Genomic DNA, 72,089 nt, shown 5'->3' with positions numbered 1-72,089 from the left:
ATAAAAACAATATTCCAGCGAAAAAAAATCTAATATTAAAAAGCACATAAAACCCTATCATATTTTAAAAAGCAAACAACATATACATACCCAAACATAGATATATAAAAAAAGCCTGGGTGAAAGGTGTCTCAACTCCCCCATGCATGGCAGTATAGATGGGTCTTGAGTAATTTACTAAAGACAAGGAGTGTGGAGGCAGTTCTAATCTCCGGGGGAGTTGATTCCAGAGGGCCGGGGCTGCCACAGAGAAGGCTCTTCCCCTGGGGCCCGCCAAACAACATTGTTTGGTCGACGGGACCCGGAGAAGGCCAACTCTGTGGGACCTTATTGGTCGCTGGGATTCGTGCGGTAGCAGGTGGTTCCGGAGGTACTCTGGTCCAATACCATCTTTCCCCCTTTTTATTATATTTTTGGACTTACTGCATGATAGATTAGGTTGAATGTGTGTGACTGCATAGTTAGGGGTTTTATTATGTTATTAATGTCTTTTTAAATGGGTTTAATTTTTTATTATTAGATTTGTAATGTATTGTATTACTGCTATGCTGTGAGCTGCCCTGAGTCTTCGGAGAGGGGTGGCATACAAATCTAATAAACTATAACTATTCGTCAAGTGTTCCTCAAACTCCATATATCTCCCTGCTTCAAAAATTCTGGACTAGAACAAGAGAATTCTCATTATTTAAAAAAAATAACTCTCATAAAACATCAGGATGGGAAAGACGTAGGTGCCTTAATTGTCCTGTTCTTATGGGCCTGAAATATCTGAAAGAAGATATTGAAAATTATTAGGGGTTACTCAGTAGGAAATGAAAAAGTAGAGAAAAATCAATGTTTATTGTGAAATAAATAATTAAAAATCAGAGAAAGGAAATTGCTTTATAGATGAATATTGGGAAATGAAACCTAGTATAAATCATATAAAATACTAGATATGATGGAGAGGACAGGAAAGTATAAATGTCCAATCATATTTATAGGAATAACTAACAAAAATAGCTGATGCAAAACACTGGTTGCACTGAAGTGGTGACTAATGTGAGCATTCCTTCCAAATAATTAAAGACTTCTTAATTATTAAGAGCTATTCAGACAAAAGTTTGCAGGATTTCTATCACAGTTGAAGTTGTTTTATTTTTAAAGAAAGGATCTTTGTAGATGATTCCATAATATAATATGCATTCAGAGACTGGCAGCATACAAATCTAATAAATAATAATAATAATAATAATAATAATAATAATAATAATAATAATAATAATTATTATTATTATTATTATTATTATTATTATTATTATTATTATTATTATTTCATTTGACTGCTATAGAGACCTGTTCACATTTTTAACATTGTACACATTGGTGGGTTGGCATATCAGGTGACTGAAACTATAACATTTTCCCATTTCCAAAGTACAATAACAGAACAAGAATTGGAAGGCACCTTGGAGGTCTTCTAATCCAAGCAAGAAACGTTATACCATTTCAGACAAATCATTGTCTAATCTCTTCTTAAAAATTTCTAGCTTTGGAGCACCAGCTTCTGGAGGAAAGCCATTCCACTGATTAATTGTTCTAACTGTCAGGAAATATCTCCTTAGTTCTCTGTTTCCCCCAAAATAAGACCCTGTCTTAAATTTTGTTTGAACCTGAAATAAGCACTTGGCTTTATTGCCATGCACTCAATGGGCTTATTATCAGGGGATGTCTTATTTTGGGGAAAACAGAGTAGTTGCTTCTCTCCTTGATTAGTTTCCATCCATTGCTTCTTGTCCTGCCTTCAGGTGCTTTGGAGAATAAGTTGACTCCCTCTTCTGCAGCCACTTAGATATTGGAACACTACTATCAGGTCATCCCTACCCCGTTTTTTTCATTAAACTAGATGTACCCAATTCCTGTAAGCATTCTTCATATGTTTTAGCCTCCAGTCCCCTAATTATCTTTATTGCTCTTCTCTGCACTCTTTCTAGAGCAGTGATGGCGAACCTATGACACGCGTGTCAGCACTGACACGCGTAGCCATTTTCAGTGACACACGGCCGCCGGAGAAACTTTCGGAGAGTTACGTTTCATCCTCGGCTCCTACACGGCCAGGTGCAGTAGCCGAGGATAAAAAAATTGCTGTAGTGTAGACTGTAGACTAATGACTCTGTGCCAGAGGTCTGTAGGCCAGAACAGCAGAGCTCTGGCACAGAGTGTCTAGGCCTGGGACTTCCGCTAGGCCGAACTTCCGGCTGACGCAGCAGGGAGCAGCGGAATTCCGCGGGGGACACATATCCGAGGTCCTGTGATCACTGTCTGGAGGCCCTATGATCGCTGTCTGGAGGTCCTGTTGCTGGACTGCCACAGGTTCGCCATCACTGGAAGAATTCCCCCTCCCCCTCACTTATCTTAGTTCATGGCACCCCACACAAGTTAAATAACAACAAGACCAACAAAAGAAACCAACTGACAGATTAACAAAGAAGTCACTAAGCAGGTAAGTTAAATAATTATACATATTTGTTATTTAAACTATAAATATCACAAAATTGTGTTTTTTTTTCTCAAGGTGACACACCACCCGAGTTATGCTCGGTTTTTTGGTGAAGTTTGACACACCAAGCTCAAAAGGTTGCCCATCATTGTTCTAGAGTCTCAACATCCTTTTTGCATTGTGGCGACCAAAACTGAATACAGTATTCCAAGTGTGGCCTTAGCAAGGCATTATAAATGGTATTAACCACGATCTTGATTCTATTGATTAGTTAATGCAGCCTAGGAAGCCCTTAGTTACTCTAGTCCAGGAGCTTTTTCAGATAATTCTTTCTCACTGACCACAGAAGCAGAGTGAGAAAAAAGAATCAAATAAAATCACATTGTTTCATGGTTGTAATGAGCTGCTAATAACTCTAAGTCAGTGATGGCAAACCTTTTTTCCCGGGTGCCGAAAGAGGGTGTGCATGAATGCGCGAGTGCCCACACCCATAATTCAATGCCTGGGGAGGACAAAAACAGCTTCCCCCCCCCAGAGGCCCTCTGGAGACCAGAAACAACTTTTTCCCAATTTCTGGTGGGCCCAGTAGGCTCGTGTTTTGCCCTCTCCACGCTCCAAAGACTTCCCTGGAGCTGGGGGAGGGTAAAAACGCCCTCCTCCATGACAGAAATGTAGTGATAAATTACAGCCCGCGTGGACTATAATAAATCATTTCTGAGAGTCAGTGGATTTAAGAAAGAATCTGCTTCAAATGAAGTTTCTTTTATTACAAAAGTAAAAAAAATAAGGAATGCCTTAGGAGGCATAGGAAATACGTCTTACATCATGGCAGTTAAAGAAAGTGAAGATACAATATGGAGGATCTGGAGGGGATGGATATTGTTGTGTTCGTTTAAAAATATTCACAGAAAATCTGTGATTGGTTAAGACGCGTCTATTTAGAAAATAGCCGCGAAGGTTAAATAGTTGTCAGTTAAGAAAAGCCCGCCGTTTTAAGAGAGTATAAATAGGGCAACGGATTAGCCGTTGCCTTCATTCGGGAAACTGCTGTTCCAGTGCTTGTATTATGCCTCGTTATGAATAAACCAGTTCTGATTAAACTACTGGAGTCCTGACTTTTCAGTGGCGACGAGGAGGTCGAACTCCCGCGAACGCAGCCATGAACTCGGCCATGGCTCCACCACCGCCTGTATTCAACTCCGAGACGGAGGCTTGGACCTCTTACATGTCCAAATTCACATTTTTCCTGAAAGCGAGCAATCTACATGACGCCGATGATGACAGAAAGAAAGCTATATTCCTCGCTTATTGCGGCACAGAAGTCTACAGCCTAGCCTCTACGCTCGTTGACCCAGACACTCTGGAAACCATCGCATGGTCAGCTCTACAAGCAAAACTTGCCGCACATTACCAGCCGACAACTCCTGTCCGCGTATACCGCCACCAATTTGCACAAATGCGGCAAGCAGACGGAGAATCTACCAACGATTTTATTACTCGGCTACGCGCACTCCTTCCAAAATGCAAATACAAGGATCCGGAGGAACAGTTGATTGACCGCCTTATCTTCGGACTAACCAATATCACGCTACAGAAGAAATACTTAGTAGATGAGGATGCCTCCCTCCAAGACATTCTTAAGGCAGCAAAAGCCTCCGAGGTATCTGAAACATCTGTTGCCGAGATTAAACGCGCAACCTCAACCGTTCATCACATCCCCGATGAATCAACTTGGCACGCCTGCTCTCCCGATGAGAAACAATTGGAATCCACCACTCCGGATGACACCTGCCTCCAAATCCGAAGAGCTCCCGACCACGACGCCAAAGAGGCACCCCGTTCAGACAGATGCGCCGGCTGCAACGGAAATCATCCTCGTTTTCGCTGCCATTTCAAGGACGCCTATTGTCGCCGTTGCCAGCGCCGCGGTCACATCGCTGAAGTCTGCCGCGCCGCCAACCCAACTCCAGCAAATCCGCAAAACCAACGACCCTATTTTCCACCACGGAATCGACGACCGCCGTTTTCACGCAACGTTTCCCGCCCGGCTGACAACTCTCACTCTTCAAACCAACGAGGTAACTGCCCTTCTTCTGTAAACTGCAATTTCCCCACTGCGGAAAACAAGCTATTTGTTTCTCTTTTCCTCAACGGCCGTCCCTGCGAAATGGAATTGGACACTGGCTCTAGACTATTCCATAATGCCTTGGGGAAAACTTAAATTATATTTACCTCGTGTAAAAGAGACTGACTTAGAACCTTGGGAACCGGGTTTGAGTGATTTTCAGGGACATAAGATTCCAGTATTAGGATGTTTAAATGTGCCTATTGCTTTTAAAAAGTTTCAAGGGTTTTTACCTCTCATAGTGGTTGACGGTCCTAAACACACATTATTGGGACTTAGATGGTTGCAACCCCTAGGCATTGAAATTTCAGGGGTTAACAATGTATGTGACTCTTTTGACTCAAATGACTTACTGAAAGAATTTCCCGAAGTTTTTTCTAGCACTCTGGGTAAATATACAGGCAGCCCCATTTCATTTAATTTGGACCCAAACATTTCTCCCATCCGACTAAAGCCCCGCAGAATTCCCATCCCACTTTTGCCTAAAGTGGATGAACAATTGGACAAATTAATAGCTCAGGGCATCTTAATTCCCACTGATCATGCTAAATGGGAAACTCCTATCGTAACCCCCGTTAAACCGGATGGATCTATTAGAATTTGCGCAGATTATAAAGCCACAATAAATAAAGCCTTACAGCATAATGCCTACCCAATCCCAGTCGTGCAACAACTCTTGCACACATTAGGAAATGGGTCCATCTTCGTGAAGTTGGACCTAGCCCAGGCATATCAACAGCTCCCCGTTGATCAAAACACCTCTGAGGCCCAGACGATTGTAACGCACAGAGGTGCCTTTAAATGCACCCGGCTCCAGTTTGGAGTCTCTACCGCCCCTGGCATCTTTCAGGGTCTCATGGAACGAATTTTAAATAATATTCCAGGGGTCGTCCCATATTTCGACGACGTATTAATATCAGCCACATCTAAATCTGAATTATGGGATAGAATCAGGCGCGTTTTAACTAAATTTAAAGAAACAGGACTCCATTTAAAAGCAGACAAATGTTCCTGGGCCGTTCCCAAAGTAGAATTCTTGGGTTTTACAATAGATAAATTTGGAATTCACCCCACAAATGACAAAGTTGATGCTATTAGAAATGCTCCCACCCCCTCAAATAAGACAGATTTGCAAGCATTCCTAGGACTCCTTAACTTTTATTCCGTCTTTCTTAAACAGAAAGCGACGGTGGCAGAACCGCTACATAACCTCCTAAAGAAAGACTCTGCCTGGACGTGGGGACCAAAAGAACAAGCCGCTTTTACCGCAGTAAAAAATTTACTTTCCTCCAACAGTGTTTTAGTACAATATAATGTAGCTATGCCTTTATCCTTAACCTGCGACGCTTCACCGTTCGGCATAGGAGCTGTCCTCAGCCATAATTTTCCAGACGGCACAGAAGCCCCAATAGCCTATTACTCTAAAACTCTCTCTTCAGCTGAAAGAAATTATTCCCAACTCGACAAGGAGGCGCTAGCCCTTGTGGCTGGAGTTAAACAATTTCACTACTATCTCTGTGGCCGCTCCTTTACTTTAATTACCAACCATAAACCTCTTTTAGGCATTTTGGCGGGAAACAAACAAACTCCCGCCTTTCTCTCCCCTCGCATGACTCGATGGGCTATTTTCCTTGCCGCTTACAATTATACTTTAATCCACAGGGGGGGGGGAAGATATAGGGAATGCCGATGCATTAAGCAGGTGCCCCCAAACAGAATTGGTCAGTGATCCTGCCCCTGCCTCAAGCATTTTATTAATTGAAACTAGTAAACAAAATTTATTAACAGCGACAGAAATAGCCAATCAGACACAAATAGACCCAATTTTAAAATATATTAAACAATGGATATTAAAAGGATGGCCAAACGAACAGCAATCAAATCAATTTCAACCCTTTAAGAATAGACAGCTTGAATTAAATGTGTTAAAAGATTGTATATTATGGGGAGACAGGGTTGTTATTCCAAAATCCTTACAGAAACAAGCATTGCAGTTATTGCATATAGGTCACCCAGGAATAGTCAAAATGAAAACTATTGCCAGAAGTCATTTATGGTGGCCGGGGTTGGACAGGGACATAGAGTCATGGGTTGGTGGTTGTACACCCTGCCAGAGAACAAGACCCAACCCACCAAAAGCCACACCATCAGAGTGGCCAACACCAAGAGGGCCCTGGTCCAGAATACATATTGACTTTGCGGGACCAATCAGGGGCCAATCCTTTTTACTAGTTGTAGATGCATACTCCAAATGGCTGGAAATTGAACTCATGGCATCTACAACTACTAGCGCAACCATAAAGGCACTAAGGAAAATGTTTGCCACACATGGCATCCCGGACATTTTGGTCTCTGACAACGGGCCTCAGTTAACAGCCCGTCAAATGGAACTATTTCTTGCAGACCAGGGCATAAAACATGTGCTCACCCCACCTCATTTTCCCCAAGCGAATGGGCAAGCAGAACGAATGGTTAGAACCACAAAGGAAGCATTAAACAAAGCACCATTAGGAGATTGGCAACAACAAATCGATGAATTCCTAACCATCCAGCACATTACGCCATCAGCATCCACGAACAAAAGCCCGGCAGAACTTTTAATGGGCAGAAATCTCTGCTCTAAATTAGACAGAATTCACCCAAATTACCAAAATGACCAAAAAGAAGTTAAATTACAAAGCGAGAGACAGTTTAACATTGGGGATTTAATTTATGCTAAAGACTATGATTCAAATGATAAATGGAAAGAAGGAATGATATTAGAAAAAACCGGGTTAAAAACATATATCATAATATTAACAGATGGGCGCAGTTGGCATCGGCATGTCGATCAACTACGCAAAAGAATTAAAACTAACTCAGACATTTTGCCTACTGTAGAAAAACCAATAGAGGACTTACCAGAACCCCTTCGAGACTCCAGCGATGGCTGCCTGTTGCCCCTGGCGGCCGGCGAAGATCAAAATGCATCATCGCAACCAGGCCCGTCAGAGACTAGCCTTAGTGGAGCAACGGAGCCGGCCGTCCAGGCAAGCAGATCCCAGCAAAATGAACTGCGCAGGTCCCAGAGATCTGTAAAGCCGCCAATCCGCTTACAGGACTATGTGACGTGGATTAACACGTAATCATGGTCTCATCCAAAGAGGGAGGGGTGTTGTGTTCGTTTAAAAATATTCACAGAAAATCTGTGATTGGTTAAGACGCGTCTATTTAGAAAATAGCCGCGAAGGTTAAATAGTTGTCAGTTAAGAAAAGCCCGCCGTTTTAAGAGAGTATAAATAGGGCAACGGATTAGCCGTTGCCTTCATTCGGGAAACTGCTGTTCCAGTGCTTGTATTATGCCTCGTTATGAATAAACCAGTTCTGATTAAACTACCGGAGTCCTGACTTTTCAGATATGATGCATGAATCTACTACGGCTTGACTTCCTGGCTCCAATCCTTCCCCGCAGGGAAGCGGAACCAATTAAGATGTTCCGCCCCAGACGCCTGATGGACCCAGAGGGTTTCAGACGGCGCTTGGGGTTATTCCAGAGGCACTCGTCCACAGTTCGGCAGAGTCTCTTGCGGAGGCCTGGAACACGGCTGCTGCGGAGGCTCTCGACCGGATTGCGCCTTTGCGACCTCTCCGAGGCGTTAGACCCCGTAGAGCCCCATGGTTCAACGAGGAGCTCCGGGAGTTGAAACGCCAGAAGAGACGTCTAGAGAAGCGATGGAGGAAGAGTAGGTCTGAATCCGATCGAACACTTGTAAGAGCTTTTATTAAGACTTACAAAGTGGCGCTCAAGGCGGCAAGATGCGCGTACCATGCCGCCTTGATTGCATCAGCGGAATCCCGCCCGGCCGCTCTGTTTAGGGTGACCCGCTCCCTTCTCAACCAGGGGGGAGTTGGGGAGCCCTTGCAGAGTAGTGCCGAGGATTTTAACATGTTTTTCGCTGATAAAGTCGCTCGGATTCGGGCCGACCTCGACTCCAATTGTAAAACAGAGTCGACTGACAATGAGTCAGTCGAGGTGACTGGGGCACGTACTTGTCCACCTGTCTGGGAAGAGTTTGATCTGGTGACACCTGATGAAGTGGACAAGGCCATTGGAGCTGTGAGTTCCGCCACCTGTTTACTGGATCCGTGTCCCTCCTGGTTGGTTTCGGCCAGCAGGGAGGTGACACGGAGCTGGGCCCAGGAGATTACCAACGCTTCCTTGGGGAGGGGAGTTTTTCCATCACTCTATAAAGAAGCGCTTGTGCGCCCCCTCCTCAACAAGCCCTCCCTGGACCCAGCTGTGCTTAATAACTATCGTCCAGTCTCCAACCTTCCCTTTATGGGGAAGGTTGTTGAGAAGGTGGTGGCACTCCAGCTCCAACGGTCCTTGGAAGAAGCCGATTATCTAGGTCCCCAGCAGTCGGGTTTCAGGCCCGGTTACAGCACGGAAACCGCTTTGGTCGCGTTGATGGATGATCTCTGGCGGGCCCGGGACAGGGGTTTATCCTCTGTCCTGGTGCTCCTTGACCTCTCAGCGGCTTTCGATACCATCGACCATGGTATCCTTCTGCACCGGCTGGAGGGGCTGGGGGTGGGAGGCACTGTTCTTCAGTGGTTCTCCTCCTACCTCTCTGGCCGGTCGCAGTCGGTGTTAGTGGGGGGACAGAGGTCGACTCCTAGGTCTCTCCCTTGTGGGGTGCCTCAGGGGTCGGTCCTCTCCCCCCTGCTATTTAACATCTACATGAAACCGCTGGGCGAGATCATCCAAGGACATGGGGTGAGGTATCATCAATATGCGGATGATACCCAGCTTTACATCTCCACCCCATGCCCAGTCAATGAAGCGGTGGAAGTGATGTGCCGGTGCCTGGAGGCTGTTGGGGCCTGGATGGGTGTCAACAGACTCAAGCTCAACCTGGATAAGACGGAGTGGCTGTGGGTTTTGCCTCCCAAGGACAATTCCATCTGTCCGTCCATTACCCTGGGGGGGGAATTATTGACCCCCTCAGAGAGGGTCCGCAACTTGGGCGTCCTCCTCGATCCACAGCTCACATTAGAACAACACCTTTCAGCTGTGGCGAGGGGGGCGTTTGCCCAGGTTCGCCTGGTGCACCAGTTGCGGCCCTATCTGGACCGGGACTCATTGCTCACAGTCACTCATGCCCTCATCACCTCGAGGTTCGACTACTGTAATGCTCTCTACATGGGGCTACCTTTGAAAAGTGTTCGGAAACTTCAGATCGTGCAGAATGCAGCTGCGAGAGCAGTCATGGGCCTACCTAGGTATGCCCATGTTTCACCATCACTCCGCAGTCTGCATTGGCTGCCGATCAATTTCCGGTCACAATTCAAAGTGTTGGTTATGACCTTTAAAGCCCTTCATGGCATCGGACCAGAATATCTCCGAGACTGCCTCCTGCCGCACGAATCCCAGCGACCGATTAGGTCCCACAGAGTGGGCCTTCTCCGGGTCCCGTCAACTAAACAATGTCGGTTGGCGGGCCCCAGGGGAAGAGCCTTCTCTGTGGCGGCACCGGCCCTCTGGAACCAACTCCCCCCCGGAGATTAGAACTGCCCCTACTCTTCCTGCCTTCCGTAAACTCCTTAAAACCCACCTTTGCCGTCAGGCATGGGGGAACTGAACATCTCCCCCTGGGCACGTTTAATTTATGCATGGTATGTCTGTGTGTGTGTCTGTTAGCATATGGGGTTTTTAAATATTTAAATATTTTAAATTTATCTGATTGCTTATGATTTGTTTTTACATGTTGTGAGCCGCCCCGAGTCTTCGGAGAGGGGCGGCATACAAATCTAAGTAATAAATAATAAATAAATAAATGATGTGGCAGGATTTTACATCATAATAGGAGGAGCTAATAAAACACACACACTGTTAACTATTTTAATTACTGAATAACTCTGAAAGTCTCTGAATGTCTCTGGGGCTGTCAATACTCAGCGTGACACTCCATCCCCACGGAGGCTCTCTGGAAGCCAAAAACACCTTCCCAGAGTCTCAATGCAAACCAAAAATCAGCTGGCCGGCACACACATGCACGTTGGAGCTGAGCTAGGGCAACAGTTTGCGTGCCAGCAGATATGGCTCCTCGTGCCCTGTGGCACCCGTGCCATGGGTTCGCCATCACTGGTCTAAATGATAACCACAGAATCAAAACAGTATTTTTTTTGTCAAAATGTCCAAGAGATTTCCAGTATCGAGGTGCAAATTCTGTCCTTTTTGTACAATATCACAATACATGTGCGGAAGGAGTGAATGTGCCATAACAGTACAATGCCACTTTCATCATTTCTCCTTTCCTGATGCTTCTAGTTCTAAAAATCTTCTCTTTCTCTTCTCTGCACACAATTGATTCCCACAGCATGCTTCCGTAGGCCAGGGAAAGATCTGGTGCTTGCAATTTGCACAATGTGTGATTCGATTACTTCAGACTGTTTTTTGTGGGCTGATGAATTGAGCAAGCCTACTTCATTCATTTAATCTAATGTTTTGTATACATTCAGAAAAAGTGTTAATCTGATACCTTCAGAGTTATATGAATGCAGCTGCTATAATACTACAATCTTGTGGTGTGGCATGTGGATCTACTTAGAAACTAATATCACAGAATGGATTGATCCCATCATGAATCATTATCACAGTGACTTACTCAAAAAAATTGTTTAAACAAATCATGGCTAACCACAAACTGTAGATCAGCTGTTCAGTTCCAAGTGGCTTTATCTCAAGTAAGTATGTATTCAACTGCATGTATTGGTTACATTTCTAGGAGTATGATTATGTATTATTTATATTTATGCTCAAAAGGAAGCTCACCCTGAATTAAAGATGATGCCTCTCAAAAAGCAAGGGTGGCTGGAAACAGTAGGTGCATGCATGTGTCACTTTTATGCAAATATGAATGCAATAATAAGATATTATTATCGGGCCAGAATACCTAAGGGACCGCCTTCTGCCGCATTAATCCCAGAAACCGGTTAGGTCCCACAGAGTCAGCCTTCTCCAGGTCCCGTCAACTAGACAATGTTGGTTGGCTGGACCTAGGGGAACAGCCTTCTCTGTGAGGGCCCCGGCCCTCTGGAATCAGCTCCCCCTGGATATTCGTACTGCCCCCACCCTCCTTGCCTTCTGTAAGAGTCTTAAGACTCACTTATGCCGCCAGGCTTGGGGCTATTAGATTCTTGCCCCCTGGCCGATGAATGGACTGAGAGAAACAGATTGAATGGGAATGACTGGTTTTTTTTATGCTCTTTTAGTTTTATATTTTATATTTAATTAATTGGATGCGAAATGTTATGTATTGTTTTTTATTATATGTTGGGGAGGGGCGGCATAAACATCCAATGAATGAATGAATGAATATTAATAATGATAGTATCAGTAAAATCAAATGATTAAGTCTGGAGAGTTAAAAGGCATAACGAATAATCTAATGGATACAGCCAAAAGAGAGAGACCAATAATTTAAATACAAAGTAATTTAAAGTAATGTTCATGTCATATAAAAAGTAGTCTCCACTAGGATTCAGGCGGTCCTTCGAAAAAATTATTTATTATTTTTTCAATTTCAAGACTTTAAAGTTCTGTAAGGCCATGTAGCAATGTGAATTTGAAGAAGGCAACATGTGTGCCCAACATGCCCAATATAGAACCTCGGTGGCGCAGTGTTTAGAGTGAAGTACTGCAAGCTACTTTTCCTTGAACGCGCCCTTGCGCACCAGAGCTGCAGAGCTGCACACAATAAGGCACACTGTATAATTTAATTAAATAGAACCCAGAACTAAAAACTTGGTTATAAGGACAAAGATGTACAGTGGAACCCCGACATAAGAGCTGCTCTACTTAAGAGCAACTCGAGATAAGAGCTGGGAGGGGAGAGATATTTTTGTTCTACTTACAAGCCCAAATTCGAGATACAAGCGCCAAGGAGCTGTCTCCTGAAGCCAAACGCTAACTTCCGCGTTCGGCTTCAGGAGACAGCTGCGAAGCGGCGCGCGTGTTTTAAAAGGTTGCAGCCGGCCTGGGGGGCTCGGGGGGGGTGCTTGCAGCTTTATTTCTTGCTCTTTTTCTTTCTCTCTTTTACCTTCCCTTCCTCTATTTCTTCTTTTCTTTCTCCTTCCCACCTTCTTCCCTCCCTCCCTCCCTTCACTCATTCCTCTCTTACTCTCCCCTTTCATAAGTTTCCTTGCTTCCTTCCTCTGTTCCTGTCCCTTCCCCCTTTCTTTCTTTCTTTCTTTCTTTCTTTCTTTCTTTCTTGCTCTTTTTCTTTCTCTCTTTTACCTTCCCTTCCTCTATTTCTTCTTTTCTTTCTCCTTCCCACCTTCTTCCCTCCCTCCCTCCCTTCACTCATTCCTCTCTTACTCTCCCCTTTCATAAGTTTCCTTGCTTCCTTCCTCTGTTCCTGTCCCTTCCCTCTTTCCTTCCTTCCTTCCCACCCTCCGTCCATTCATTCACCCATTCCTCTCTTGATCGCTTAAAGCCGGTCCCTGGTGCAAAAAGGGTTGGGGACTTCTGTCCTACAGGATTGGGTGGCAGAGAAGTTGAACATATGTAAATTTAAAAGTTTAAGAAAGTTTACAAGTTAAGTGAAAGAAACTTCATTATTCATTTATATGTACATGTACATTTCTTCATTAAAAACATGTCTTTCTGCATAATTTAGACTAACTTTGTGAGTTTTTTGAGGGCTGGAACCAATTAAAATTATTTACATTAATTCCTATGGGGAAAAGTCGTTCGAGATAAGAGCTGCTCGACTTAAGAGCCCAGGTCCGGAACGAATTAAACTCGTATCTCGAGGTACCACTGTATTGAGAAATATCCAAAAATGTTCATACTCCTTCTCTATAGGTTGAAAATAATTTACAGATGATATACACCAACAAATAGGATAAGTAGATAAAGTAGAAGTAAGTAGAATAAATTAATATTCTACTATTCCTGCACGAATCCCAGCGACTGATAAGGTCCCACAGAGTTGGCCTTCTCTGGGTCCTGTCGACTAAACAATGTCGTCTGGCGGGCCCCAGGGGAAGAGCCTTCTCTGTGGCAGCCCCGGCCCTCTGGAATCAAATCCCCCCCGGAGATTAGAACTTCTCCCACCCTCCTTGTCTTCCGTAAACTACTCAAGACCCACCTATACCACCAGGCATGGGGGATTTCAGACATCTTTCCCCCAGGCTCCTTATAATTTATGTTTGGTATGTATGTGTTGTCTAGTTTTAATTATGACAGGGTTTTAGTTATTTTTAATATTAGATTTGTGCCATTATAATATTGTTTTTATCATTGTTGTGAGCCGCCCCGAGTCTTCGGATAGGGGCGGCATACAAATCTAATAAATTGAATTGAATTGAATTAAACGTATATATAACTATAGATATGAAATAAATGTCTTGATAACACTATACACATTGTCGTTTGTTAATATTTGTATTTGTTTGTCCTCATTGTGTATTTTTTTGTTTGTAGCTTTTTAAATGTAAAAACTTATTTTCTAAGTTTAAGTTTCTAAGATTATTTTCTTAGGGGGAAAAAAGAAGTACTGCACTCGGAAGTAGCTGGGGTGGGGGTTCAATTACTACTGGCCCACACATAATAAAAACAGATGGCCCCACAGATGCCAAAGATAGAATGGGGTAGACAAAATTGGACCCCTCGCAAAGTGTGACCTATGTAATTTCAAAGAGCTATGAGGATTGCTGCTGTGTAATTCTAGTCCCTAGGACATGAACTAAGTAGCAGTTGTAGTCTTAGCACATAAAATAATAAAACGGCATAAGCAACAGAAAATACATGTACAGCCAAAACCCCTTTTCAGCAGAAGCAGCCAAAATCTGTAATGCACCTAATGATGACTGAACTAGGAATAAGCAGCTAAGAAGTCAGCCCTTTTTCCCTGCTTAACCTTATCTTCTGCATAGCCTAATGGTAACACTGCGTAGCCTAATGGTAGCCTAATTAGTATTCTTTTAAATCTGCAAAACGGCAGTGGAGTGGAGTGCCCTGCAACTGGAAAGGGTAGTGGCGCCCCCGGCAGCCATCGTGGCTGGTAAGAGCTGAGCAGATCTCAATCCTTGGCCATCTTATCAACTATGTATTTAAGGAAGTCTCCAAGACGGGTATCAACAGCTAAAATTGTGTAGGGAGAATGGGAATTCCTTGGAAGAAGCCGATTATCTAGGCCCTCAACAGTCAGGATTAAGGCCTGGCTACAGCACAGAAACTGCTTTGGTCGCATTGATGGATGATCTCTGGCGGGCAAGGACAGGGGCTTGTCCTCTGTCCTGGTGCTTCTTGTCCTCTCAGCGGCTTTCGATACCATCAACCATGGTATCCTTCTGCACCGGCTGGAGGGGCTTGGAGTGGGAGGCACTGTTCTCCAGTGGTTCTCCTCCTATCTCTCCGGTCAGTCGCAGTCGGTGTTAGTGGGGGGTCAGAGGTTGACCTCTAGGTCTCTCCCTTGTGGGGTGCCTCAGGGGTCGGTCCTCTCCCCCCTGCTATTTAATATCTACATGAAACCGCTGGGTGAGATCATCCAAGGGCATGGGGTGAGGTATTATCAATATGCCGATGATACCCAGTTATACATCTCCACCCCATGTCCAGTCAGTGAAGCAATGGAAGTGATGTGCTGGTGCCTGGAGGCTGTTGGGGTCTGGATAATAATAATAATTTAATAATAATTTATTAGATTTGTATGCCGCCCCTCTCCGAAGACTCGGGGCGGCATACAAATCTGGATGGGTGTCAACAGGCTCAAACTCAACCTTGACAAGACGGAGTGGCTGTGGGTTTTGCCTCCCAAGGACAATTCCATCTTTCCATCCATCGCCCTGGGGGGGAATTATTGACCCCCTTGGAGAGGGTTCGCAACTTGGGCGTCCTCCTCAATCCACAGCTCACATTAGAGAACCATCTTTCAGCTGGGGTGAGGAGGGTGTTTGCCCAGGTTCACCGGGTGCACCAGTTGCAGCCCTATTTAGACCAGGAGTCATTGCTCACAGTCGCTCATGGCCTCATCACCTCGAGGTTTGACTACTGCAATGCTCTCTACATGGGGCTACCTTTGAAGAGCTCCGGGAGTTGAAACGCCAAAAGAGACGTCTAGAGAAGCGATGGAGGAAGAGTAGGTCTGAATCCGATCGAACACTTGTAAGAGCTTTTATTAAGACTTACAAAGTGGCGCTCAAGGCGGCAAGATGCGCGTACCATGCCGCCTTGATTGCATCAGTGGAATCCCGCCCGGCCGCTCTGTTTAGGGTGACCCGCTCCCTTCTTAACCAGGGGGGAGTTGGGGAGCCCTTGCAGAGTAGTGCCGAGGATTTTAACACGTTTTTCGCTGATAAAGTCGCTCAGATCCGGGCCGATCTCGACTCCAATTGTAAAACAGAGTCGACTGACAATGAGTCAGTCGAGGTGACTGGGGCACGTACTTGTCCACCTGTCTGGGAAGAGTTTGATCTGGTGACACCTGATGAAGTGGACAAGGCCATTGGAGCTGTGAGTTCTGCCACCTGTTTACTGGATCCGTGTCCCTCCTGGTTGGTTTCGGCCAGCAGGGAGGTGACACGGAGCTGGGCCCAGGAGATTACCAACGCTTCCTTGGGGAGGGGAGTTTTTCCATCACTCTATAAAGAAGTGCTCGTGCGCCCCCTCCTCAAGAAGCCATCCCTGGACCCAGCCGGGCTTAACAACTATCGTCCAGTCTCCAACCTTCCCTTTATGGGGAAGGTTGTCGAGAAGGTGGTGGCACTCCAGCTCCAGCGGTCCTTGGAAGAAGCCGATTATCCAGGTCCCCAGCAGTCGGGTTTCAGGCCTGGTTACAGCACGGAAACCGCTTTGGTCGCGTTGATGGATGATCTCTGGCGGGCCCGGGACAGGGGTTTATCCTCTGTCCTGGTGCTCCTTGACCTCTCAGCGGCTTTCGATACCATCGACCATGGTATCCTTCTGCACCGGCTGGAGGGGTTGGGGGTGGGAGGCACTGTCCTTCAGTGGTTCTCCTCCTACCTCTCTGGACAGTCGCAGTCGGTGTTAGTGGGGGGTCAGAGGTCGACTCCTAGGTTTCTCCCTTGTGGGGTGCCTCAGGGGTCGGTCCTCTCCCCCCTGCTATTCAACATCTACATGAAACCGTTGGGCGAGATCATCCAAGGACATGGGGTGAGGTATCATCAATATGCGGATGATACCCAGCTTTACATCTCCACTCCATGCCCAGTCAACGAAGTGGCGGAAGTGATGTGCCGGTGCCTGGAGGCTGTTGGGGCCTGGATGGGTGTCAACAGACTCAAGCTCAACCTGGATAAGACGGAGTGGCTGTGGGTTTTGCCTCCCAAGGACAATCCCATCTGTCCGTCCATCACCCTGGGGGGGAATTATTGACCCCCTCAGAGAGGGTCCGCAACTTGGGCGTCCTCCTCGGTCCACAGCTCACATTAGAAAAACATCTCTCAGCTGTGGCGAGGGGGGCGTTTGCCCAGGTTCACCTGGTGCACCAGTTGCGGCCCTATCTGGACCGGGACTCATTACTCACAGTCACTCATGCCCTCATCACCTCGAGGTTCGACTACTGTAATGCTCTCTACATGGGGCTACCTTTGAAAAGTGTTCGGAAACTTCAGATCGTGCAGAATGCAGCTGCGAGAGCAGTCATGGGCTTACCTAGGTATGCCCATGTTTCACCATCACTCCGCAGTCTGCATTGGCTGCCGATCAGTTTCCGGTCACAATTCAAAGTGTTGGTTATGACCTTTAAAGCCCTTCATGGCATTGGACCAGAATATCTCCGAGACCGCCTCCTGCCGCACGAATCCCAGCAACCGATTAGGTCCCACAGGGTGGGCCTTCTCCGGGTCCCGTCAACTAAACAATGTTGGTTGGCGGGCCCCAGGGGAAGAGCCTTCTCTGTTGCGGCACCGGCCCTCTGGAACCAACTCCCCCCAGAGATTAGAACTGCCCCTACTCTTCCTGCCTTCCGTAAACTCCTTAAAACCCACCTTTGCCGTCAGGCATGGGGGAACTGAAACATCTCCCCCTGGGCATGTTTAATTTATATATGGCATGCTTGTGTGTATGTCTGTTAGTATATGGGGTCTTTTTAAAATCTTTAAATATTTTAAATTTGTCAGATTATTTATGATTTGTTTCCACGTGTTGTGAGCCGCCCCGAGTCTTCGGAGAGGGGCGGCATACAAATCTAAGTAATAAATAAATAAATAAATAAATAAATAAGAGTGTTCGGAAACTTCAAATCGTGCAGAATGCGGCTGCATTCCCAGATATGCCCATGTTTTGTCATCACTCCGCAGCCTGCACTGGCTGCCAATCAGTTTCCAGTCACAATTCAAAGTGTTGGTTATGACCTATAAAGCCCTATATGGCATCGGACCAGAATACCTCCAGGACCGCCTGCTGCTGCATGAATCCCAGCAACCAATTAGGTCCCAGAGTTGGCCTTCTCCAGGTCCCGTGCGAAACAATGCCGTCTGGTGGGACCCAGGGGAAGAGCCTTCTCTGTGGTGGCCCCGGCCCTCTCGAATCAGCTCCCCCTGGAGATTAGGACTGCCCCCACCCTCCTTGCCTTTGGCAAACTTTTGAAAACTCATCTATGTCGCCAGGCATGGAGGAACTGATATATCCTTAGCTGCCTTTGACTTTATGGATGGTGTGTTTGGGTTGTATGACTGTTTTTAATAGAGGTTTTTTTAAAGACTGTTTTAACATTGGATTTGTATATGATGTTTTATTTGTTGTGAGCTGCTCAGAGTCCTTGGAGAGGGGCGGCATACAAATCTAATAAATTATTATTATTATTATTATTATTATTATTATTATTATTATTTAAAGTCTTTCAGGAGTGAGGTGTGAGAAAGGGGGGGAGTGAGAGTGGGAGAGAGGAGGTGAGATGAGGTGAGGTGGCATGAGAGAGAAGAGAAGAGAAGAGAAGAGAATTTTTGGTATGGGGATCTGATGTTGAATCTTTTATGGGCTGAAAAAGCTACAGGGATCCATATATCAATTTTTCTTTCCACAATACTGAATCTTACAAGCTTTAGGATAAGAACATATTTCTTCTAGGTTAGGCCTTATGTAAGAACACTATAAATTGCAAAGGAGAATATACAGTATTCTCAAAAAGAGTGGGCAGTGTCCAACTATAACACTCCTACATGCTTCCAATTCACTACAGTAATGTTACACAGAGGAACCACACAGTTGATTATTTCTGCAAATAGCTTGTACCTACACAGAAAGCAGAAATTGAGGTTTTCCGTATTTCACGTAAAGAAAAAAGAACGATCGGAAATACTTATTTCAGCAACATTGACAAGCCTACAACTAGTATATCATCTTCATTTCTCATCACCAAGATATTTAAATCATCTCTGGTTAAACCGTAATCTCTGTCCTGTCTTAATATTGAGTCATGCCATACTAGTTTATTCACTACAAATGGGTTTTCAATGGTTTTCTTTTAAATGTCTTGATCTGAGATTGTTTCTCTAAATACTATTGAGCTGTTTTGCTTAGGATTCCTCTTTCCTCAGAAGAATGCTTTCCAGAAAAAAATACATAGATAATGACGTCAATCCTTGGAGAGCTTTTTTAGAAAAATTCATTTAAAAACATCCTTTTCCTGGAGCAAAGTAACCCTGAAATCTGCACGCATCATTTGTTCCACATAACATATGCTTTTACATCTTGGCTTCCTTGTTGCTGATCCCATCTATTGCTAATTACCATAAACAAGAAATAACTTTTGCTTCATCTCACACTCGGAGCCAACTGGGATCTCCCCTCTCTTCTGAAAGCTCCCTCTCCCGTTGAGCTTCCTCCAAGAGAGCTATATCCAAGAAAACGAAAACATTTATTATTATGCTTGACTGCACCCCTGTATTCCAAATCCATCTCGACTGGTTACTAATATGATTTTAGGGCAAGAGTGTTATAACAGTGGGTGTGATATTAAACTGTTTGAGCTATGCTATCCTGCCCATAATATGTCAGTCCCTGAAGGCATGTCCCCTGTGTCATGTTGACCACACTGCAAAAATAACAGAGCCATAAATCAAGGACTGTGAGAATGAGGGCTCCCTGTGCCTCTGGCTTGCTTTTGTGCAAAGGGATACGTTAGTCTACATGTTGTGACTGGAAGCAGTGTTTTAAAACTGTTTTAAAATCTAATGTATTTTTAAATTGGCAGATGACTATTGTAACGGTCAATCTGCATAGAGGTTTGATAAGGACAGCTGGGTGGGTACTGTTATTGCTTCACCTTCTCTTGGGCCCTGCATCCTAACACAGTAAAACATATGCTTCATGTGGAATTTTAAAAATATCCATGTGACGAAAGCAAAACGTTATGCTAGCGAAAGTATCCCTGTTAACATGGCAATAGTTCTTTAGCCAGCAAATGGCTTTTCTGTATGGACTCCCATATTCAATGATCCCCAAAGGGCAAGGCCTCGGAGAAGCTGGGTTCAAGATCATTCTCAGCCACGGAAACTTCCGGGTGGCTTTGGGCCCAGTTGTTCTCTCTCAGCTTAACTGGTAGTGCAAGATTGTGATTATGAGGCGAAAATCAAAGATGATGTTGGAACCGCTGAAGAAAAGGCAAGCTGGAAATTTTAACTAATAAAAACCCCACTTCTCCCTAGAGGTTTGGTTTTTCACAAACTGTATTAAACAATTCTTTTTTAGAGAAAGATACTTCGGCTTCTTTCCTGCTTTTGACTTTGGGCTGAAGAGGGGAAAGTGTCTCCCATTGTTTCATAGTAGTATCTTCCCCTAACCCCCAACATTTTACATTTAGACTATCCACAGTTGACCGCTCCAGATTCCTAAGAGGTCAGTAAGGGGGGTGCACTAGTGTGCCTCCCGTCCCATCCTATTGTCTCTCCTATATCTCATATATCATATCTACTATTCCTCTATTCTATTCTTCTTATACTGCTCTCATAATATCCTTCTATTCTCTAATTGATATAGTCTATTCCTAAATTTTCACTTCTATTCTTTCTCTAATATATTTTACTCGAGTATAACCTCTATAACCTTAATTGTGTATTATTGTGCATTGGACAAAATAAATAAATAAATAAATAATAAAATAAATAAATCTCTGTTGGATAGCTCGCAAACCACAGGTAGCCCTCAAGTAACAAACAAAAATGAGCCCACACTTTATATTGCTAATTGTGCATAAGTGCACCAGAGTGCCTACTGTCCCCTGTCCTAATGTTTCTCTTTTACTAGTATCATGTATGTAAATATTCTTATATCAGTGTATGCTTTGCCCCCTTTTACGACTTGCCCAACATGTTTTAAATGAATCACTGTAGTTGTTAAATTAATGACACAGGTGTTGTGTGAATCTGGCTTCCCCACAGAGTTTGCATGTCAAAAGGTCGCCAAAGGTGATCACACAACCCAAGGACATTGCAACCGTCATAAATATGAACCAGTTGCCCAGCACCTAAATTTTGATCCTGTGACCACAAAGATCCTGCAGTCGTTGTAAAAAATGGCCACAAGTCACTTTTTCCATGCCCTTGTAACTTTGAACAGTCACTAAAGGAACTGTTGCAAGTCGAGGACTACCCGTATTGCCGATCCCTCGACCTTGCAAACTATTCAGCTGCCAGAGAAACTGCTTTTCTTTCCGCTCTTTTGATTTCTTGGCCAGACACAAATCCAGCCGAGGTTTCCTCGGTGGCTTTTCCGTCTCTTCTTCTGCGTCTTTGTCTCAGCTCGGTGGCCAAGAGACGCTCGTAATTAATTGCCTCCCGAGTGGCCTTTACGCGCGGGGAGGAACCGGAGACCCCCCACGGAGAGACGAGGCGCTTGGTCCGTCCTCCTCCCATTACCCCCGGGTTCCAGGGAGAAAGTCACCATCGGGCAACCTCCCTGATTTGGAAAGGAAGAAAAACTACGTGCGGGGCTCGCCGCGGCGTTTCTCCCTCGCTCCCTCCCTCTTTCTGGCGAGCAACAAAGCGACCATTTGTAGACGGTGCCTGGACGGGGTTGCGAGAGGGAGCTGCGTGGCCCTTCACTGAGAGCGGTTGCACCAGCCCTCAGTGCGGATCCCCCCGGCCGGGCTGGTTGGAGGCGATTCTGGAGACGCGCAAGACTGAGCGGCAGACGCCTTCGGCACCAAGAAAAGGGCGCTTGGGCTGCTGCGGCGAGAGGTCCGCTTCCAGTGCTGGATCCGGGAGGAGAGCGAAAGGACCGGGAGCCTCCCAGCCGAGGCGCACATGGCTCGGGCGGAGCGCGGTTCTGGCGGGGTGAGTTCGTCGCCGCTGCTGCCGCCCGACATGTGCGCGCTCCGCTGCGTCCGGAGTCCTTGGCCGGGGCGCACCGGCTGAAGGCGCCTGCCGTGCCATAGAGGTAAGTGGCATTCGCTGGGAAAGAGATGGGCGCCCGCGGAACTCAGCCCTAGGCAGACGCTCAGATGAAGTTCCTTCTCCAGAAATCGGCCCATCTTTAATTCCCTGGGGTCCAAGCGGTTTCACCTTCCACTAACCTGCAGGATTCTTCTTACTTAACGAAGAGTGCCCTGGAGCGTGTGCAGAGTGTTTGTCGCTAGTCATGAGGAGAGGCCCCTTATGTAATGGCAGGAGAGCAGAGAATTGGAACAGTGTTAAGCAGGAAAAGATGCATCCTGACTGAGTTGCAGTGCTTTACTTAATTTGATTTTATTTATTTATTTATTTTGCCAAGTACATATGGGTGATATACAAAGATATAATAATATTTATATGCATGATACTAATAAAAAGAAACATTAGCACAGGGGATGGAAGGCACACCTCTTAGGAATCAGGAGAGGTCAACAGTGGATAATCTAAGGATAAAGTTCTGAGGGTTAGGTGATGATACTACGGAGTCTGGTGGTGAGTTCCATGCATCAACTACTCGGTTACTAAAGTCGTATTTCCTGCAGTCGAGTTTAGAGGGGTTTACTTTAAGTTTGTATCTGTTGTGAGCTCCTGTATTGTTGTGGTTGAAGCTGGTCTTTGACAGGAAGGACATTGTAGCAGGTAATTTTATGGGCTATGCTTAGGTCGTGTTTAAAGTGACGTAGTTCTAAGCTTTCTAAATGTAGGATTGTAAGTCCAGTTGCATAGGGTATTCTGTTGCGAGTGGAGGAGAGGAATAAACTCCAGGATTTATTCTGAATAATAAAGAAGGTTAGAACATTATTCCAATTAGAATTCAAATTTTAAGAAGACAAAGTAAAGCACTCCAGGAAATAAGCAATTCCTATGTGTCCCTGTATGCATGCAGGGTGTTTTATTAATCCGAGTATTTCAAATCACATTGAGCAGTTTTTCCAGAATGGGCTGTTTTGTCTATGTTTGCGTTTGATTATAGAAAGTAAGTATTTTATATTCAAACGTATGACCTCCACAACACCTGCAGGTTGTTGCTGTGGCTGGCAGCAGTTTGGATGAGAGCTCCGGGAAACTTTTCCAGCGTAGCTGAGGAGGACGTGGGCAGGAAGTGTAGGCCTAGCTATCAAGTCAGGCATCACGGAGATGGAGACTGAGATAAATTGAACGTGGGGGTGAACTCGAGGCAGCACAGACCATCATGCCTATTCGTCAGAAGATTTATTGTGCAAAAGAAAAGACAGGCTGTCATGTTATAGATCCACAAACTGGCAAATGATGTTCTGGAATGCTTTGGCTCACCACTTCTGTAAACATAGCAGCCGGTCCTGCGTTTTAACTGGTCACGAAGAGACAGTAACTGATTGCCAAAACAGGATTCTAAAATATTTTTATTTGCACCACACTATTTTTCCTTGCAGTTAAATGGCCCATTTTTTTCTGTTCAAATGTGGGTTAGATACACATACAGTACATATGCAAATACAAATTCAGAGTTTAAAAGAACATGTTTCACATATTGTCCAAATTCTTAAGTTCTGGACCAGAATAAATGGATCCAGGTTCTATCTCCCTCAGCCACACTGCAGGAAGTGATTGTGGTGAATTTTTCAGTGTAATATAACCAGCAAGGCTGTTGTGAAAGATAAGCCATTTCTTGAGCTTTTAGGGAAAGGTAGGATATAAATATAAAATGACAGTTGCTAAGTTTCAGGCAGTCTTATTCAAATGTCACTGAAAGCATCTGTAGGACTCAATTTTCCACTGGGGTAGATTATTTGGGAAGAAGGCATTCTCCCGTCAATGACCCCTTCATGTCAAAATCAGAACTGATGCAGAGGAAATCTGATGCTAATTGGCTACGAGGCATAGCACATAAATGCCTTTTTTCAAGACAGAGTTTGGAGAAGCAATGCAACAAATGGGATTTTAATGTAGCCATAGAAGATAGAAGTTCAGGTCTTAACTCAACCATGACCTTCACTGTACAGTCTTCCCTTCTCTCGTGCTCTTCAGGAGGACAGGGAAATGCAGCTGTACAAATTACCCTCCAGAGAATTGATGGTCATGCTGCCTTAGAATCTTGGAAGTCAACGGGTGCCAAACTGAGCCCTGCAATTAAGACAAGTGAAGACACTCTGTTGAATCAGCTATTGTATTAATCTAAATGAAGAAGAGACAACATGGCTTTTGGCTGGAGCAAAGGGCTCAAGGACATCACCTTTTGTTGTTTCCAGGCTGTTTGCTTCCTCAATTTTTTTAGATCACTTTAAAGAGAGAGCCAGTTGGTGCAGTGGTTAAGGCATTGACTCAAAAACAGGAGGTTAGGAGATCATGAGTTCTAGTCCCATCTTAGATACAAAGCCAGATGGGTAATCTTGAACCAATCATAATTTCTTATCCCTAGGAAGGAAGCAGTGGCAAATCACTTCTAAACTTTTGCCCAAAAAATTACAGGAACTTGTCTAGGGTGTTTCCAGGAGGCAACACTGACTTGACACCCCATGTATATATATACATATATAAATACATAGATTTTAAAAAACTATAGGCCTTGACTTCTTCGTTGACTGGAAATGCTTGTCTCAATTACTCCCCTTCTGCGACTCCTACAAATAAGGGGTCCACTTAAGTTTTCAAGGCTAGTTTGCTTAATTTTACCTTCACATAAAGCCTTTACTATTTGGTCACCATTCAAGATTTTGCTCCAAAGATCTAAAAAAGTGTAAGCGCCTTATAGTTTTTTTTAAAAATTCATCAAGATTAGCAAGGCAAATTTCTGCATTTCATCATACTCTAATATTGTATGCCATAAAGTTATTTACTTCCTCCACTCCATTATTCTTACTTTTTACATAAATCTAATGAAGGACTGAAAGCAGTAAATAATGTACAGAACATTAATACTTAATGGATTTTAGAGGCTTTATGTCTATTTTTATGCTATTTTTAGTTTATTCATTTATTTAGCTATGTGGATGTAAATATTTTTGCTCTTTTCCCCCCCTCCCCCCTTTTTATACAAGCAACCAATCATGATAACATTCCGTTCTATTCCATTCGGTTGTCTGTCAAATAAATCCCAGAAACATTCTTTGAATAAAAAAACCCCAGTGAATTGCTGCAGCCCAGGATTATTTTTGGAAGTGCCCAAGGGGGAAACCCCAAAAGATAAACTGCTAAAACAGAATCCAAAGAAGCTAAAAGAAGTGGTAGGCAGCAATTTTACCACTTCATCTTCAGATGAAAAGGATTTTCAGTGACCAACAATAGGATTACCATTGTAACCATTTTGTGAGAGTGCCCGCAGTTGACTCTCAAAATCCATGTGAACTTTTATTTGTATTTGTTTATTTTGTCCAATACACAATACATATAGAAGAGAATAGACATGAGGTAATACTGTATATATAAAGAAAAATATAAAATAGAGGAGAAGATATATGAAAGGAAGAAAATATATATGACATATGAGATAAAGGAAAGACAATTGGACAAAGGATAAAAGGCACACTGGTGCACTTATGTACACCCCTTACTGACCTCTTAGGAACTTGGAGAGTTTAATTGTGGATAGTCTAAGGGAGAAATGTTGGGGGTTAGGGGTTGACACTATTGAGTCTGGTAATGAGTTCCATGCTTCGACAACTCGATTGTTAAAGTTATATTTTTTTACAATCAAGTTTGTAGCAGTTAATATTAAGTTTGAATCTGTTGCGTGCTCTTATGTTGTTGCGGTTGAAGCTGATGTAGTCATTGATAGGTAGGACGTTGCAGCATATGATCTTGTGGGCAATACTTAAATCGTGTTTTAGGCATCGTAGTTCTAAGCTTTCTAGACCCAGGATTGTTAGTCTATTTTCGTAGGGTATTCTGTTTCGAGTGAAGGAGTGAAGAGCTTTTCTGGTGAAATATTTTTGGACGTTTTCAAGGGTGTTGATGTCCGAGATGTGGTATGGGTTCCAGACAGATGAGCTGTATTCTAGGATGGGTGTGGCAAAAGTTTTGTAGGCTCCTGTGAGTAGTGTGAGATTGCCGGAGCAGAAGCTAAGTAGGATCAGGTTAACAACTCTAGAAGCCTTTTGGCGATATTGTTGCAGTGGGCTTTAGCACTTAGGTCATTTGATATTAGTATTCCAAGGTCTTTTATTGAGTGTGGGTTGTCTGTGAGAATTTGTTTATTCAGTTTATATATGAGGTTAGGATTCTTTTTGACGATGTGGAGGGTAGAGCATTTGTTGGTTGATATTTGAAGTTGCCAGGTGTTAAACCAATCTGAGACTAAGTCGAGGTCTTTTTGGAGAGTAAATGTGTTGTCCGTGGTGATCTTCCCTTGACCTAGATCAATCTTTGCCAGTTTGGTTCTTTCTGGATCTGTGAGGTTGCACAATCCCTACCCCACAGCCATTCCGCAAAGATGTAGCTGGCATGATGGAATTTGCCATTAAAAAAAGGGAAGCTCAGGGCTAGAGAAAACCAACCTCATGCATTCTATCCTCATGTGGGTGCTCTTCTACATCCGCCCACACTATTTTTTCTAAACAGTCTATGTAGAAGACAGTCTTTTTATACAGAGACCACTCCAGAGAAAAATGCATAAACAGACTTCGTGTAGATTCAGGTATGAGCTCCTGTGCTTAAACAGAAGCTGGAGAACATCTTGTACAGTTTGACTTCTTAGAAGAATGAAGGTTGCTATGATAATGGTGGAAGAGCATCTATGGAGATTATGAGGTACCGTCTAGAGAATATTAATACCATGTAGATGTCAGAATGGTGAGAAGTGTTGCAAGCGGAGAGTCAGTTTATGTGTGCAGCTGAGAGGGAAGACATTGAATGGGTGGTAAGTGCTTTTTATTCTATAGTATAGATTAAATCTATAGATTCTATACCTTTTACACAAGTAGTTTATCTGAGCTGTGAACATGAAGATGGTGAAAGATGGTAGCAAAGGGAAGTGTTTGGGGTTTTTGTGTGTATCCTTATTCTCATCTATTTCTTCATTTATCTTATTGCAATTTATTTGTTTGATTGTTAGAGTTGTTTGGAATAAGACATCATACAAGCTTCATCAATTGTGGTGGTGATGATGATGATGATGACACGGCCCAGATGTGCTATGCATAACTTTTTCTAACTTAGTTGCCTTATTTTCTATTCTAAATCAGAAACTAAAATACATCCTATTCACATTCTGTTTTTCAGTCATGGTGCAAAAGAAACTGAAGGAGATCCAAATCCTTCCAATCCCAAACATTTTTATCAAGTGATGGATTCTGTGGTTCCTTGTTTGAAAATCCTAAATGACTTGTTGGCGATTGTTTCAATGCTTTGTAGCTGAGTTGTAGCCACATTAGCCTTTAAGGCTACTTATTTGCAATAGACTGGTATATTCAATACAATGTAAATTTTTTGTGGGCAACAATTTATTTTATTGGATGTGAAGATTATTACCCCAGAAGAGAAGCATCTCCATCTATTCTTTTTAAAAAATATATTAATTGGATTTCTATGCCGCCCCTCTCCAAGGACTCACTATTTATGGTGATGGAGAAAAGTCCAAGCTTTTTAAACCTCTGGTGTAGTTGTCTTTGTTGCAGAAAATCTCTGGATGGTGTCTGATTGCAGCCTAATCTGTCCTTGAGAATGAAATCGAAATGCAAGGAAGAAATTTTCCATCTGTTTTGTCTTCCTGTTCTTCCTTAACCAGATGTAAAAAGAGAGATAGCCCTTGGATCACTCATACTCTACTATCACCATTTTGTAGCTGTCCAAGCCTCTCTTGAAAATAGTGCAACACTCAGTATGCAGTACAAAGCTTGCTGTGACCTTGATACAGGGGTGGGCTAATGCCTGGATGGGGGGGGGATGCAGAGCACCCCAGAACACCTAATTTGCACTGAAAGATGTTGAAAACAATTCAGGGCATCCTGCATAAGCTACACTCACCATATGGTAGTAAAATGTTTGGTAGCCCTTCACTACCTTGATATCATAGTGACAAAATAGACCAGTGATGGCAAACCTTTTTTTCCTTGAGTGCCAAAAGAGTGTGGGCATGGGTGCCAAAACAGCGTGGGCACACACACACTCAGGAAATGCCTGAGTGCCCACATCTATAATTCAATGGCTAAGGAGGGCGAAAACAGTTTCCTCCACCCCCAGAGGCCCTCTGGAAGCAGAAAATGGCCTGTTTCCCAACTTCTGGCTTCTCGTGTTTCGCCCTCCCCAGGCTCAAAGGCTTCCTTGGAGGGTAAAAATGTCCTCTCCCATCCTCCCAGAGGCTCCCTAGAAACCAAAAATGCCCTTCAGAACCTCTGTGAGAGCCAAAAATCAGCTGGCCAACACAGACATGCACATTGGAGCTGAGCAAGGGCAACAGCTCGCATGCCAGCAGATATGGCTCTGCGTGTCACTTGTGGCACCCTTGCCATAGGTTCAGCATCACTGGAATAGACAGACAGAATAACCAAGTTGGAAGAGACCTTGTAGGTCATCAAGTCCAAACCCACCCACCTCGCCCACCACCCAAGCAGAAGACCGCACATCATTTCTGACAGATGGCAGTCCTCTTCTTCAATGCTTCCAGTGATGAAGCTCCAATAACTTCTGAAGTCAAGCTGTTCTATTGGTTGATTGTTCTCACTGCCAGAAAATTTCTCCTTATTTCTAGGTTGAATCGCTCCTTGATCAGTTTCCATCCATCATTCCTTGTCTGGCCTTCAGGTGCTTTGGAAAATAGGTTGTCCCTCTCCTCTTTGTGGCAGCTCCTCAAATATTGGGACACTGCTATCCTGTCTCCCTTGGTTCTTCTCTTTACTGAACTAGTCATGCCCATTTCCCGAAACCATTTTTCATATGTTTTAGCCTCCAGCTCCATGGAAGGTAAGGCAGACAAGTGGCTGTCTGAGAATTTTCTTCATCTAAGATCAGCTGTTTATCCCACTTTGCATAACTTTATACTCCATCCTGCAAAGCAGCTAATTCTCATATCGGAATTACTCTTCTGCCTAAATCTACTTATAGAGTTATTTGTAACTTCTAGATCAGTGGTGGCAAACCTTTTTTGGTTTGTGTACCTAAAACAGGGGAGCGCAGGGGGTCGCACCCATAACTTTATGCTCCCCATAGAAACAGAAACATGGTCCATCTAGTCTGCCCTTATACTATTTCCTGTATTTTATCTTACAATGGATATATGTTTATCCCAGGCATGTTTAAATTGAGTTACTGTGGATTTACCAACCACGTCTGCTGGAAGTTTGTTCCAAGGATCTACTACTCTTTCAGTAAAATAATATTTTCTCACGTTGCTTCTGATCTTTCCCCCAACTAACTTCAGATTTTGTCCCCTTGTTCTTGTGTTCACTTTCCTATTAAAAACACTTCCCTCCTGAACCTTATTTAACCCTTTGACATATTTAAATGTTTCGATCATGTCCCCCCTTTTCCTTCTGTCCTCCAGACTATACAGATTGAGTCCATTAAGTCTTTCCTGATACGTTTATTCTTGTAGCCCATCTTTGGACCCGTTCAATTTTGTCCATATCTTTTTGTAGGTGAGGTCTCCAGAACTGAACACAGTATTCCAAATGTGGTCTCACCAGCGCTCTATATAAGGGGATCACAATCTCCCTCTTCCTGCTTGTTATACCTCTAGCTATGCAGCCAAGCATCCTACTTGCTTTTCCTACTGCCCGACCACACTGTTCACCCATTTTGCGACTGTCAGAAATCACTACCCCTAAATCCTTCTCTTCTGAAGTTTTTGCTGACACAGAACTGCCAATGCAATACTCAGATTGAGGATTCCTTTTCCCCAAGTGCATTATGCGCATGCATGTGTGACACTCCCCCTGCACATGATAACCCGCCCATTTTTCACTCTCCACAGGCTTCAGAGTGTTTCTAGGAGCCTGGCAAGGGGCGAAAACAGCCTTTCCTACCAACCTGGAGGCCCTCCGGAGGCAGAAAATGGCTTATTTGCCAACTTCCATTTGAATCGAAAGTTCTGGGTTGGTTTTTTTGCTCTCCCCAGGCTTCAGAGCCTTTTTAGGAGCTGCGAAGGGCAAAAATGGCCTCACCCCCTGGAGGCCCTCTGGAGGCCAAAAATGACCTGTTTCAAGTTGGGAAATGGACCATTTCTGGCCTGCGAAGCACCTCCAGAGGACCTCCAGGGGGATGGGGAAGGCCATTTTCACCCTCCCCAGGTTCTTAAAAAAAGACTCTGGAGCTTGGGGAGCGCAAAAAATGGGCCTTCCCCATCCCCTCCGGAGGCTGAAAACAGACTGTTCTTTCTTGTTTGACTTCAATAGTTCACTGTAATGTATTCTATGTGGAACTGTTCTTGAAGACTGTTCTGAGGCCTCAGTTTACCCAAAATGCGGCTATCAGTGCTTTGAGCAGAACCACTTGGTTAAATCAAATTATTGTGATTGGTAACCAGAGTCAGGGATGTAATTCCAGGCTCAATTTATAGAGTTGGATTTGACCTTTAAAAATCTAAGCAGCCTGTGGATGAGAATTTCAATCATCTCCCATACTGTGTGTGAGCCTTTTGAAAACTTTTCTGGATGAAAAACGTTTCTTTGTCCTCCCCGGTTGTTAAAAGTACAACAAATAAAGGGACACAAAAGACATTTTCAAAAGTCAGATATAGGTCTAGGAAATGGAAAACCTCTATCAATGCCAACACCCCCTCACAGAATTTTTAGCTAGCTGCTTAGAGACGTCACTAAGATCTGTCTCATCATTCAACGTTAGCATGCCATTGCTTTATTTTGCTTTCACTTCATTTAAAAATATTCTCTCCTATTAAGGTACTAATCTGGAATGCGGTGTAAAAAATGGTAAGCAAATTGATAACTTATGCTCTGTGCTGTCTTTCTTTCTCGTTGGTCATTTGTACTTTGAAACAAAATGTGTAAAAACAATCAACTTTTGGAGTTGTTGAAATATTTTATTTTTTTTATCTACATGCATAGTATACATTTATATATATATCAGTGAATCAGAAAAATAATTATTATTATTGGGCTGCAGGTGTCTTTTCCTATCCTTTATTCTGCCTCTATTTTTTTTTCCAGAAGAAAGAAAGAAAAGCCTTTCCATTAAATAAATATTTTCCTGAAGTTTTTTCCAAACTTTATTATTTATTTATTTATTTTATTTATTTATTTTATTTATTCATTTGTCCAATACACAAATACATAGGAAGAAAAATAGACATGTAGTAATATATATAAGGGTAAAGTGAACTTAGAGGAGAGGATATATGAAAGAAAGAAAATATACATGATAAGTGAGAGAAAGGAAAGAGAATTGGACAGGGGACGAAAGGCACACCAGTGCACTTATGTACGCCCCTTATTTTACTTTATTTATTTTACTTATTTTACTTTATTTTGTCAAACAAGTACTGTATAGGATTGTAGTTTGAATAAGCATAACATAAGTAGTAAATAATGATGATGATAAATAATAATGCAATAATAGTAGATGCTTAGAACAAACTTCCATGGTTGGTAAATCCACAGTTACTGAATTTAAACATGCCTGGGATATATCCATCCTAAGATAAAATACAGGAAATAGTATAAGGGCAAACTAGATGGACCATGCCATCAATCTTCTATGTTTCTATGATAAAAGAAGACAATAGGACAGTAGGACAGGGATGGTAGGTAGAAAGGTGCACTTAGGCACGCAACTTGAAGCATCTCTTTCAATTGGCCTTTATTTCCAAACTCAAAACTTACAGGACAGGTAGATCTCAACGTACGAGTGGTCATTTAGTGATTATTCAAAATTACAACATACCACATATCCCCAAAGCTACTTATGTTCCAGTATCACCCCTCCCTCACAGTCATTTGGCCGCATTTTAGGTGCTTGGCATCTGGTCACATTTTTAACAGTCATGTGGTTGTGATTTATGATGGTTTTGCCAGAAAGTTGTCTTTATTTCTGGTATTTGGCAAAAGCCAGCCCATTGGAAGCAATGGACTTGCTTAACAACCGTAACATTCACTTAATGACCATTGTCATTACTGTGTTCACTTAACGACCACTGCCACAAAAGTTGTAAAATTAAGTTGGTCATGTGATGACCCACTTAATGACAAAGACTTGTGACTGTAATTGCTAGGCTCACATACACACACAAAAAACATTCGTAGTAAATGAAATGGAAATAAATTCATTTAGGCCAATTTTCCAAATGAAACATAGAAGTCTGACGGCAGAAAAAGACCTCATGGTCCATCTAGTCTGCCCTTATACTATTTTTTGAATTTTATCTTAGGATGGATCTATGTTTATCCCAGGCATGTTTAAATACAGTTATTGTGAATTTATCAACCACGTCTGCTGGAAGTTTGTTCCAAGGATCTACTACTCTTTCAGTAAAATAATATTTTCTCATGTTGCTTTTGATCTTTTCCCCAACTAACTTCAGATTGTGCCCCCTTGTTCTTGTGTTCACTTTCCTATTAAAAACACTTCCCTCCTGAACCTTATTTAACCCTTTGACATATTTAAATGTTTCGATCATGTCCCCTCTTTCCCTTCTGTCCTCCAGTCTATACAGATTGAGTTCATTAAGTCTGTCCTGATATGTTTTATGCTTAAGACCTTCCACCATTCTTGTAGCCCGTCTTTGGACCCGTTCAATTCTGTCATTATCTTTTTGTAGGTGAGGTCTCCAGAACTGAACACAGTATTCCAAATGTGGTCTTACTATATAGCAGGATCACAATCTCCCTCTTCCTGCTTGTTATACCTCTAGCTATGCAGCCAAGCATCCTTCTTGCTTTTCCTACTGCCCAACCACACTGTTCACTCACTGTTCTACATTTACTTGTTATTTGAAGTATGGCGAAGTGTAAGTTTCAGCAAATAGTTAGGATCCAGTCAGTTCCACCCATTTTACACTTTAGGAGAACTTTACAAAATTAGATACCCAATAATAAGAGTTGTGGAAGCCAGAATGAAAAGAGAATTCAAAACTGGATTTTCCTCTACAAGTTTGCAGAGTGATACGTTCCCTGTCTTTGGCCCAAGGATGTTTTTCTGTGAAATGATAAGATGGTTCCGTGAGCAAATATAATCACATGCCATTTTCATTCCATCTTTTCTCAGCCGTCATCATCTTTTTCCTTTCCACATCTGAAACAACTCAGCCAATTCAGGCCCTGGAGATCTGGCTTTTGTTGAAACTTGGACTGCAGAGATTCTGCATTGATGGACGGCAATGTACCAGTACAAATACTTTTTGATCCTGAAAAAGTAAACAGAAACGGTCATTTTTAACAATTACAGCTCACATAACTAACTTAATGTGCTGGAATGCCAGGGATAGGGGAAGTAAAAATACATGATTTTGGATTTAGCCGATGCGTGTTAGTCCTGTAGACAAATTGTAGCACTTACAAACTTGACATTACAATTGTTCTCTCCAAGTGGCTGGATTAATGTCTGCTTAAATAAGAATCACTTTTGCATATAATGCAGTTGAATTGTTCTCCTCTTGCGGAAATATCAGTTTTAAAAAACAACTATTTTTAAGTCTTTGGAACTGAATCTCATTTAATGGTATCTTTTTTCCCCCATTGCATATATTTCAGGTTTATTTTTTCTTCTTTCATGTTAATACCACAACCATGGTGACTCTTGTAAAGCAACGGGAAAAATCAATAACAAATATAATGATCTTTCAGAAAAATTGCTGCAATAACTTTTCTTAGTGTGTGTTCTGGAAGGAAGAGACAGGCATTAATAAAGGTTTAATGACAAATCCCACATGCACTAGGTCTGAATGTTCTGTTAATTTCTAATTTCAAAATATTACTAAAATGTAGAGATCCTTGATTTCTAAGATAAAAACTTGGGGACTCACTCTACTGTCCACAATACTGCAGTTTATTTTGCAAATGGTCAATACCTGAAAAATGCAATATGGGTTAGAGTTAGGACTGGACCCAGGGAATTGATTTCAAAAATGAAGGTATAAATAAATAATAAAATACAGGAAATAGTATAAGGGCAGACTAGATGGACCATGAGATCTTTTTCTGCCATCAATCTTCTATGTTTCTAAGGTACAGTGATCGCTCGTTTTTCGCAGGGGATGCGTTCCAAGACCATGAATTTCCGTGAAATAGAGGAAAGATATTTTTTAATGTATTTAACGAGTATTTGGATTTTTAAAACCCACCCTTTGCATTAAACAGCCATTCTATAATGTTTCTCAGCTGGAACTACATGTGATATCCTACTAGTTTCTTTAATAGAGTACATAGTACTGTAGAAGAATTTTATGAATTTTTAATGGATTTAAGCCCCCTTTGAAAACCTGTGAAATAGCGAATCCGCAAGAGATGAACCGTGAAGTAGTGATGGATTACTGTATACATAATTTACACATTTTAGTTGCTTTCTTACATATATGTATTTAATTGTAACAAACAGCAATACTGAATTATATAAATTTGGAATTTTTATTATTCCATCCTGATTTCTGTAATAAAAGAAGGAAAAAGGCTGGTAAACTTTAAATATATATATGTTCCTAAGTCTAAAAAAATTATGAAAAGATCAGTTTTATCCCCATTGAGAATTTTGAAAACTATCTAGATGTGGCTCCCAGAGGAAATCTCAATGGCATTTTCCCCCTCAAAAGGCAACTGACCCTTTTTCCTGAGGAAGACGAACTAAATGTTTCACTTCTCATCCAAGAAGCTTCATCAATCATCACCAGATGAAGGGGTTGGTGATAGAAGGAGAAGTATTGACAGTTGAGACTGATGGTGGGGAGAGGGAAGGATTGTATTTCTTTGCAGTAATCTGTTTGTTAGCACTCTCTCTGAGAGCTCTTGAGGCCACTTGAGGGTTTATCTTTGCCCTCTGGGTTGCCTAAATCAGAGTGCAACTGGTTGTGAAATCTTCTTGGAACTACTGCAAGGGCTGCGCTGCAGACTGAAGATAGGTGGTGTCTTATCCCTCCCCCACTGTTGAGAGAAGGATGCTCATAATTGCCTCTGCGCCCTTCTTTCAATCCAATGACCCACTCTCCAGAGGAAGGAATTGACCAAAGGCAGCATCACTTCAACACTTCTAGGAGATCTCAAGTCTTCTCCCTGTCTGGAGAGGAATAACCAAAAAGCCCATTCCCTGCCCATCATCTCATAGCAATCATCAATTCTGATGACTGCTGATAGAATGAAGAGGTGATTGACTGCTGTGGAATGAAGAACAGAATTGGATCGACACATTTCACAACGGGTAAGTTTCCTTCAATGCTTAGAGAGGGAATGTTTTAACAAGTTTAAGTTCTTTTTTTTTAAAGTTTGTAATAGATAGCAAAAGAGTGACGCTTGTTGATGTTTCGAAGAATCTTGCAAAAAAGGACCAAAAAAATAAAAAATCAAGCCATGACCTTATTTGAATGGATTATTAGACATAAGAGAAAGGAATATAAAGTTGATTTATCTGATTAAGGTTGAAATAGATAGGTTATTATTTCTGGCAACAGTTAATAAACTTTTGCTAATAGCGGAACTGAAATGACAACGCTTTATGGATTTGTTTACGGGTAAGAGATGGGATATGGGAAGAGCGATTGTTGTATTTCAAGAGGAAGTGATAAATTACTAATATTGTTTATATTTATGATGAAAGTGGGAAGTCATTTCTTTATATATATTTTCTTTACTATATTCCTAATTTGCTTTCTATTTCTTCTTTTCTCCTTTGCACATTCTGCTCTTTATTCTTCTGTCCTTCTCAGTCTAGTTTTTAATAGTAATGCTACATAATAATAAAATTATTATGTAGCAAGCTAGCAAGATACTTCCGTCAATAAAACATTTAGATCTAGATCTTGATTTGATTCACACATTGAACCAAGCATGATTTGTTTGGCTTTCATTTTATATGTTGCGTGAATTTCAAATAGTTATTTATAAAGCAGGGTAAATTTATATGATTGTGTATTGTATAAACTAGTCTACTGTGATTTATTTAATCCCTTTTTTACAAAAAACATGGTATAGGGTAATGTGAATGAAGATGAGTTTTTACCATTGGATTCAACTGAATTCTTGCTGGGTTTGGTATATCTGCTCTTATTATGCTTGCCTAGATTTAAAGCTTTAAACTTACAAATGGAAAAATCAATGACCTACTGAAGTTACTTAACTGTTTGCGAAGTAATCAAGGAAGATTACCTTCTTCAATAAGAATTCATCTGCAAAGGGCAACAGGATGCTGTTTTGTCTAGACTAAATTCAGAATAATTTTTAAACTCACAAAAGCAGTCAGTAAAGCCCAAATACATATAATCCCTTTTAGTGTTTTGGGGGTGTTGTCCTGTTACTTGAAGTGATATGCACTGATTTCAGTGAAAAAGTCTGTATTAAATTTTGGTAGGAAGATAATCTGAATCCTTATGTTTTCTTCTGAATGGATTCTCTCCAGTGTTTAATAATTAACATTTCATTTTATCTCGGTTGACACAATTCAGAGAGAATTAGAACAAGCCCATAGTATCTGTAGCTATGTTTCAAAAGCCCTGAACTGCATTATCCCACTGTATTTACATGTCTACAGATATACACAAAGATGTTCAGTGATAAGTGAGTATTGGGTATGTTTGTGAAACAAAATCAGGGTTGGTGAACAGTTGAATGGCTGTTCAAACATTTTCGTTCAAATTTGTCTGGACAAATTGTCTGAACAATAGTAATCTTGTTCAAAATGATACCAAGGTTCCAGCTCACATTGAGTCATATTCATTGAGTCATATTCAGTGATGGACTGCCAAAAAATTTACTGCCAAACTTTGGGTGTGGCTTATTTTGTAGGTGTGGCTTGATGGTCACGTGACCGGACAGGAGTGGCTTGTTGGCCATGCAACCTGGTGGGAGTGGCTTGACAATCGTGTGACCTGTGGTGGTTTAAAGGTCATATGACTGGATAGTAGTGGCTTACCAATCAAGATAAGTTTTCAAATAGGTGCTTGGACTCTTTTTCAGTCGATTAAGTCAGGTTATTTGAATAGCCACAAAAAGGACAAAAGATAGGCAACATTATTTGTTGAGGAGCACAGTAACATTTTAAGGTTTTGTACTGAACCCACAAGGTCAGTATGATCAAAGATTGGGCAAGTAGCTCAATTTTCTTTAATTGCTATAAAACTTCAGTTCTAGATAACGGTTAAAGTGATAAAAGTGTTTATGGGTAAAAACCTACTATTTAATTATTTCCTATTTTTAAAGTAATTAAGGATGATCCTAAGGTACTAGAGAAGGAAGGACAATTTAAAAAGCCTATTAAGTATTGAATAAATAGTTCATAAACTTACTGCATAGAAACATAGAAGATTGACGGCAGAAAAAGACCTCATGGTCCATCTAGTCTGCCCTTATAATATTTCCTGTATTTTATCATGGATATATGTTTATCCCAGTAATGTTTAAATTCAGTTACTGTGGATTTACCAACCACGGCTGCTGGAAGTTTGTTCCAAGGATCTACTACTCTTTCAGTAAAATAATATTTTCTCATGTTGCTTTTGATCTTTCCCCCAACTAACCTCAGATTGTGTCCCCTTGTTCTCCTGTTCACTTTCCTATTAAAAACACTTCCCTCCTGAACCTTATTTAACCCTTTGACATATTTAAATGTTTTGATCATGTCCCCCCTTTTCCTTCTGTCCTCCAGACTATACAGATAGAAACATAGAAACATAGAATTTCCCACGCACATTCCCAACCATGCTGACAATTTATCAGCAGCCCCATTAGCCTAATTGCCCCAGCCACAGGTGTTCTCCCTTATTTTCTATAATACTTGTGCAGTTGTTCCCTCCTTGTCATAAACCTGTGCCTGCAAACATCTATGAATGCCTCTTCTTCTGAGTCTAATGATGATGATGACACACTAATGGGGTAATTAGCTAATGGGCTGCCTGTGAATAATAATAATAATAATAATAATAATAATAATAACAATAACAATAACAATAACAATAACAATAACAATTAATAATAATTTATTAGATTTGTATGCCGTCCCTCTCCGAAGACTCGGGGAGCTTTTCCGGCTCAATGGAGTTTGTAAGGCAAACTCTCACTTATGCCTAGCTCCTCAGGGAAAACTCAGGTAATTACCTCCTCATCCGATCCTGCTTCACTCCCAGAATCTTCCCTTCCAGAATCTTCCCTTGACACAGAAACTCCACTGTCCGAAGCTGTTGGCAGTAAAACTGGTCTCTGATAATGTGAGGATTCTCCCAAACCAACCCCCACAGTCCTTGGAGCAGGAGCTGGCCCAGACCCAACCACAACACGTCGTTATGAAGTAGAATGGACAATCATTCTGTAGAATTTGAAACAAATAATTCTGGAACGTGCTGAAGATAAAATTGGGGGCATTTCTAACTTTAGAACTGGTGTTTTCCTTTAAATGGTTGGAACCCTAGTCATATATTTCAGTTTCTAATGTGTTTAGATTTTGCCTTTTTATTCTTTCATGGGATAAAATAAAAGAGCTATTTGTTTAGCAAAATATTGAGGAGTCCTGAGATATCCAAAGGACTGGCTTTTCCTTTATGAACCTGTCAGAAAATCAAGGTGTGGATCTGAGCTTTTTAGTCAACTGCAGATACCATACCTAAACAAGATAACCAACACAGGTAGTTTAGTTTAGAAGACTATGGGCAGCTACAGACATTTTTTTTTTTTTTTGCATATCTCTTTGTGTTTCCAGTTGGAAGAGAGAAAGCTTGCTAAAGCAAAGTTTCTGATTGAATATAATTTTTTCCCCACATTCAAGCAGATACATGTACCGTCCCTGTGTAGAATTTCCCACTCGATGAGGAGAAGTTGGAGATTATAGACAAATATGAATAAGATACATTGACTCTTAGGACAGTACGCATTTGAGCAAATACACATGCCAGGTTTCTGTAATTTTATTTTTAGACTTTTCCAGGCATTCTCATAATTATTATTTAGTTAAGATTGATTGATTTAAATGTTCAAGTTTTAAATTTTATTTAGGAACAGCTTTTATTGGTTCAGTTTGATTTTCATGCTAGCTATCCCAATAAACATATGCCTTTATTTGCAGCATTTATAAGCTTAGTATATTTTATTCTTTAATTCTATTCTCTGATTATTTGTTTATTTTTGTCTGCTTTGAAAATACAATACCCTTGAAAAATCAGGACAAAAAAACATCTATCTGGCACCTAATCATAAACTAGATTTTAAGTAAAATCATCTGAAAAATATAGTTTATTTTCTTATTCATCTCTCAGCTGACATAGTTAACATGGTTAACAAAGTTTAGCAAATCTGGGGATCATTATGTTAGATAAGGATGGTCTCTCTCTCTATTTTTTCTTATATTACCTGGATCTGATTAATCAGATTGCCTTTAAGATATTGCTCATAGGTGTCATTTGAAATGTGCAAGACAAGTAGATTCTAAACAATGTCGTTTGGCGGGTACCAGGGGAAGAGCCTTCTCTGTGGCAGCCCTGACCTTCTGGAACCAACTCCCCCCTTAGATTAGAACTGCCCCCACCCAACTTGACTTTCGTAAACTCCTTAAAACCCACCTCTGCCATCAGGCATGGGGGAATTGAGACATCTCCCCCGGGCCTATACAATTCATGTATGGTATGTTTGTGTGTATGTCTGCTTTAATAACAGGTTTTTTAAATGTTTTTAAATTATTAGATTTGTCTTGAATTGTTCTATTATTGTTTTGAGCCACCCCGAGTCTACGGAGAGGGGCGGCATACAGACAGATTCACAGAAGATATTTTCTACTACCTACAACTTGGCTGAGAATCATTGGAAAGGATAATTGAGTAGAGCAAATGGTGTGGTAATGCAAGTTTAGTTTTCTTTGAAGGTGAATCATCCTTGGCCTGTTGTAGATATTCTGCCACCTACTCTGCTGACAAAGTTGATATTTTAGGAACTTCTTATTTAGATAGCAAGCTAGAGTTTGTGGGATAAAAAAATACATTTTGATATGTTTGTTTTCATTATTTTCACAGAGCAGGGGTGTCAAACTTGCATTGTCACGGCAGCATCACATTATCAGCGTTTGGCACCTGAGTCACCTCCTGGCAAAAACAGATAGATATGTATAATTCTTCTCTAACAAACACTTTTTGATGTAATTCCATTGAGAAATCAGAGACATATATCTTATTCCCTGCGATTATAGACAGATCTCAACGTGAAAGAAGTTGCAGCAAGGTAGTGGAATTAAGAAACGGCTTCAGTTTTTCCACTCAAAATCACCCTCCCTTCTTTTTTTATGTAGGAAAAAAAAAACCCTGTTGGCAGTTCGATAAAAACACAAATTTCAAATGCCAGTTTTGCTCTGGATTTTTTTAAAAAAAATCTTTAATTGAAAACTTTATTTGGGTTCTTTCTAAACTATATGATCAAAGCACATGTACACTCCTAGCTGTAGAATTTAATACCTTTGTTTGTGATAAAAAAATCTTAGATTGTCTAAACAACAAGGAGATTCTCAGGCACAAAACTACCTTTAAATGTTTTGGATAATTTATTTATTTGTTTGTTTTTGCCAGTTAGTTTAAGCCAAGAATCTTCTCTTTTCTTTCTGTTTCAGTGTTGCCTGCAGGCCAAATTAGCCCCATCCCTACTGATCATGGTCAACAGGAGATTAAACTACTGGGATTCTGATTTTGAGGATGAGGTCATCAACATCAACGTTGGGGGCTTGAGAAGGAGACTCAGTTCGAGTGCCCTTTCCAAATTTCCTGACACTCGGCTTGGGCGCTTGCTTTCCTGTGACTCTGAAGAATCCATCTTACAGCTTTGTGATGATTATGATGTGAGCGCCAGGGAATTCTACTTTGATCGGAATCCTAGCTTCTTCCTATACCTGCTTCATTTTTACCAGACTGGCAAGCTGCATGTTATGGAGGAACTGTGTGTCTTCTCCTTTTGCCAAGAGATAGAATACTGGGGCATTAATGAATTCTTTCTGGATTCCTGCTGCAGCTATCGCTATCACGAAAGGAAGCTGGAGAGACATCACCACAACTGGGATGAGGAGAGTGAAGTTAGCAGTGTGGATACATCCCCAGATGAGATATTAGATTTCAACCATGACCTTCTTCGCTATAGTACGCTCCGCTGTGGCAATCTGCGCAAGCGCCTTTGGCTTACCATGGAAAATCCAGGATACTCCATCCCAAGCAAACTCTTCAGCTTTCTGTCTATCAGTGTTGTGCTGGTTTCCATAGCTACCATGTGTATTCACAGCATGCCAGAGTACCAGCAGTTTGACGAGGAGGGCAAGTTGAAGGATGACTCTGTGTTGCAAAACTTGGAGTATTTCTGCATCTCTTGGTTCACATTTGAAGTCACCGCCCGCTTGCTTTTGGCTCCAAACCTGAGAAAGTTTTTCAAGCATCCCCTCAATCTGATTGACATTATCTCAGTGTTGCCTTTCTATTTCACCCTCTGGGTAGATGTGGCCACGAAGACAGATTCAGAACTGGGAAATTTGGGAAAGGTGGTGCAAGTGTTTCGTCTTATGAGGATATTCCGAGTCCTGAAGCTGGCAAGGCATTCAACAGGCCTGAGATCTTTAGGAGCTACTTTGAAGGTGAATTAGCTTTAACTCGTTTATTTTTATTTCATATTTCTAGGGGTGGGAGTGGGGATCAAAAGAGTAGTAACTAGCACCTTTGTCTTTTTTCAATCTTACATTTGTATCTGATTTCAGCTTTTGAACTTTTTAAAGTTCAATTACAATGATGGACTGTTGGGTGATTACCTGATCTCCAATCCTACTCATTTTGTCCTATTTCATGAAATCTGCCATTGATTGATTGAGTGATTGATTGATTGATTGATTGATTGTTAGAGTTGAAAGGGACCATGAAGGCCATCGAGTTCAACCCCCTGCCCAAGCAGGAACCCTATAGTACACCAGTCAAGTGGCAGTTCAATCTTCTCTTTAAAATGTCCAGAGTGTTGGAGTTCACAACGTCCGCTGGTAGATTGTTCCATCGCTCTGACCGTCAGGAAGTTCCTCCTTATCTCCATGTTGAATCTCTCCTTGGTCAGCTTCCAGCCGTTGTTCCTCGTCCGGCCCTCTGGTGCCCTGAAGAATAAAGTGATCCCCTCCTCTCTGTGACATCCCCTCGTATACTATGTACCATCAAATCATGTTGACTCTCAGTGATCACATAGGTATTCTCCATGATCATCTGGCCCTCACCTGGTCCTTGAGGTCTTCCAATGCTGCAGCCATGGTCACTCTGAGTCCACCCTACTTGTTGCTGACCATCCTTTTTCTTTTCACTTTTCCCAGAATTAACTTGACTTTCCAAAGTGTAATAATTTGAGCCTGGCCTTCTGTACTTTCAGTGAGAACTCTGGGTTGATTTTTTTTTTGATGATACATTTGTTTGTTTTCTTAGCTGTCTGCAATATTCCTGGGAGCCTTTTCCAACACCAAAGTTCAAAACCATCAATACTTTCCTGCTTCTTCAAAATCCAATTCTTTCCCTTCCATAGAGTGCCAAGGGGAATATCATTGCCTGCCTTATTCTGATCTTTGTAAGCATAGACACATAAAAGCACCCAAGTATCTTTTTCAAGGCCTTCATAGTTGCTCTGCTATTCTGTAGTATATCTTCTGATGGCTGATCCCTTTACTGTTGATTGTTGATCTTAAAAGGTAGAAGTTGTCTTAACTCTTCTACCAGGTAATTTTCTTTATATATATTGCTAGCCATATTTTTTCACTTTGCTCTTCTGATTTTTATTGCTAAACTTTGTAGACCCTTTGGACTTTCAGTTTTTATAGTGCCGTCATTAGCACAGGACAAGTTATTAAAGTTACTCATCTTCTTTCAATCCATCTTCCCTTAATATATACCATATAGGTTGAATAAAATGGAGAACGTATTCAACTGTCTCTCTTCTTTGTCACATTGAAGCCAGTCTGTTTTGCTATGTGTTGTCTATATTGTGGCTTCCTGACTTCTGTGCAGGTTTCTCATGAGCACAATAAGATTTCCTGGAATTCCCATTTTTCTAAGCACATAGTGATCTCTCTCTAGTATTCTTTGGCTTTCTCAATTCTCAAGCATGAATCAGCAATAATGTCTCATTTTCCTTGGCTTTTTCTAAATCCAGCTCAATGCTCAGTTTCTCTTTTTCCATGCAGGGCTTTAATCTATGTTGGGTGATCCTGAGCATTATTTTGCTAGCACATGAAATTATAGGTATTGTATTATAATTTACATGCTCTGTTAAGTCTCTTCTTTGGTATTGGTATTTAAATTGACCTCTTCCAATCAGTTAGCCATTATGTCAGATCGTGCAGAATGCAGCTGCGAGAGCAATTATGGGCTTCTCTAAGTATGCCCATATCACTCCAACACTCCGCAGTCTGCATTGGTTGCCGATCAGTTTCCGGTCACAATTCAAAGTGTTGGTTATGACCTATAAAGCCCTTCATGGCACCGGACCAGAATATCACCGGGACCGTCTTCTGCCACACGAATCCCAGCGACCGGTTCAGTCCCACAGAGTTGCCCTTCTCCGGGTCCCGTCGACTAAACAATGCCGTCTGGCGGGACCCAGGGGAAGAGCCTTCTCTGTGGCGGCTCCAACCCTCTGGAACCAGCTCCCCCCTGAGATTAGGATTGCCCCCACCCTCCTTGCCTTTCGCAAACTCCTTAAAACTCACCTCTGCCGTCAGGCATGGGGGAATTGAAACATCTCCCCCTTGCCCATGTTGTTTTAGTGTTAGATTGATTGTGTGCTTGTTTTTTAATATTCTGGGATGGTTTTTTTATGATTTTTTTTAGCTTAAAATTGTAATTGGATTGGTGGGTATTGGATTTGTTATTATGTATTGTTTTTACCTTGTTGTGTGCGGAGAGGGGCGGCATATAAATCCAATAAATCAAATCAAATCAATGTCACTCTCCAAATTGGCTGGCAGTCACTGGCAAATTAGCATGCAGCGTTATAAAGCCCAAATGAGTTGGAAACCCAATATACCTGTCTTCTGTTTCCATAGTAAACATCGTTCCTATCAACCTTTTCTCAACATCTACACTCCCTTCAGTTTTGTTCATACATGTATCTATCTAGCATCATCTCCACTGCAACACTTCCCAAAACAGAATGGGATGGGATAGGATAAGATAGGATAAGAATCTGTACAATTGTATCTGTCCTTGCCTCTATATATGGAATTACAGTAATGTGAAATATCCCTGTATTTTGTCTGGCTTCCAAAAGGTTTCTTTTGTTTGATTTATATAATGGCAAAATTAAGCTCTTGGCATGGAATATGCGTTAATAACATGCCTGTTTTAAATGCAGTATTTATACACATTGAGCTCCTATACCCTGCAGAATTCAGTGAGAGGTTTCTATTGTGGTCCTCTAGAGTTGGCTATGTTTATGTTTGGGCTTTTACTTCCTTCCCATAAAAAAAGAAGATTTGGAGGAGGAAAGCAGAAAAATAAAAAAAAATCTTGCAAAATTTGAACTTTCCTTTTTGATTTCTAAAACTTACTTTATTTGTTCAGCTTGGTTGATTGTAGCTCGTTTATTGATGGGCTTGCTGCCAGGCAGCCTAATGCTAACTTGCAAGAGCACCATCTGGCTCCAGGATTTTCGGAGCCAGCTGATGTGTGCATGTGTCTGGTTGTCAGAATAGGTGACCGTGACCGAGAAGCGTGATCTCCTACGGCACAGAGCAGATTTCAAGGACTGAAATTTGTTTTGCTGTTTTTATTTTTACTATTTGCTTGTAATGTTCAGTAAGTCTAGAAAAGTCCTATCTGCTCCAAAGAACGCTAATGAATTGCTAGTGCAATTTGTTGAGCAATGCCCACTAAATATTTTCCTTTGTGTAGTCTCTGATAATCTGAACTGCCACTTCTTTCACCCAATCATAAACCTGAATTTCATTCTCTCTCTCTCTCTCTTTCTCTCTTTCTCTCTATCCTTCTCTTTCTTTCTTTCTTTCTTTCTTTCTTTTTATTAAAATATTTGCATACAGTAAAAGTCAAATTTAAAAAATAAAAATAAAAAAGGGAAAAGAAGGAAGGAAAAAAGTGCCAGAAAAGGAAAAAAAAGAAAAGAAAGTCAGTGTAGAAAATGTAATGGCTTCTGATCTTCTCTTCAACAGAGAATGACAGTGTTATAACTCTCACCTCCACCTTGAATGCTATACAAATGCCTTGAACGTCCAACTTTTAATCCTCAAACCCATAAAATCATCATATTTCTTTTCTATTTTCAACAAAAAAGTCCTTGTAAGGTTTCAGGTCCTTCAGAAAAGTATTTTTTTGCTTGCTTGCTTGCTTATTTCTTTATTTATTTAATATATTTCTCTTTTTTTAATGCATATGTTTCTTATTTGTCTCGTTCACCATATATACCTACAGTTCCCATCCAAGAAGTTTAGTGGAACACCATTTCCATTTCCAAAATGCATCCATTGAACATAGAAACAGGACATGAAAGAGCAGGCAGCGTATACTGCTTCCCCTTTAAATGCCAGTTGGAACCCCACCCTCATATGGAAAGGGAAACCAACTTCTCCTTCTCTAGGGCAGAACTCCCCAAACTTTTCAGCTTTGCAGTGGGAGAGGGAATGGTTCCAAGCAAGTGGTGAGGACACCCATGTTTGTTTGTTTGTTTGTTTGTTGATTGATTGATTGATTGATTGATTGATTGATTGGATTTATATGCCGCCCCTCTCCGTGGACTCTCTGTGGGCAGCTCACAACAAATACAGAATACATAATAAAACAATTTGATCCAATTAATAATAGTTAAAAGACTTTTTTAAAATCCTAAAAACTAAAAACATTTTTAGTTTTACTAGACAAGAAGTAATAGCAACGAAAGGAAAGCAAGCTCTGAGGCAAAAGACACACAAGATGCATATACAAAGAAACCCAAAACTCTCCCAAGTAACCCCGCCCCCTGGACCATCCATCCAATCCCGATGTCTGAAGATGTCAGGTGGGTGCGCTGGCCATTTGGTCTTCCACATCTGGGCTGCCAAAGCCATTGACCTTGAGCAGGTTGTAAACAAGTCCATGAAGCCTAGCTGTACCAGGCAGACAGTGATGGGAAAATTCCTCCCTAGCAATACAGTATATGCAATTTCAAACAGGGCACTCACCAGTACATTTCCCTCCCTCCCAATTAACTGACCTCCCCCTCCCTCCATTACTGTGGCAGCTGAGGCAAGCTGGTGAAGAGGAAAAATGGAGGCTGACAGTATGTGCACATATACACTCGCCCGCTGTTCATACAAGCGGGAATTTCTGCAGGCACAGTTTCCACCACTTCTGTGGCCCAGTTCCTGTTGTGGTTGGATCTCAGCCACGTCCTCTGGCAACAGACTTCGAGCCAGATGAACCGGATCCATCCAGGCATGGTCGGCCTGTGTGACTGTCAGAGGAGTCAGACAGTGAGGAGGAGGGAGAAGTAGAGTGTGAGAGTCCTGCAGAGGCTATAGAACCCCCAACTGGGGCTTTGCAACCCCCAACTGGGGCTTTGCCTAGGTCTGATGAGGAAGAGGAGATGAGGGATCCTATCCTGGATGCAAGGATCAGAAGGATATGGGGGAGGCAAGAGCAGCTACACAGACTCAGAAGGAGGACTTGAGCACAGCTATAAGGGGGAGGAGTTGGGAGGTTCCCTTTGCAGAAAACCAAGGTTTGATCCTTCAAAGGAAGAGAGCACATGAGTAATTCTTGCCTTTGAAACCATTTGTTTGGGAATCTGTCTTATCAACTCTGCCTTCCGTTTGAACTTTGGCAGTCGAAAGACATTCTTTGGTTCTACTTTGTGCTTCTTGACAAATCTTATTGGAAATAGATCATTTCATTTTGAAACCTTGTGTCTGAGCATTAATTGGAGGTTAATTAGTGGTTGGTTGCCATGTGAGTCAGAACAATTCCAAAGAGCTCAAGGTCCAGAGGTGGGCCACAGCCTAAAGTTGGGGACCCCTGCTGAAGGGGACCTTAGAATTGCAATAAATATTCACCAAAATGTCAAGGACCATTGTGAACTAGAAATGTCCATTGCCCTTCTCGAAGGCGGAGAGCAGACTTTCCCAACTCACTTCTCCCAGTGAGACTATTACATTTTATTAAACTAACTTTTTTTCAGTAGCTGATTCCAGATGGAATCAACATCCCGAAGCCTAATGTCTTTTTGATAGGCTATCTAGAGCGTGATATGAATGGGAAAAGGAGCAGATGGGAAGCCATACCACCTCTGTTTAAATCATGCATGATCCATATGTCTTCATGGACAGTGATTAGTGCTTCTGTTTTGTTTGATTTGGAAGTGGGGCCTTTAATGGTCATAATTAAAGTATGGAAATGTGGGTGTCTTTTCCCTTTCAGTCTACTTCTCAACCATTATCCTCTTTCATCAGTTAAGAAAACTACCTAGATGAGCGAAAGAACATCTTTTAACCTTTTTTAAAAATTGCAATAAACTGCAACACTAAAAATGTATGCTCTCTCCTTCTTTAATCCTGGTTTTGAATAGAAAATAAAGTTTTCTCTCACTCAATTCAGTAAGAAGGACAGGTTTCCCTTGATTCTATTTATATGCAAGAGCTGTAGGCAACTTTACATGTTTTGAAATAAGAAAGCAGAAGAAAATACTATAAATGACTGTGCAATAAACACATCACGTACACATTAATCTGGGTGAATACCAGTTTGTAATTGGGATAAGAAAGGCCTTAAATCAAACTCAGATCCTATTGAACATCTTTGTACATTTTTCATGCAGGATTATGGAAGTGATTTGCCATTACTTATTTTTAATTGGGCTTCTCAGTCTGACAGCTTTGGTATTCCCGGTTGTTCCCCTATCCAGTCCTAGACAAAATCGATTAGGAGCTGACGAGGGTTGTGAAAAATGTATGAGATAACTTCCTACATATAACTACAACCAAAGGAAATACATGTTACGGTAGTTTGAATGCAGACTGGCCCACACACAAACTGGGTGATATATCCATTTTTAAAACAATAACAATTCCTTACCTCATTCAGGTTTAAAAATACCGTAACTTAACCAAATATATGGTGGCATATGATCATATGAATGCACCTAATGTGAAATAAGAGCGTGGATGTGGAAATAAACACAAATTATTTATTGTATTTGTTTTGCATAGATTAGAAGTCAGAGGACTTTGTTGCTGTGAGAGCTGCAGCAGCTTAGAACAGAGTAGAGATTTCTCTCTCTCTTGGACTCAGCTCTGCAAATCATTAGGTTCATCCATTATTTTCAAACTACTATTGGGAGATTTAAATAGGGTAAGTAGAAATATCCCATGTATAAATATGAGGTTGTTAATAATGTTAAGTCTAGACTTCCTCATATTTTAACAAAGACTTTTTTCTTTGTGTTTTTAATTTTCCTAAAGAGGATAAAATACTTAGTAAACAGTCATATTAGAAAGGATGCCATAACAAGAGGAGTGCAGTCAGAAGTGAAATGCTACTGCTTCAGACAATTTGCCTGAACTGGTAGTAAAAACAATGCTACCAGTTCAGGCGAACTGGTATGAACTTGTATATACAACGATCAGCTGTGCGACGATCAGCTGTGCCGCATGATCTAGATTAGCTAGGAAGCAGGATTTCCTGCTAAATTGTGCAGCACAGCTGATCCCCACCTCACTGCTCCACTCACCTTTGCAGACTCTGATGGTTTCAAAATGCTCATTCTTCAGCACTGCATGTTAGTGCCAGCAGTCTGCATATTGCAGACTTCAGAGGATTTCAGCCCTGGGTGCAGTACATTGATCCCAACCCTAATCAGGATACAGTATTTACATAATCAGTGTTGATGTTTTAAATATAAATTCAAATATTGGAGGAAGAAGGTTAATGGAAGATAAAAGAATGCTGAGGATAATGGGATAAATGTCTTCTCTTCATTGTAACATCCCAGTTATTGAATTCCCAGGAAAATGTAATATGCAATAAATGTTTGTATATTACATTTCTATGTCACCCATCTCACTTAATGCAGCAGCTCTGGATGGCTGAAACATAGAAACATAGAGACATAGAAACATAGAAACATAGAAACATAGAAACATAGAAACATAGAAACATAGAAACATAGAAACATAGAAACATAGAAACATAGAAACATAGAAACATAGAAACATAGAAACATAGAAACATAGAAACATAGAAACATAGAAACATAGAAACATAGAAACATAGAAACATAGAAACATAGAAACAGAAACATAGAAACATAGAAACATAGATTGACGGCAGAAAAAGACCTCCTGGTCCATCTAGTCTGCCCTTTTACTATTTCCTGTATTTTATTTTAGGATGGAGATATGTTTATCCCAGGCATGTTTAAATTCAGTTACTGTGGATTTACCAACCACGTCTGCTGGAAGTTTGTTCCAAGGATCTACTACTCTTTCAGTAAAATAATATTTTCTCACGTTGCTTTTGATCTTTCCCCCAACTAACTTCAGATTGTGTCCCCTTGTTCTGGTGTTCACTTTCCTATTAAAAACACTTCCCTCCTGAACCTTATTTAACCCTTTGACATATTTAAATGTTTCGATCATGTCTCCCCCTTTCCCTTCTGTCCTCCAGATTTACAATATAATAAAAGTTAAAGATGGAAAAACAATTAAAATTAGAATAAAAAGATTCAAAGTTAAGAATCAGAAGTCAAGAATGATGGGCAGCCTGGAGGTCATAGTTCCCTCTAAGCTGAGCAGTGAGCAATCGCTCACTTAAAAATCATCATCAACTCAGAGTTTTCCAAACCTGCCCAGAAGCCTGAGAGGGAAAGAGTGAGAGGGAAGGAGAGAGAGAGGAAGAGAGAAAGAGAGAGAAACAGATAGAAAAAAGAGAGGAAGGAAAAGAGAAAGAAAAAGAATGGGAGTAAGGAAGAAAGAAAATCAAAATCTAGTTTGAAACTAGCTCAACTATTTAAGTGGCATTTTGATATTGATAGAGTTGCCCTATTATGAGCTCACTGTTATAGACACAAAAGTACAGTATTTTATTTTGAAATTCTATGAGGCAAAACAGGGTTGTTTGTTTGTTTGTTTGTTTGTTTATTTATTTGTTTATTATTTCTGTGCCGCCCAGTCCCGAAGGGACTGTCGCTCAGACACTATACTTTTCTGCCCAAAAATTAGAGGGAACACTGCTGGAGGTTGAGAATATTCCAGAACAGGAGTCTCTAAACTTGGCAACTTTAAGACTTGTGGACTTCAACTCCCAGAATTCCTCAGCCAGCAAATCTGAGGAATTTCTGGTTGGAGTTACCTTGTTGTCTTTTAAGCACCAGGTAATGTATATACTTTGGAAAATGCATTATGACTCATTTAAGTCTTTAGTACATAGATGTTGCTACATACAGTTATATGTCATCTCATTTGTTATTTACAACTAAAGTTCAAGTAAGCAGCCAAAGACTCTCCAAATGTTTTGACGGGCAGCTGTCAGAAATCATTGACCATGTTAACTAGGCTGATGCAGAGGTGGGTTTCAGCTGGTTTTGACCAGTTCTGGAGAACTAGTAGCAGAAATTTTGAGTAGTTTGGAGAACTGGTAAATACCACCCCGTATTGGCCCCACCCCCATCTATTCTCTGCTTCCCGAGAGCAGCAGGAAGAAATGGGGATTTTGCAGTAACTTTCCCCTGGAATGGAGGTTTTACAGTATCCTTCTCCTGTCAACCCCACATCCACAGAACCAGTATTAAAAAAAAAAAAGAACCCTACCACTGGGCTAAAGGTAGAGGTAAACTCAAAAGACATTGTATTGCCTATACCTGAATTACAGGTTTTAAATCAAAGTTTTGTGGAATATGAGGCGTTGGATGAAAGAACTGACTATGAGAGAGAGTACAGGGTATGTGAGAAAGAGAAAATAGATTTGGGTGTTTGAATAATAATTTGTTTCCCAAACCACTGTCACATATTGTTAAAATATTAAAACAACAATAATGTTAAGTTGTTTTCTTCGTTTCTCTCTCCAGTAACTAAATTCACATCCAGCACTAAGCCAAATTATGGTGCCCTTGACTATAATTTAGTTTTATGTATGAATCTCATCATTTTGCTAACAAACACATGCTGGTGATATTGCTTATAATATGATCTTAAGCAATCCAGTTTTAATAAACCTTTGTTAAACAAATTATAGACTAGGACACTGTACAAATCAGATCAATGTCTCATTTGAAGGAAGCTCTCCTTCCTGCAGTAAGTAAGAAACAACCTTGATTAGACCTAGGCAATCATCTTGGGACTGATACTTGCTTATGGTCCAGCTGTAGTAGGTGGCCAAGAGGAGAGCTTTGGTTTAGAAACATAGAAGATTGATGGCAGAAAAAGACCTCATGGTCCATCTAGTCTGCCCTTGTACTATTTCCTGTATTTTATCTTAGGATGGATATATATTTATCCCAGGCATGTTCAAATTCAGTTACTGTGGATTTACCAACCACGTCTGCTGGAAGTTTGTTCCAAGCATCTACTACTCTTTCAGTCAAATAATATTTTCCCACTTTGCTTCTAATCTTTCCCCCAACTAACCTCAGATTGTGCCCCCTTATTCTTGTGTTCACTTTCCTATTAAAAACACTTCTCTCCTGAACCTTATTTAACCTTTTAACATACAGTGGAACCCCGACATACGAGCTGCTCCACTTGCGAGCAACTCGAGATAAGAGCTTGGGAGGGAGCTCAATTCCATTCGCCTCCCGAGCTTACATCCGGGATACGAGCCACGCCTCCCTGACACTTTCGGCAGCGAAAGAAGGAAGGCAAGGAAGCGCCCGGCTCCTCTCTGCTCGTAGTATCCCACTTGGTAAGCATTCGCTTGGCTTCTGCTTGGGGGTGGGGGGTCCTTGGCTTCTGCTTGGGGGGGGGGGCGTCCCCGCTTTAGGAGCAGCAAAGAAGCCACGCGCCAGTTTTGAAAGATCGGAGCCAGCATGGAAAGCTTCCCCAGGCTGGCTCCGATCTTTTAGAACACACGCGCGGCTTTTCCGCTGACTCCTAAAGCGGGGAAGTTCACCAGGAGTCAGCAAAGAAGCCGCACGTGTGTTTTAAAACATCGGAGCCGGCATGGGGAGGCTTTCAATCAACCCCCGAGTCCGGGTTGGGGGCTCGGGGGCTGATTGAAAGCCTCCCCATGCCGGATCCGATGTTTTAAAACACACGCGCGGCTTCTTTGCTGACTCCTGGCGAACTTCCCCGCTTTAGGAGTCAGCAAAGAAGCCGCGCGTGTGTTTTAAAACATCGGAGCCGGCATGGGGAGGCTTTCAATCAACCCCCGAGTCCGGGTTGGGGGCTCGGGGGCTGATTGAAAGCCTCCCCATGCCGGCTCCGATGTTTTAAAACACACGCGTGGCTTCTTTGCTGACTCCTGGCGAACTTCCCCGCTTTAGGAGTCAGCGAAGAAGCCGCGCGTGTGTTTTAAAACATCGGAGCCAGCATGGGGAGGCTTTCAATCAACCCCCGAGTCCGGGTTGGGGGCTCGGGGGCTGATTGAAAGCCTCCCCATGCCGGCTCCGATGTTTTAAAACACACGCGCGGCTTCTTTGCTGACTCCTGGCGAACTTCCCCGCTTTAGGAGTCAGCAAAGAAGCCGCGCGTGTGTTTTAAAACATCGGAGCCGGCATGGGGAGGCTTTCAATCAACCCCCGAGTCCAGGTTGGGGGCTCGGGGGCTGATTGAAAGCCTCCCCATGCCGGCTCCGATCTTTTAAAACACACGCGCGGCTTCTTTGCTGACTCCTGGCGAACTTCCCCGCTTCAGCCGACGTCTTTTCCCCTCAGCCCTCGGGCTTGCACGCATTAATCGCTTTTACATTGTTTCCTATGGGAAACAATGTTTCGACATACGAGCTTTTCGACGTGCGAGCCTCCTTCCGGAACCAATTAATTTCGTAAGTCGGGGTTCCACTGTACTTAAATGTTTCGATCATGTCCCCCCTTTCCCTTCTGTCCTCCAGACTATACAGATGGCGTTCATTAAGTCTTTCCTGATAAGTTTTATGCTTAAGACCTTCCACAATTTTTGTAGCCCGTCTTTGGACCCATTCAATTTTATCAACATCTTTTTGTAGCTGAGGTCTCCAGAACTGAGCACAGTATTCTAAATGTGGAGTACTGTTAGGTCTGTTTTGATCCTACAGGGCAGTGATGGCGAACCTATTCTGGTGCATGTGTCAGAAGGATGTGTATGTGTGTGTTAGCATGTGTGCATGTGCGCACATCAATTCCCTCCCCTAAACACATGCTCAATCCTCCCCACTGCCCATGTGCATGTGCACAATCTCCCCCATCCCCACACAGGCCCACAGGCCTTACTAAAGCCTGAGACAGTGAAAAAAAACCATGCAAGTTTGGAAAAAAGAACTTCCGGTTTGCCCATCGGGCTGTTTTTCACACTTCGGGGCTTCAGGGAAGCTTCCCTGAAACCTCCAGAGGATGAAGCGGCCTTCCCCAAGGCTGAAAATCAGCTGGATAGCAAGCACATGTGTGCTGGAGCTCGCATAGAACAATGCCTCACTTGCTCTCCGATGTGGCCCTTCATGGCATCGGACCAGAATATCTCCGAGACCGCCTCCTGCCGCACGAATCCCAGCGACCGATTAGGTCCCAGAGAGTGGGCCTTCTCCGGGTCCCGTCAACTAAACAATGTCGGTTGGCGGGCCCCAGGGGAAGAGCCTTCTCTGTGGCGGCCCCGGCCCTCTGGAACCAACTCCCCCCGGAGATTAGAACTGCCCCTACTCTTCCTGCCTTCCGTAAACTCCTTAAAACCCACCTTTGCCGGCAGGCATGGGGGAACTGAAACATCTCCCCCGGGCACGTTTAATTTATGCATGGTATGTCTGTGTGTGTGACTGTTAGCATATGGGGTTTTTTAAATATTTAAATATTTTAAATCTGTCTGATTGCTTATGATTTGTTTTTTACATGTTGTGAGCTGCCCCGAGTCTTCGGAGAGGGGCGGCATACAAATCTAAGTAATAAATAAATAAATAAATAAATGTGCCATCTGTGGCATGCATACCATAGGTTCGCCATCACGGCTATAGGGCTAAGAGCAGGGGTGGACAGCAGGCAGGACAGGATGGAACGCAGCTCCACCGACGGAAATGAAGATGCGTGTGCAGCTCCAGCTGATCGGCGACTGTCACTTCCTGGATTAGTGGTCTCGACTCGGCTCTCCTTTTATTCTCTGATGCTGCTGCTGCATCTGCGCTCCTTATTTTTTCCCTCTTTCCTCCTTCCTGGCCTCGGACGAGCTTCCCTCTCTCCTACCCAGCTCCCCTCCAGCCTCCCGCAGCCACTTCCCGCCTGAGGTGCAAACAGAAGATGTGGGTGGAAGCAGAGCTGGCAGCATTTATGCTTCTGGCAGGACTCGTTCACCTAACTACCCAGCTTGAGGTGGGGGGGGCACCCAGGAAGGAGAGCATGGGAAACGCAAAGCAAATTGTCACCCCAGCGAGCAACACTGATAAGGTTGTAAATCGAGGACTTAGCAGTTCGCTTGAACAATGATGATCATTGAAGCCACTCCCACCTGATCACATGACCATTAAGCCACACCCACAAAATAAGCCGCACCCACAGTGTGGCAGTAAAAAATTTGGCTGCCCATTACTGGCTAGGAGTGAGCAGCCCCCTTCCTTCCCTTGCTAACAAATGGCTTCATAAAGAAACAAAAGGAATTAAATTGCTAACTCTAATTAATAGTATCATGCTCGGCTTCATCAAATAATCCACACTGTTTCAGTAGAGACACCAAGAGTGCTGGAGATGCCACTGGCAAGTTATATTGAGATCAAACCACAGGCTTCTTGGTAGAGAAAGTAGAGAGTAGGGAGCATCTGCTTTCTGGGCACTGCGTTTCTTCTTGCTGCCTTAATGTTGTAAGACTGTTTTGGTTTATTGCTTTCCCTTCGATACCAGCAGCCAGTGAAGCGAGAGGATGAAAATAAATGTTGGATAAAATAAAAAGTGGGAAATGTATTATTGATCCAGAGGCCTGCAACCCATTCTATTCAAGTGTAAACTGCACATTTCAGCCTGTTCCTAATTCCTTAGTGCACATCATTTTCTCTTTATTTCAGACAGTCTCAAAATGGGTGAACAGTGCAGTCAGGCGGTAGGGAAAGCAAGTAGGATGCTTGGCTGCATAGCTAGAGGTATAACAAGCAGGAAGAGGGAGATTATGATCCCGCTACATAGAGCGCTGGTGAGACCACATTTGGAATACTGTGTTCAGTTCGGGAGACCTCACCTACAAAAAGATATTGACAAAATTGAACGGGTCCAAAGAAGGGCTACAAGAATGGTGGAAGGTCTTAAGCATAAAACGTATCAGGAAAGACTTAATGAACTCAATCTGTATAGTCTGGAGGACAGAAGGAAAAGGGGAGACATGATTGAAACATTTAAATATGTTAAAGGGTTAAATAAGGTTCAGGAGGGAAGTGTTTTTAATAGGAAAGTGAACACAAGAACAAGGGGACACAATCTGAAGTTAGTTGGGGGAAAGATCAAAAGCAACATGAGAAAATATTAGTTTACTGAAAGAGTAGTAGATCCTTGGAACAAACTTCCAGCAGACGTGGTAGATAAATCCACAGTAACTGAATTTAAACATGCCTGGGATAAACATATATCCATCCTAAGATAAAATACAGAAAATAGTATAAGGACAGACTAGATGGACCAGGAGGTCTTTTTCTGCCGTCAGACTTATATGTTTCTGTGTTTATTCAAAGCACTGGACTTCCCAGCCCTTAGTTAGTTATATTGTTTCCCCCTCTTGCAGCTTAACCATGTTCTCTGCTTCTTTCTTACATATACTTTTAATGAATACATTTTGACTGCCTAGGCTGTCTATAGATTGTCATTTTCTTTGGCAGCTTCATTTTGTGCGTGACTGTACTGTGTTGTCTCTTTCTATTTGTCACTTGTGCCATGCCTATAAATACCCAGCTCTGACAGCCCTTTTTCTACTCTGGATTGAGCCTATCTACTGGGCTTCTTGTATTTTTTTTTTTAAAGGAATTTCCATTTCCTACCTGTTCTGTCGGGCTCTCTGGTAGACTCCTCTCACAAATTCACAGGTACAAATTTCAGACACACACACGTTTGAACATTCAAAACAATGTTCTTTATAATGAAAGTTCACTTAAACTAAGCCCTCTTTTGGTATAGCAAAGAGCACTCGTCTCCAAACAAACTGGTAATTTGTACAAGTCCCTTATCAGTTCTGTGATACTTAGCTTGCAGCTGTGAGGCAATTCACAGTCCTTCTTTCACAAAGTGAAACACACTTTCCTCTGGTTTAGTTTCCAAGCGGGGGGAAATCAGCACACACAAAAAGTCAAAGTCAGTAAAGCAGTCACGAAACACAACGATCAGATAATCCTCCACAATGGCCAAACCCACAGGCTGCTATTTATAGCAGCCTCACTAATTACCACAGCCCCACCCAACCACAGGTGGCCTCATTTTCTTTGATAATAATCTCTCAGTTATTGCTGCCTATGCATCGCTCTCCGCATGCGTGGCTGTATCATTAACTCTTGTTCTGAATCCAAGGAGGAGCTAGATAATTGATCTCCTTCTGAGCTGTCTGCCACACTCTCCTCCTCCCTGTCACTCATGTCTTCTTGGTCAGAGGAGCCTTCATCAGCAGATTCCACCAGGGGCAAAACAGGCCTGCAGCATGTGGATGTCTCCCCCACCTCCACAGTCCTTGGGGCAGGAGCTGGGCCAGAGCTAACTACAACACTACCTACCATGCCTGCCTAACATTGATTGACCATCTTGGCATCTTTTGTCAATGGCCTTGGTTATATCAGCCTCACTTCCAGCAACAGCTTGCCTCAATCTTCCTGCTGGGCCTCAGAACAATTATAGTTTGGTATCTGTTTTAGACAAACAGCAGAGTTTTGTGCAAATGCAAGTTACAAATCCAATCAACTCTGAGCCTGGATTTCTTATAAATATGCTAAAGGGAATGTCTGTCAGTAAATAAAAAAAAGCAAATTAAAATTGTGACTCTTAGACCCCTGTTAAAATTGAAGTCTGGAGCTGAAGACCTCGTGAGCTTTTTCTTCTAAAAAGCTTCTTCTATCTTCCCTAATCACATGCTTTGATGGTGGTTGCGATTTTTATGCTACCGGGAAAGAAAGTGTTCTATCCCAAGCCTACGCAGGTTGAAAACAAAGGAGGAAACCACGCACTGATATTTCAAATCAGTCTTTTTATATAGAAAGCATCATTTATACAAGCCAAATTCACGCATGTGAGTTCATCTTGGCAGCTTCTCAGTGAGAGGAGTTAAAAGATAACAGTCCAGTGGCTAGACTACTGCCGAAGATCAAAGCTAATTTGTGCATTCCTTTATGAGATAGAGTCTCCAATTTCACTGACTTACATTTTACAGCTTTCCAAATTCTCCAAGGATTTTAGCAGAGAAATAACAGTTGGCTAGCATAGCATGGCTGGAAACCTCAAACATCAACTGACTCCATTACAAAACATTGAAATTCAACCCCGAATTTCCCATCAGCCACCCTTAAATACCTATGGGGAGTGGTTAACAATTCCCTAGAGTTAAAAAAAACTACAAATTATTTCCATACAAGTATTCTTGTCTTTTTTTTAGTCTTCTAAAGTGGGCATCTAACAAAGGCTCATGGTCTTCCTTCTCCTTCTCCTCCTCCTCTAAGTCAGACCCTACTGTCATTGGCATATCTGCCATCTCTGGTGGTCTTTCAGGTTCATCCAGGTCTATTTCTCCCTCACTCCCTCTCTCTGCATCAGCTGGCAAAACCATTGGCCCAGTGTACCAAGATGGGCCTGACTCATCCTCCTCAGAATCTAATCATTAACTGAGTTGGTCGAGGACCCACTCATAACAGCAAGGAAGGCAGAAAAGGGGCTACTTGTCAACAACAAAGAAAGGAATCTCCAATGACAGCACAGTTGTTATAAATAATTTTTCGTTTGGGACCATAACAACTAAAGAAGCTTGATACCTCTGTCTGACTCAGGAACTGGAAGGACTGCTGCTTCTGATCCCATATCCTGAAAACTGCCTCTGGATATTCAATCATATCACATATTTATTTGTTTGTTTGTTTGTTTTTTGTTTTTTGTTATTATTATTATTTATTAAATTTGTATGCCGCCCCTCTCCGTAGACTCGGGGCGGCTCACAACAATAGTGGCAAAACAATGTAATACAAATCTAATAATTTAAACTAAAAACCCATAATTTAAAAACATGCACACAACACACCATACATAAACAATATAGGCCTGGGGAAGTTATTTCAGTTTCCCCATGCCTGACGGCAGAGGTGGGTTTTAAGGAGTTTACGAAAGGCAACGAGGTTGGGGGCAATTCTAATCTCAGGGGGGAGCTGGTTCCAGAGGGTCGGGGCCACCACAGAGGGTTTTATTTTGTTTGTTTGTTTATTTGTTTGTTTGTTTAGTCCAATACAAATTGAAAGTTAAAGAGAATAAAAACATGTAGTAGTAAATATCAGGGAAAGGATAGAAGAAAAGATATGAGAATAGAAAACATCAATGAAGAACAGAGGAAAAGATATATGAATGGAAGAAAAGATATATAGATATAGGAGGTGCAATTGGACAGGGGATGGAAGGCACACTAGTGCACTTATGCTCGCCCATTACTGACCTCTTAGGACCCTGGTGAGGTCAATCATGGGTAGTCTAAGGGAAAAATGTTTTGCATAAAAGGGATAGACCACAAGAAAGATTTCCAGATTTGGTCCAGGAAAACGTTGAAGTCTATGAAAAGGGACAGCAGAAACACATTTGTTCCTCAGTTATTTATCTCTTGTAAAAGTTATAGATGCTAAATCTGAAATCAGTACATGTCTTGATTTTACTTGCAGCTGTGTAGGGATCATATTGCATTCTGAAGGCACTGAGTAGACATCCCCGTTTTACATGTCTGCTCTAAACCTATAAAATAGGCTAATGAAAGATATTTTATTTGCCACTAAGATAACTGTCTGTCTTTCTGCCTGCCTTATGCAGATCTTGACTCAATACAGAGATATGACTGATGGCGTCAGTCTAGAGTTCCGCAACAGCCTTTGTCCTTAAAAGCAGATATTAGAGGGATTATTGCCATCCCCACATTCTGCCCTTCTGTCCTTGGAAACCAAAGAAGCACCAAAGCATTAATAAGTTATCTTATCTGGAAAGTTTGCAGTCATCCCATAAATGTTGCACAGAACAATACTTTGCTTTCTATTCTGAGAGATGCTAAAAAGGTCATTGATCTGGAAAGTTGCCTTGCTTGAGAAGAATATATCAAGTGGTGCAGTAGGGAGCAGATGGGCCTCAATCCTCCATTCATTTAGAATGAGTGAATCCCACTTAAAGTAAGTGAGAATTATAGCACACGCCTATACATATCTGCTCAGAAATAAGACCAAATGAATTTATTGAAGGTTACTCCCAAGTAAAGTGTCACCGAGCAGAAGTGATGTCCAAGCTAAGCTATAAAAATCTCAGCTATCCTCATGCACTACAAGTAATATTATTCTAATATTACCATTATCAAATTTTCAACTCTGGGGGGGCAAAAACCAGAGTTTATATCACAACTCAAGCTCTTCAGGGCTAAAAGTAATAGGAATGGATGGAGACTGTTCTGTCGGGCTCTCTGGTAGAATCATCCCAAAAATTCACAGGTACAAATTTCAGACACACACACGTTTGAAAATTCAAAACAATGTTCTTTATAATGAAAATTCACTTAAACCAAGCCCTCTTTTGGTATAGCAAAGAGCACTCATCTCCAAACAAACTGGTCCCTTATCAGTTCTGTGATACTTAGCTTGCAGCTGTGAGGCAATTCACAGTCCTTCTTCTTTCACAAAGTGAAACACACTTTGCTCGGGTTTAGTTTCCAAGCGGGGGAAAATCAGCACACAAAAAGTCAAAGTCAGTAAAGCAGTCAGGAAACACAACGATCAGATAATCCTCCACAATGGCCAAACCCACAGGCTGCTATTTATAGCAGCCTCACTAATTACCACAGCCCCACCCAACCACAGGTGGCCTCATTTTCTTTGATAATAATCTCTCAGTTGTTGTTGCCTATGCATCGCTCTCCTCATGCGTGGCTGTATCATTAACTCTTGTTCTGAATCCAAGGAGGAGCTAGATAATTGATCTCCTTCTGAGCTGTCTGCCACACTCTCCTCCTCCCTGTCACTCAAGTCTTCTTGGTCAGAGGAGCCTTCATCAGCAGATTCCACCGGGGGGGGGGCAAAACAGGCCTGCAGCATGTGGATGTCTCCCCCACATCCACAGTCCTTGGGACAGGAGCAGGGCCAGAGCTAACCACAACAGAGACTAAAACGTAACTTCTGTTTGGACATCACTGAAGTTTGATCTTTATTGATTTATTGGATTTCTGTGCCACCCATCTCACTAATACAGTGACTCTGGGCAGTTCACAATATAATAAAAGATATAAAGTGCAAAAAACCAATTAAAACATTCAAATAAAACAAAACATTCAAATTAAAAACCAAGATGATGGGAGCCTGAATCTTCTCTATCCCATCAGGCCAGTAGTGGGTTCTGAACTTGTCTGCTACTGTTTTGTACGCATGTACGACGCTTCTGCGCATGTGCAGAAATGTTCCAAGTGGGCGGAGCCTCCTGCTGCCACTACTACTGGTTCTAAGAACTGGTCTGAACCGGTAGCAACCCACTGCTGCATCAATTTAATGGGTTTCTGAAAACTGGCAAGCAGTGCAGTTTGTAATACAGTGACATCACATGCTGAAGCTCTGTTGTATACTTATGTTTATATGGGAAGTACTCAAGAAACAATTGAATAAATAACTTTAACTATGTTTTTGAAGTCACATCATGATGTGAATTACACATACTCCTAAGAAAAATGCTTATATGAGATGAAGGGGTAAGTACAGGTCAAACATGGTGAGAAGGTGCTTAAACTTTCCTTGCAAAAACAATGTGAATGAATTGTAATTTATCTGTTTCCCCTACCCCTCAATTTTGTCTCTGACATGTTAATGGTATTGGCGGTAGGATTGATGATATAGGCAAGATCTCCTTACTTCTTTTGGTTAATACAACTCACTGAAGGAGTATCTCTATTTTGAATGCTGAGTTTTTAAGAGTCTAACTGCAAGTAATCACCTCGAGGTTCGACTACTGTAATGCTCTCTACATGGGGCTACCGTTGAAAAGTGTTCGGAAACTTCAGATCGTGCAGAATGCAGCTGCGAGAGTGGTCATGGGCCTACCTAGGTATGCCCAGGTTTCACCATCACTCCGCAGTCTGCATTGGCTGCCGATCAATTTCCGGTCACAATTCAAAGTGTTGGTTATGACCTTTAAAGCCCTTCATGGCATTGGACCAGAATATATCCGAGACCGCCTTCTGCCGCACGAATCCCAGCGACCGATTAGGTCCCACAGAGTGGGCCTTCTCCGGGTCCCATCAACTAAACAATGTCGGTTGGCGGGCCCCAGGGGAAGAGCCTTCTCTGTGGCGGCCCCGACTCTCTGGAACCAACTCCCCCCGGAGATTAGAACTTCCCCTACTCTCCCTGCCTTCCGCAAACTCCTTAAAACCCACCTTTGCCGTCAGGCATGGGGGAACTAAAACACCTCCCCCGGGCATGTACAATTTGCGCATGGTATGTTTGTTTGTGTGTGTGTTAGTATATTGGGGTTCTTTTTAAATTTTTAAATATTTAAATTAATTTGGATTTGTTACGATTTGTTGTGTCTTGTTCTGAGCCGCCCCGAGTCTGCGGAGAGGGGCGGCATACAAATCTAAATAATAAATAAAATAAATAAATAAATAATAAATCAATTCCTCAAATTCTGTTATAATGCTGCCTGCCACAATAAATGAACACTAGCTATACCCAATACATAAGTGATGGAGTGAAACCTCCAACGTTTTCAGCATGGGTCACTGACTGAGGGTAATAGGAATTGCAGTCCAAGCATCTGGAGGGCATTAATCCAGATGTGCTTATGCACATACCATTGAAAGAAAATTGATAAATAATGCTGATGTTAAAGCACTCTTGTTTCGTGCTATTTTTTTAAATGAAAGATTATTGGAAACATGCTAAGGCAAAAAATATTGTTCTGTCTAAGTTTCAATCATGATCTTAGTCAACTGTGGTCTGACATTATAGAAGCAGTAAGGGATATAGGCAACCCAGCATTGCAACAATGAGGTCTCTTTTCATTCTGTTTTCAGTTATTGATCCTAACTACGTACCTCCATATTTTTTTTCTTTTGTTGTCTTCTCTTTTTCAGCACAGCTACAGAGAAGTGGGAATTCTTCTCCTATACTTGGCTGTTGGAGTGTCTGTTTTCTCTGGAGTAGCCTACACTGCAGAAAAGGAGGAAGATGTTGGCTTTGACACTATCCCCGCTTGCTGGTGGTGGGGGACAGTTAGCATGACAACTGTAGGCTATGGGGACGTGGTACCAGTGACTGTCGCCGGCAAACTAGCAGCATCTGGTTGCATCCTGGGTGGGATTTTGGTTGTGGCTCTGCCTATCACAATCATCTTCAATAAGTTCTCCCATTTCTATCGCCGGCAAAAGGCCCTTGAGGCTGCTGTTCGGAATAGCGACAAGAAGGAACCGGAGGACTCTGATAATTACCCAAGCCAAGAATCTGATGCTTTCAGTGAAGTTTACCACAGAGATGAAGATCTCACCAGGAACATCCTTCCAGTCTACTGAATGATTGGGAATTGAAGACCTACGTAGCTGGTGCAGATTGGTAGCAAGATGACCAACGAAACCCTTACCTACACCATTATGGATTTATTCATTCAAAGTGGTCTGTTCCAAAAGCATGTAGGAAGTAACTTCTTCTTGAGCCATTTCAGAATACGCACTGACCTTATGCATCTGGATTTCTTCCAAGCCAGTCTACATTACACCTAATTCAAATCTCAGTCTGCTAAGAGACATCTGGAGCAAAATCGACAAAACAGTTTAAGATTCCATCTGTATTCCATTCCTTCAATGCAACAAAAGATTCATCAACACAAGCTTTTCTGTCTGAGTATTGTACTGGCAATAATAGTCCTAGCACCCCACATCCCACAGTGTAATTTACAGGCCGATATCCAAATACCGAGATTGGGCTGGAAACTTAAGTTTGGAATCTAATAAATATGCAAATTACACTTTAAAAAAAACACAGCTTTATTTCAGCTGACATTCAGTAGTTGCAGCTAATCTTCACCACGTATCCTGAGTCTACATGCAACCAAATATTCCCATACTGTATGTTACCTTTTTCATATTCAGTATTGTTTTCTTCCCCCAGACATTTCAATGTTCTGATTCATAATTTATCTTCAAAGATTGCCAAAGAAATGAAATACCGATTGTAAAGTTATAACAAATGATGTTTGTGGCTTCCACAGAACTGAGATTGTGAAAGAACTTCTAACTTGCCTTATAATTGTCTGTCTGATGGAAACCATGGAAGCTACCAGCATAAACTATAAATGAATGCAAAACTTGATAGAAGATAAATAGGAGAGATTGTAATGGCTGATGTGCTGGAGAAGCACAAGTCATGATCATGTTACATAATTCTCTATGGCTGATTTTGCACTTCCAACTCTTAACAAATCTATGCATGATGTATAGGATGGTATAAATATTTTCCTTCCCTTTCCTGCTCTCCCATCTCCCTCTCCACATCTTGTACTCATTGCCATCCAATAAAAATATTTGATGGTAAGCTCAAGGTGCAGATTAAAATGATGTGCTTCTTCTATTACAATGCACTAATTTGGGGATAGGATGCTAAGTAAAAGTGCAACTATAGTCATTGGAAAAGAAGTTAAGTGCTGACAAACCCATATAGCAGTGGATGGCACGTGTAGGGGTGGGCAGCAGGCAGGACAGGGTGGAACGCAGTTCCACTGGCGGAAATGAATCTACATGCACAACTCCAGCTGACTGGCGGCAGTAACTTCCTGGATTACTAGTCTCAGCTCAACTCTCCTTTTTTTTGCTGCTGCTGTGTGCTGCTCGCTTTTTTCCTCTTTCCTCCTTCCTGGCCTCAGATGAGTTTCCCTCTCTCCTGCCCGGCTCCCCTCCAGCCTCACACGGCCACCTCCCAAGGCCAGGAGAGCTGCGCCATGCCGAAGCAGTCTGGGCTGCGGTCTTTTTCCCCTCGCGAAGCCCTCACTCTGCCCACAGCTGAGATGAAAAGGCATCATGCGGCAATAACGGTTCACTTGAATGATGATCATTCAAGCCACTCCCACCTGGTCACATGGCCGGCAAGACATTCCTAACCAGTCACATGACCATCAAGCCACACCCACAAAATAAGCCACACCCACAGTGTGGCAGTAAAAATTTTGACTGCCCATTACTGGGCGTGCGGAACCATATCTGCTAGCACACGAGCTGTTATCCAGCTCAGCTTCAATGATCATGTGCGTGCCAGCCAGATGATTTTCTGCTTTGGTAGAGTATTTTTGGCTTCCAGAGAATCTCTGGGGGGGGGTGATGGGGGGCATTTTTGTCTCTGGAGTCTAGGGAGGAAGAAAAACAGGCCTACTGGGTCCACCAGAGTTTGGGAAATGGGCTTCCAGAGGGCTTCCAGTATGTGTGTGTGTGGAAGGCCATTGAATTATGGATGTGGGCACTTGCACATGCACGATAGCACACACCCATGTGCTTTTGGCACCCGAGGAAAAAAAAGTTTGCCATCACTGCCTAATAGCAAGATAGATTTATCAGTATTATGATTTTCTTTGTTGATGAGCTTCCTGGAAATATTGGATTGCCTACTGTGAGAAAAATATGCTGAATGAGCCTTTAGTTTGACCTTGTAACTGGTCTTGTATCCTTCATGATTATAATCATGTAGAATAAGACTAGAAGAGACTGATCATCCCAACACTTATTATGTTAGGAATAATGAACTGGACCTCCCATATGTTTAATAGGATAAAGCTGTCATTTGTAGCCTGATATTTTGCAGGACATAATTTCTCCATTTTTGAAATCTATCATCTCCACCAATGTATGCTCCTGTTTCTACCTTGATTGTTATTCTATACAGAACAAAACAACTAGATAAGATTCAGCAGGTGTCAGGTTTGCCTGGGTTCAAAAACTAAGCAGAATCTGGCCTGGTTAGTACTTGATTGGGAGACACTACCAGGCATCCTGGCCTCTAGACCAAACTAGACAGACTACACAGGCTAGATAAGGAAATACACAGATATCCTGGAAAAAAGTAATAACACATCCTTTCATTGCTATTACCAAAATGATTAAATGGACACATCCATGTATTCACCAGGAACTAAGTGACTGTGCTGCCTTTCCTTAATGAAATACATTTAGATGTTTAACCTCCCAGTACTTCCAGTACTCATTATTTATACTGGAAATTTCCTGTCTGGGAGGGGGGGGAAGTAAGTAAATAAGTTCCTTTCTGGTTTCTTCTCTGGTCAGTGGGAGAGATGTCAGAAATGAGGTAGACTACACTTTGGAGACATCAAAGTCAAAATATTCATACACACCTTTTGGCTACCCTGTGTTTATTAATTGCAAAAATGTTACCCCGGACGCTTGTCAAAAATTGAATATTTATAGAAAAAGATGCACAATTTTTTTATACTCTGCAGGAAGGAAAGAAGGGAGGAAGGTTGTTACTATGAATTATAAAGCCCTACAGTCTACCATTTGCAATAATCTTAAAATAGATTAGAGGGTATATGCTGATTTAATGAATTTAAACTATGTCAATGTGATGAATGGGGAAAACGTTTCAATTTCACTAAAAGTAATTAGAGGGAAGATGCTTGGTTTCTCTTTCTCCACAAATGTGAGTCCTAGAGTTATGTAATTGTTTACTGATCGAAATAGAAAGAATTATCTTCATTTGTATGTGATATGTGCTACATTGCCCACTGAAAATAAGTGTTTTCATTTCTGTTCAGATACTTCAGATTTTGCCCCTTTGACAAAAGGTTGAAATATCTACCTTTCATATTTCCTATCTCCTTTTTATGGCTTAAAATTTTTTAAATTACATTTATATAGCCTCACCCTCACTTCACAGAAAGTAACCCTGAGCAGAATGAAATAAAACAAATACTGTATATAAAAACAATCATTCAAAATAGCAATAACAATAGCAACAGCACTTAGACTTCTATACCACTTCACAGTGTTTTACAACCTTCTCTAAGGGGTTTACAGAATCCACATATTGCCCCCAACAATCTGGGTCTTCATTTTACCCACCTCGGAAGGATGGAAAGCTAAGTCAACCTTGAGCCAAGTGAGATTTGATCTGCCAAATTGCAGGCAGCCAGCAGTCAGCAGAAGTAGCCTGCAGTACTACATTCTTACCATTGCACCACCCCGGCTCTTAAAAAATATAAAACAGTCATTAATTTAAACATACATAAACCACCAGGCACAGAAGTCATATATTTCTTGAGCCACTAAACAAATTACAACTGGTTGCTAGGAAGTTTTTCACTGGGTGCCATATTGGTTTAAAATTAGTTGTATAAATGTGTAGAATATTTAGGAAAAGGAATTCAGCAAGAAAATTAGGCCATTCTGTTGGCAGGTAAGTTTTTGTTTCAGTCTCACTGCTTTGTAATATATCAGTTTTTGTTTTTGTTTTCATATTTGATCCATCTGTGTCTCAGTCACAATATTTGCAGCAAAATCATCTTTCAACACATTTTTAATTTAGAATTAGTCATTATTTAATTCAATATATTTCACTAGAGAAAAGCCGTTGTTTAACAATGTTAAGAGGAGCGTTAGAAATGTATGAGAAATGCCAGCAACAAAATCAGTGTTAAACTGTTACGATTGCCTAGACCAATGATGGCGAACCTTTTTGTCCTTGGGCGCCGAAAGAGCGTGTGCACGCAGTATCGCACATGTGTGAGTGCCCACACCCATAATTAAATGCCTGAGGAGGGTGAAAACAGCTTCCCCCGCCCCCCAGAGGTCTTCTGGCAGCCAGAAACAGCTTGTTTCCCAACTTCTGTTGGGCCCAGTAGGCTCATGTTTCAACCTCTCCAGGCTCCAAAAGCTTCCCTGGAGCCAGGGAAGAGTAAAAATACCCTCCCCCATCCCTCCAGAGGCTCTCTGGAAGCTATAAATGCCCTCCCAGAGCCTCTGTGCAAGCCAAAAATCAGCTGGCCAGCACACACATGCCCATTGGAGCTGAGCTAGGGCAATGGCTACCATGTCAGCAGATATGGCTCTGTGTGCGACCTATGGCACCTCACTGGCCTAGAAAGATGCAGGCTTTAATAAAGTCCTTTGTTAATCTGCTATCCCACAACAAAGGGCCCGACAATGACTGGTAAAGCTACACCCCAAACATTCCCACAGACAATGCAACACAGTGCTATAAATTAAAGTCAATACTCACCAGAGCTGCTTCAGAAGGTGAGGAGGAAGTCCATAGTCCAAAACCAAGATGAAATGTCCACAAGGCAAGGTCCATAAGTCATAAACATGGTTAAACAAGGCAAGATCCATAGTCCACAGGCAAAATCAGGGACCATAGGACAGAAACATGATCTGAAGCAGAAACATGATCTGACATGGTCAGGCAAGTGCAGGCCAAAGCAAAACAATTGTTCCCAGTGAAGGCATCCTGCCCCAGCCTGATTAAATAAACTCAAGCCTGATGTTCTTTTATGTTGATGTTCCTCACCAACAGCTTCACAGACCTCCTCTGGCCTTCCCTCTGTTCCTCTCTCCATGCCCTTGGATTGATTGAGGGAGGCAGCTGATTCTCATCAGAGGGGATCTGCTGCCTGTCATCACCACAGCCAATCCTCCCGTGACAACCAGAAGGTAGGTAGGTAGGTAGGTAGGTTTGTTTGTTTGTTTATTTTGTCCAATACACAATACATATTGAAGAGGATAGACATGAGGTATTATATATAAAGAGAGGATATAAAAGTAGAGCAGAAGATATATGAAAGGAAGAAAAGACATATGAGATATGAGATAAGGAGAGACAATTGGATAGGGGACGAAAGGCACACTAGTGCACTTATGTACACCCCTTACTGACCTCTTAGGAACCTGGAGAGGTCAATCGTGAATAGTCTAAGGGAGAAATGTTGGGGGTTAGGGCCTGACACTACTGAGTCCGGTAATGAGTTCCACGCTTCGATTGCTAAAGTCATACTTTTTACAGTCAAGTTTGGAGTGGTTAATATTAAGTTTAAATCTGTTGTGTGCTCTTGTGTTGTTGTGGTTGAAGCTGAAGTAGTCATTGACACGCAGGACGTTGCAGCATATGATTTTGTGGGCAATACTTAGATCGTGTTTTAGGCGTCGTAGTTCTAAGCTTTCAAGACCTAGGATTGATAGTCTGCTTACATAGGGCATTCTGTTTCAAGTGGAGGAGTAAAGGGCTCTTCTGGTGAAGTATCTTTGGACATTTTCTAGGGTGTTCATGTCCGAGATGTGGTATGGGTTCCAGACAGATGAATTGCATTGACCAACTCTCCCAATGCTGGAGGGCCCTGGGACAGCATCATCTTCAGCCCCTGAACTCTCCAGATGTTCCAGGGGAGATGTGCCATTCCCCCATTGGATGATCTCCTCCTCCATGCTGAGATCCAATGGGGCCATGACAGAAACTTTTGTCAGCAAAAAAGTCTTTAGTTAAAGGTACCCAAAAGTAGACTGGATAGAGTTGCCAAGGATAAACCCGGGTGAGGAATTACAGTTGGAGTTACACAAAGAGCCGTAGTAGTGCAGTGGTTAGAATGCAGTATTGCAGGCTAATTCTCCTGACTGTCAACAGTTTGATCCAGACCAGCTCAAGAATGACTCAGCCTTTCATTCTTATGAGGACCTGGATAGTTGGGGGCAATATGCTAACTCTGTAAACTGCTTAGAGAGGGCTGTAAAGCATTGTGAAGTAGTATATAAACCTAAGTGCTAGTGCTACATTGAAAAGTATTCACCAATTATCAGTCTAAGAGCTTTTCTTCACTTGCACCTAACCATATTATTAACTTGCCATAACAGTCTGTCTTTTTTTGCCGTGTTTACGTGATATTGTTTTCATCTTATCCAGAATTCTGCACTGGGCAGCCTTAAGACATCTAGGCCCTGTTCTTCAAGGCTGTTTACATTTGGACAGGAGGAAAATCTATTTCTTTCAAACTAGACTCTCCCTCTGTACTCTGCAAACTTTTCCCCAGGTTAGAGATCTGGATCGTTTTATTGATTTGATTTGATTTGATTTGATTTGATTTGATTTGATTTGATTTGATTTGATTTGATTTGAATGCCGCCCCTTTCCGTAGACTCGGGGCGGCTCACAACACAATAAAACAGTTCATGACAAATCTAATAATTTACAATTTAAAATTTAAAACAGTTTTTTTAAAAAAACACAATTTTTAAGCAGACATACCTACAGACATACCATACATAAATTATATAGGCCCGGGGGAGATCAATTCCCCCATGCCTGATGACAAAGGTGGGTTTTGAGGAGTTTACGAAAGGCAAGGAGGGTAGGAGCAGTTCTAATCTCTGGGGGGAGCTGGTTCCAGAGAGTCGGGGCCGCCACAGAGAAGGCTCTTCCCCTGGGGCCCGCCAACCGACATTGTTTAGTTGACGGGAGCCGGAGAAGGCCCACTCTGTGGGACCTAATCGGTCGCTGGGATTCGTGCAGCAGAAGGCGGTCTCGGAGATATTCTGGTCCAATGCCATGAAGGGCTTTATAGGTCATAACCAACACTTTGAATTGTGACCGGAAATTGATCGGCAACCAATGCAGACTGCGGAGTGTTGGTGTAACATGGGCATACCTGGGGAAGCCCATGACTGCTCTCGCAGCTGCATTCTGCACGATCTGTAAGGACTTACCCAAGTTGGTCCCTCAGGAAAGCAAGACTCTTCACTCCATTGACTTGAATCAGAAGAACTTTTATTGAGAGAGTGTGGTTGCAGTAAAATCAGGTGAAATCTGAAAAAGCCCACACAAAGTACAAATCAAATATTTCATCCCCAAACCCCTTGACTAGTCCACCACCAGCCCATGTGTTATGAGAACTCTGATGTGCTAGGCAGATAATGGTTCACTCTCAGGGCATGACAGCCTTGGAAATGGCTGAGAGAGAGTCTGCTCCATCAATCCCCCAAGCAAATACAGCAAAAGCATGCGAAAATGGCAGCAAGCCGTCCTTCCCCTCCCACTTCCAACAGAATGGCAGGACAAAATGTGGACCTGACAGAAGGAGGGGCATATGATGAAGTTGGGGGTGAGGAGGGATGTATTTTATTTATTTATTTATTTATTTAGTCCAATACACAATACATATTGAAGAGAATAGACATATAGTATTATATATAAAGAAAAGGATAGAAGAAAAGATATAAAAAAGAGGAGAAGATATATGAAAGGAAGAAAAGATAAAGGAGATAAAGGAGAGACAATTGGACAGGGGACGAAAGGCACACTAGTGCACTTATGTACGCCCCTTACTGACCTCTTAGAAACCTGGAGAGGTCAATCGTGGATAGTCCAAGGGAGAAATGTTGGGGGTTAGGGGTTGACACTATTGAGTCTGGTAATGAGTTCCACGCTTCGACAACTTGATTGTTAAAGTCATATTTTTTACAGTCAAGTTTGTAGCGGTTAATATTAAGTTTGAATCTGTTGCGTGCTCTTGTGTTGTTGCGGTTGAAGCTGAAGTAGTCATTGACAGGTAGGACGTTGCAGCATATGATTTTGTGGGCAATACTTAAATTGTGTTTTAGGCGTCGTAGTTCTAAGCTTTCTAGACCCAGGATTGTTAGTCTATTTTCGTAGGGTATTCTGTTTCGAGTGAAGGAGTGAAGAGCTCTTCTAGTGAAATATTTTTGGACGTTTTCAAGGGTGTTGATGTCTGAGATGTGGTATGGGTTCCAGACAGATGAGCTGTATTCTAGGATGGGTCTGGCAAAAGCTTTTTAGGCTCTTGTGAGTAGTGTGAGATTGCTGGAGCAGAAGCTACGTAGGATCAGGTTAACAACTCTAGAAGCCTTTTTGGCGATATTGTTGCAGTGGGCTTTAGCACTTAGGTCATTTGATATTAGTATTCCAAGGTCTTTTACTGAGTGTGGGTTGGCTGTGAGAATTTGTTTTATATATGACGTTAGGATTCTTTTTGCCGATGTGGAGGGTAGAGCATTGGTTGGTTGATATTTGAAGTTGCCAGGTGTTAGACCAATCTGAGACAAAGTTGAGGTCTTTTTGGAGAGTAAATGTGTTGTCCGTGGTGTTGAAAAGTTTTACATTGTCGGCAAATAGAACACAGTTGCTTGTGATATGATCACAGAGGTCGTTGATGTAGAGAATGAAAAGAGTAGGACCTAGTACGCTGCCCTGGGGAACTCCACTCTTGACAGGGACGGGGGTGGAAATGGGGCTTCCAATTTTGGTTTACTTTGGTTTTCTTTGGTTTAAAATGTGGTTTACTTTATGTGGCTCCATGTCTCTCAATTATTCAAGTTGAACACAGATACAATGCTCTTCTGGAATACTGCCAAGCCTGCTCATATTTGACACATAGGTTTAGTAGTCTGAATAGCACTATATCTATCTTTAGCTCAATCTGAATGTAGAAATCCAACTAGCACTTGATTGGCTCGCTTTGCACCAATCCAAAAGACTTGCACAAAAACAGAGTTAATTTTAAAAGCTAAATATCATAAGTGCCAAACTGTCTGTCAAAACATTTTTCCCCCTCCAGTCCCACATCTATCCCATATTCTGCTGGTTCGTGATATTTAATGTCTGGGGAAGAAAATAAAACTGGGGGAATTCACCAATCATTTTCTTTAACATGTTCTGTATATTAATCTAGAACCATTTACTATCTTGTATTTGCTGGCATTGCCTATTGCAGCAGA

At 42.0% G+C, this 72,089-nt stretch overlaps 1 protein-coding gene across 1 annotated transcript; it reads left to right on the top strand.

The window, feature by feature from the left end:
* The first annotated feature begins 21,499 nt into the window (after positions 1-21,499).
* On the top strand, positions 21,500-63,903 carry KCNS1 (potassium voltage-gated channel modifier subfamily S member 1). The gene is made up of 3 exons (XM_070748812.1): positions 21,500-21,990; positions 40,653-41,657; positions 62,451-63,903. Exons 2-3 carry the CDS (start codon positions 40,692-40,694, stop codon positions 62,883-62,885), a joined length of 1,401 nt encoding a protein of 466 aa, XP_070604913.1. The 5' UTR covers positions 21,500-21,990; positions 40,653-40,691; the 3' UTR covers positions 62,886-63,903.
* Positions 63,904-72,089: the final 8,186 nt, after the last annotated feature.

Source organism: Erythrolamprus reginae, chromosome 3, assembly GCF_031021105.1.
Source record: "Erythrolamprus reginae isolate rEryReg1 chromosome 3, rEryReg1.hap1, whole genome shotgun sequence".
NCBI lineage: Eukaryota > Metazoa > Chordata > Lepidosauria > Squamata > Dipsadidae > Erythrolamprus > Erythrolamprus reginae.
Note: the sequence above shows the minus strand (reverse complement) of the source record. Positions and strands in the feature narration are given on the sequence as shown.

Excerpts from the sequence above, each read along its gene's own strand:
- KCNS1 (XM_070748812.1), top strand. The coding sequence starts at position 40,692 with ATGGTCAACAGGAGATTAAACTACTGGGATTCTGATTTTGAGGATGAG. Across the intron at positions 41,658-62,450 it reads CTTTAGGAGCTACTTTGAAG|CACAGCTACAGAGAAGTGGG; the intron begins GTGAATTAGCTT and ends TCTCTTTTTCAG.